The sequence below is a fragment of the Pseudorca crassidens genome, chromosome 3 (genome assembly GCF_039906515.1).
Source record: "Pseudorca crassidens isolate mPseCra1 chromosome 3, mPseCra1.hap1, whole genome shotgun sequence".
Taxonomy (NCBI): Eukaryota; Metazoa; Chordata; class Mammalia; order Artiodactyla; family Delphinidae; genus Pseudorca; species Pseudorca crassidens.
Window position 1 is genome coordinate 172442769 of NC_090298.1, and position 69476 is coordinate 172512244.

The following is a 69476-nucleotide window of genomic DNA, read 5'->3' on the forward strand; positions in this document are numbered from 1 at the left end:
TCCCGGTTTGTGCAAGCCAGAAACCTGGGGGCCTGCTCTCTGCTTCTGCTCCAGCCACACCCTAGTCCCTGCTCAGGCCTCCTCACTGGCCCCCATGTCCCCTCTGTCTACACCTTCTGCCTGGATGCCCCCAGCTCGTCTCTGTCTAAGACGCGAGACGTGGGGGAATCCTTGTCAGGACCACTTTGTTCACTCTCCCCCTCAGTGCCCAGCGCAGGCCCATCACATTTCATCCATTAGTTACAACCCATGACAACCACAGTTCCTGAGCCAGCGGCCGGGCAGGCCTTCACCTCCCCTGCCCACCCGGGACACTCGGGTTCCAAGCCTCCAATGAGATCCGTCATCACTGGTGCAAACGTGCGGAAGGTTCTAGAACCTCGCTGCCCAGGCTTCAGTCCGGGCTCCGCCGCTCGCTCGTGCCCGGGTGGCCCGTCACTCCTGGGCTCCGTGTCTTTACCTGTAACACGGGGGCACTACAGATTGGAAGGAGGAACTGGGACCAGTGCTTAAGGCGTGCTTATCAGGAATTGGCATTTCCACCACGGCACCCCCACCTCCCAGACGAGGCCAAGGTCGCGAGACCCCGCAACCCGCGCCCGCCCGCGCGTCCCCGTCCGCGCACCTACTACGCGCCCGCCCGCCCGCGCCCCGCCCCCGGCTCCGCCCCGGCGCCCCCGCCCGCCCAGGGGCTGCAGCCAATGAGCGCGCGGCCCCGCATCCGGGGATCCCGGCGCGGCCACCGCCTCCCGCGCACACACGGCCATGGCGGAGGTGAGTGAGCGGGCCGGGGGAGCCGGCCCCCGCCCAGGCTTGCGCCCCCGCCGCCCGGCCCGGTCGCGTGGGGGCTCCGGGCGCCGGGACCCCTGCCCAGGGCTCGGGGCCGGGGCGCGGCGCTGCTTCCGTCGGGGCCCCAGGGGCGCTGGGCTCCGTCGGCGGCCGCCCCCGGCCCCCCCCTCCCGGCTGCCACATCGCGGGCGGCAGAGCGCATGTGTGGCGCGGGGGGCGGGGGCGTGGGGCGGGGAGGGGGCTGCGGGGGCGGGGAAGGGGTGAGCGCCCAAGGTTTCCCGCTCCCCCGCCCGCCGCCCCCGGCATCCGCCCCGCGTCTGCCAACTTAGCGGAGCACGCGCTCTCTCCGGACCCCGACTCACCAGACCCTCGGCCGCTGGACCCCCGCCCGCTGGCCACCCCCCCTCCCCCCGCCAGCAGGGCTTGCCCTACAGAGTCGCGCTTCCTCCGGACCCCAGCCCGCTGACCCCCCCACCCCCACCCCAGCGGCGCTGACCCCAAGGAGTCGCGCTCCCGCCGGACTCCGGGCGGGACTGGAGCTCTGACCTGGGGCCCTAACGGCGCGGATCCGGCCCGCGGGGGGCGTAGGGCTGCCTTTACCGGCGGGTTAAAGTTACTTCTCCGAGCCTCCTCTCTCTGTCCGGAAAGCGGGCCCAAGACCCCTTACCCCAAGTCCTTGGGGCCAGATGGATGTTGGAGTTCAGTGTTTCGGATTTGAGGGTTTGGGGTGTGATGTTTGAGCAAACTCACCTGGTATCGTTGGGATCAAGACACTGAATAGCTTCGTGGCGGGTCAAACCAGGGATGAAAAACTTTCACTTTGAGGGCTTTTTTGAATGTCGGATAAAACAGTGCGAACCTGCTCTCACTTTATAGGGCCCTAGTGAGGATGAAATGAATAATGCACCTATTAGGGACTCAGCAAACGTGACTCTTAGCGCAGACGTTCGGTTTGGGGATGCCAAGAAGGTCCCTGGACTCAGCAAGTGATCCTCACCCAATGGGTGGGGCCGCCCGGGCCCAGAGAGGAGCAGGCACCCACGCGGTGAGGTGCAGCCGGGTCCTGGGATGCTTGGCCTGGTTATGGGGCCACACTGGGTGTTTGTATCTTGGCACACTGTGGTTGGATGTTGTGGAGGGCAGGACTGGTCATACTCTCCCACCAGTGACCTTCTCAGAGGCAGCGACAGGCCCTGTGTTTGCGCCAAAAAGGGTGTGGGCATCTCAGTCCAAGGCCAGACCTCCCCAGCTAGTTCCTGCCTTACGCTGGGTGGCTGGACCAAAAGGGCCCTTCCAGAGTAGTTCTCCTACCTTTCCTACCTTAGAGGGTGTTTGGGGAAACAGGCCTCCTGGGTGGTGGCTGGACTTGTGGGACGGAGGCGGAAGCCGGGTCTCCCGATGTCCCTGCAGGGGCAGGGCGTTCTGTGTGTGCGTCTGCCCCAGGGGCCAGCTGTCTTGGCCTGGCAGGTAGCTGCGTGTTACAGGTGGATGGGGCAGACTCCCAGCCAGCCCGCCCCGAGCGCTGCGGGGTTTGGCTGTTGACTTTGCCCTGCCCAGTGTCACAGCAGCCGGGTGTCCAGGGTGCTCCTGTTGTCCTGTGTCCAGTTTGGGGTGGTGCCTGTTGAGTGAATTGGGGTGGTTTTCCTAAAAGAAAGTCCGAATGCCTGGCTCCATGGGAGGCCCTTAGGGCCTGGCAGTGAAGGACAACAGGTGTGCAAATTCCAGTCGTGGTGGGCATGGCCAGCCTCTGCCCAGGAGACCCGTTGTATTTCTGGAGCCTCTTACTCTGTGTGACCTTGGGTCGGTCACTCTCTCTGAGATGGGGAGGTCTCATGAGATCATGGCTCCGTGCTTGCACAGAGAAGCTGAACCTTGTGCAGTCACTGTCTTGAACTGATAAAAATGGCGGTTCGTAACCGAGCGGTAAGTGCTTGATCGGGATTAGCTGCCTGATTTCTGTTGCCGCCAAAGTAGCCACAGCACCGTGAGAGAAGGTGGGGCAGCTTCATGCTGCTTTCCTCGCGGATCCCAGCTTGCTCTTCGACAAACCTGAGTCCACCACCTCTGTCCTGTGCTTAAAAGACACGGCTTTTTGTTGTCCTCAGGGGAAAGCGCATCTCCTCCCCGTGACCCTTGGCCCGGTGGCATGATCTCTGAGGATCTCCCCCTGCGCCCTTCTCCACCCCCTGGGCTCCTTCTGTTTCCCTGTGCTGTCTGCAGCCTTGGGGGGACTCGCTGTGTGGTGCCGTCCCGCTGCCCTGGAGGCCTCGGCCTGGAGATGGCCACACAGGCCCTCCCTGGTTGTGCAGGCCCCCTACCCCATTTTCTCCCCTCAGTACTGTGCACATCTGCTTGTTTGTTATCTGTATCCCCAACGAGACGGCTGACTCGTCAGGACTGGACAGGCAGAACCTGTTTGTCGATTGACTGCTGTGCACCCAGTGCCTCTTGCCTCCCGGCCCAGAGCGGGTGCTCTACAGGCTGTCAGACAGGGATGAAGTGCTGGGTGGCCCAGCGGGACCAGGCACCTTTGCTGGGTGTAGGCGGGGGGTGGGGGGGGGTCTGGTTAACGCTGCTGCCTGATGAGTCACCTCGACACTCAGTTCCTCAAAGCAGCCATCGGTTTTTTTTTTGGCGATACACGGGCCTCTCACTGTTGTGGCCTCTCCTGTTGGCGGAGCACAGGCTCCGGACGCACAGGCTCAGCGGCCATGGCTCACGGGCCCATCCGCTCCGCGGCATGTAGGATCTTCCCGGACCAGGGCACGAACCCGTGTCCCCTGCATCGGCAGGCGGACTCTCAACCACTGCGCCACCAGGGAAGCCCCAGCCATCAGTTTTTAATTACCTGTCACGGTTCTGAGGGCTGACTGGTCCCTCATGTGGTTGCGGTTGGTTGGTGGCTGGGCTGAGCCAGCCCCAGTGGAGGGAAGCATCCTCGCCCACGTGTGGCTGTGATGCCGCCTGCTGGCGTGGCCTCTCCTTGTGGCTTGTGCTTCCTCACAGCATGGGCGGCTGTGGGAACTGCACTGCATTTCACAGCTTAGTCTTGGGGGTCACGTGGAAGCCCTCTCACCAGAGTCCCAGGCCCAGCCCTCGCACGGGGTGGGGAGGCATGTCGGTGTCCCATGCCTGGAGGAACGCCTGTGGGTGGCGTGCCTGGGCCTTCCCGCCCTGGGCTTGCTCCCTCTTCCACCCCACTCACCTTTGGGACCAAGTCCGTAGAATGCTGTCTTCCTTCCTTCTTTCCTCCCCCACCCCCACACTTTTTTTTCCCTTCTTTTTCTTTTTAACCCAGAACGTGCTTAGTCAGCTCCTCATCCGTTTCCTTCTCCCACCTTGGCAAAACAGGGGCCTTAGGCTTGGGCGGGACCATCCAGGGTGCTGGAAACGGCGGGTGACTGACTTGACCTCTCTGAGCTGCAAGTCCCTTATTTCTCTTATGAAGAAAATGATTACACAACCTCTTGAGGACCCAGTGAGGAAATCAGTGTGGAAATTCCTACTAAACTTCTTTTTCTAAAACTTGAAAATTTAGTTTATTAACTATTGTATTCTATATATATATTTTTTGTAAACAGCCTTACTGAGGTATAATTCATTTACTATACAATTCATTCATTTTAATGTGTGCGATTCAGTGGTTCTTCGTATATTCATAGAGTTGTGCAGCCATCACCAGTCAATTTTGGAACATTTTCACCAGCCCAAAAGAAACCGTGCACTCATTAGTCATCTCTCCCCCATCCGTGTCCCCAGCCCCTGACAACCAGGAACCGACTCTCTGTGTCTGCGCATCTGCCTGTTCTGGACGTTCCCCGTCAGTGGAATCGCACCCTATGTGTCCTTCTGTGTCTGGCTTCTCACTGAGCATCGTGTTCTCAAGGTTGTCCACGTGGTAGCGAGTGTCAGGGCTTCTCCTCTTTTCCTGGCTGAGTAATACTCCATCCGATGGCCATTTGGGTTCTTTCCTCCTTTGGCTGTTGTGAGTCATGCTGCTGAGAACACTCGTGAACAGGTCTCAGCGTGGATGAATGTTTTTGTCTCTCTTGGGTGTTTCAGGGAGGAGAGGCTTAACTTTTCCCTCTGCCCCCCCTGGGTCCCTGGCTGGGACTCCATGGTTCAGGCTGACAAGGGCAGCTTTGGGAGAGAGAAATAGGCAGCTTGTTAACCAGGTGGTGTGCGTCATGCGGAAGAACCCGGCGAGGAGTCCCCAAAGGGGTGGTCAGGGCGCAGGAGTGTGTGAACATCAGGGCGGTCAGTGCAGAGGGAAGGCCTTGACCTCTGGGGGCCGTGCCTTATGGGTGGAGGGGAGTGGGGCTGGTCAGTAGACTGTGCTCTGCCTCGGGGCCGGGTCTGCTTTCTCACCTGCCTTCACTGATGGTCACCCTGTGCTAGGGTGGCATGTTGGGGGGCATCCGGTGACACCCAGGTGTATTCCCTGTGCTGTCCCATTGCACGTCCCCTCCCTCAAGTGCCTGCATTCCCTCCACACTTGATAGCATGTGTCCTCCTGGTCACAGAAGTGGTGTCTGACATGTGCTTATTTGCTGTCCCTAATGCTGAGCTTTGCTTCCACCTGCCGATTGGCCATTTGTGTATCTCTTTGAAGGAATGTCTATTCAGAGACTTTGCCTGTTCGTCCCTTTAGAAAGGGACTGTATGATTTGCAAATATCTTTTACCGGTCTGTGAGTTGTCTTTAAATTTTTAATTTTGATGAAGTCCAGTTTATCTATTTTTCTTTTGTTGATTATGCTTTTTGTGTCTTATCTAAGAAACCATTGCCTGGTAAGAAAGATTTATCACTATGATTTCTTCTAAGAGTTTTATAGTGTTAGCTCTTATATTTGAGGTCTTTGATCCAGTTTGAGTGAGTTTTTATGTGCGGTGTAGGATAGGAGTTGAATGTTATTATTTTGCGTTTGGATATCCAATTGCCCTAGCACTGTTTGTTGAAAAGACTGTTCATTCTGCATTGAATTTTTCTGTCACCCCTTTAAAAATTCGCTTGGCTGTAAATATATGGGTTTGTGTTTGAATTCTCAGTTCTATTAATTTGATCTAAATATCTAGCCTTATGTCAGCACCACACTGTTTTGATTACTGCAGCTTTGGAGTACTTTTGAGACTGGGAAGTGTTCTTCCTTTTCAAGATTGTTCTAGCTGTTTGGGGTCCCCTGAGTTTTCATATGATTTTTGGAGTCTGTCAGTTTCTACATAGAAGCCCAGTGGGATTCTGATAGGCATTTTGTTGGATCTGTAGATGAATTGGGGAGTATTGACATCTTAGCAATAGTCTTTTGAGCTATGAATATAGTATGTCTTTCCATTTATGTAGATCTTTAGTTTCTTTCAATGTGTTTTGCACTTTTCAGAGTATTAGTTTTGAATTTCTTTTGCCACATTTATTCCTAAGTATTTTATTCTTTTTGGTGCTATTGGAAATGGAATTGTTTTCCTTATTTTCTTTTTGGATTGTTCATTGCTAGTATACAGGAGTAAAGTTGATTTTTGTAGATTATCTTGTGTCTTGCAGCCTTGCTGAACTCATTTATTAGTTCTGGTTTCTTTAGTGGATTCTTTAGTATCCTCTGTGTCCCAGGTCATGACTTGCCTTTCCAATTTGGATTCCTTTTATTTTACTTTCCTGTCCCGACTGCTGCCTCCTCCAGGACGACGTTGTGAAGAGACCGTGCTCTGGTTTTGGGGGAGGCGCTAGCCATCTGCCTCAGGGGTGGCAGTAGCTGGGGTTTGGATGGACGCCCTTTTCAGGAAGTTCCCTTGCAGCCTTCATATGTCGAGTGTTTTCATCATGAAAGGGTGTTGGACTCTGCTGTGTGCTGTCTCTGCATCTGCTGAGATGATTTTGGTGTGGGTTTTGTGTTTAGCCTGTCGCTGTGCTGGTTGTGTTGGGTGTCACACCTGTGCTGCATCCCTGCTCTGAGCCTCTCCTCATTGGTGTGCAGTGTTCTCTGTATGCCGTTGAACTCAGTTTGCTTGGGTTTTGTTGAGTTTTGTGTTTCTGTTTGTAAGAGATATTGGTCTAGTTTTCTTGTTCTTAATAAATTTTTGAACATTGTGATAATGGTAGCTTTTTTTAAAGACAATTAGAAAAAAGTTTATTTACTTATTTATTTGGCTGCCCTGGGTCTTTGGTTGCAGCATGCGGGATCTTTAGTTGCGGCATGTGAACTCTTAGTTGCGGCATTTGGGATCTAGTTCCCTGACCAGGGATTGAACCCAGGACCCCTGCGTTGGGAGCGTGGACTCTCAGCTACTGGACCACCAGGGAAGTCCCAGTGGTAGCTGTTATGATGCTTTCATTTGCACTTTTAAAAAATTTGAGGTATAACTTATGTGCTTCAAAATATACCCATCTAAAATGTTTAATTCAGTGATTATTAGTATGTTCACAAAGTTTTGAGCCCTTCACTTTTGTCTGGAACATTCCATCACCCCAGAAAAACACCTGACCCCATCAGCAGTCACCCCAGCCCCTGACAACCAGGAACCCACTGTCTGTGGATTTGCCTGTTCTGGATGTTTCCCATCAGTGGAATCACACCCTGTGTGTCCTTCTGTGTCTGGCTTCTCTCACTGAGCATCGTGTTCTCAGGGTCTGTCCACCTGGTAGCGAGTGTCAGTGCTTCACCCCTTTTCATGGCCAAGTAATATTTTATCATAAGGATGGACCACGTCTTGTTTATTCATTCACCTGGTGATGGGCATTTGGGTGTTTACACATTTTGGCTGTGGTAAGTCATGCTTCTGTGAACACCTGTGTACACCTTTTATGGACACATGTTTTTGGTTCTTTGGGGTGTGTACCTAGGAGTAGAATTAATTGCTGGGTCATTTGGTAACTGTTTACTTTTGGAGGAATTCCCAGATTTCTCCATAGTGGCTGTTTGCCTTTTTAAGACAAAGTTTCGGAGGCTGGTCCCTTGTGCAGTGGCTGTGGTGTCAGCACCTGGCTGCGGGGTGTGGCACCAGGGCTGTGTGTGGGCCTGGGTCACCTGGGCCCCGTGTCCTGGGCTGTGATCAGCACTGCTGGTGGCCGGCCGTCCCAGGCTCCTCACGGTGCCCGTGGGTGCCGTTCCCGCCGCCGGCCCTAGGCCCTCCCTGCCTGTCTCCGCAGGGACGCTTGGACTCCAGCGCAGCTACACACCTGGCCCGCCTTGACCCCCACCCCAGCCCGCGGAGGCCTTCTGTTACCTGGTGCCCCATGCCCCCGGGGCTGGCTCTGACCCTCCACCGCCCTGTCTGGCCGCGGGGCCCTAATCCTGCTCGTCTCCTCTGCAGGCCTCCTCGCTAGAGAGGCGGAGCCCTGGCCTGGCCTCTTGCCTCTCTCACAGCCTGTGCCCTGGGGAGCCCGGCTTGCAGACCACAGCAGGTACCTTCCTCCCTGGGGCCCGGGCCTTGGCAGGTGCGAGAGACGGCACACTGGCCCCTGGAGCCTTGGGATGGGGCGTGCGGGCGGGGTGGCCAGGGCTGTCTCCTGTTGTCCAGACCGAGTGCCTCCGTTCTCCAGAGCTTCCTGGCCAACCCCGGGCCCAGGCTGTGGGTGGGGGCTGCAGGAGGGGGCGGTGCTGGGCAGGCACTCTCCCTCCCCGGGGCCCTGCGCCTCCCCTGAGCTGGCCGCCTGCCCCTCCCGTCTGCTCCCTGTGGCTCTGCCCCCCTCTGCTGCACTCGGGACCCACATGCAGGTCCAGCCTGGGCCCTCGCTGCTCCCTGGCTGGGGTTGAGTGAGACCTAGCTATTTCCTTTTTTGTTTTGTTTCTTCTAAAAATCAACTCATTGAAGACCAGTCATGGAGAGAGAGCAGTGAACACATCCTGGTTCTTTGGGGAAAACCCCAGATCTGGTCACGTCCCCCAGCTGCTGGGCCGAGGCCAGAGGAGGGCTGAGCATCGGTTGGGCTGCTGCGTGCCGACCCCGGCCCACGTGGACACACGCGCGTGCATACACCCCTGTGGTGGCAGCTGGGCCCCCGAGGCTTCCTCCGCCCTGTGGTCATCTGCAGAAGCTCAGTGGTTGGGATGGTGGCAAGGAGCTCACGCGGGCCTATGTCTCTCCACAGTGGTGTCCATGGGGTCCGCAGACCATCAGTTCCACCTGGCGGAGATCCTGTCTCGGAACTACGGTGTCCAGGAGGAGCATGAAGGGGCTGCGCGGGGCCCAGAGAAGCCGGAGGAGGAGCTAGAGAAGGACTTCGTCTCCCAGGTACCCGGTGGGCGGGGCGTCCAGGGGGCATCGCCGCTGCTCCGTCCGCCTGGTCTCTGAGCTCCTCGGACTCCACGACGACCTGTGCCGCCGACCCTCTGTCTGCACAGGCCAGACCATGCTGGGCACTGAGGTCAAGGGATGGACCAGGCCAGTCCCGCCTTCATGGGGCGCTGGGCTCCAGACGAGCGAGTGGCTGGACATTGAACTCACTGTTCTCAAACTTTTTGCCCGCAGAACTCGCTTTTGTGCTCTTAAAAATTATTGAGGGTCTCAAGGAGCTTTGTTTATGTTGGTGATACGACAGACCCATTGTTAGTAGAAAGAACACATTTTTAGGAAAATGAAAAATAACTATTTTCAAGACAAAAAAATTAGGGAGAAGAGTGGACTAGTTTGACATTTTTGTAAATCTCTGTGAACGCTGTCTTTTAAGGCAGACGTTAGTCTGCTGTGATTTGTTCTTTTGGTTAAAGTGTAAATCTAGCCTCATATAGATCTGTTCTGGTTATTTTTTTTTTAAATAAATTTATTTATTTATTTATTTATTTATTTATTTTTGGCTGTGTTGGGTCTTCGCTTCTGTGCGAGGGCTTTCTCTAGTTGCGGCCAGCGGGGGCCGCTCACTGTCGTGGCCTCTCTTGTTGCCGAGCACAGGCTCAGCAGTTGTGGCTCATGGGCCCAGTTGCTCCGTGGCATGTGGGAATCTTCCCAGACCAGGGCTCGAACCAGTGTCCCCTGCATTGGCAGGCGGACTCTCAACCACTGCGCCACCAGGGAAGCCCTGAGGGCGGAGTATTTAACAATCTTTTCAGATAACTGGATATTCTTTGATGCTGCTCCAAGATGCAGCAAGTGGTAGTTTTGTGAAGTGAATTCTATAAGCAGATCCAGGAAAGTTTCTGTCCTTGGTGTTAAGATCCATTGGTCTTGACCCGTGTGTGATCTTGTCACCTTCTGCGTGGATGAGATGTTTGGTGAATATTGGTTCTGTGACGTATGAATCTTCCACATGTCCACAGAGTTCGCTGTATGAAATCTAGAAAGCGCACTTTGTTAATACCACAGACTGTGCTGCTTAAACAATAGACATTTATTTTTGTGCAGTTTTGGAGGCCAGAAGTCCCAGACCAGGGCCTGGCAAGGCTGTGTCTGGTGGGGGCCTGCTTCGCGGCTGCAGACGCTGCTTCTCGCCGTGTTCTCTCGGGGAGAGCTAGCTCTCTGGTGTCTCTTCTTATGAGGACACTGATCCTGTTGCATCAGGGCTCCATCCTTGTGGCCTCATTTAACTTCACTTATTTCCGTAAAGGCCCCATCTCCAAACACAGTCACATTGGAGCTTCATCATATCAATTTGGGGCAGGGGGACACACAAACATGCAGTCCATTAAATGTCAACACTGATCTCACCAGATGTCTTTTAAGTCCTGGGACTTGAGTGGTTTTTTGTTTGTTTTTTTGCGGTACGTGGGCCTCTCTCTGCTGTGGCCTCTCCCGTTGCGGAGCACAGGCTCCGGACGTGCAGGCTCAGCGGCCATGGCTCACGGGCCCAGCCGCTCCGCGGCATGTGGGATCTTCCCAGTCCGGGGCACGAACCCGTGTCCCCTGCATCGGCAGACGGACTCTCAACCAGTGCGCCACCAGGGAAGCCCTGAGTGTTTTTTTAAGGAGTAATCATAGGGCATTTATTTAGCTTGGTGCTGTGTATCACTTGGTGCCCATTTGGTCTTATAACCAAAACATGTCTTCTGTTCAAAAAAGAAAAATCAGTTTTAAGGAGTTCAGCTTGAATTCAGAACTTCTCAAAAGTAACCAAAAAGAAAAAAAAATCAGCTATTCATTAGCTAAATTACCTCAGCTATGCTTTCTTCAGGGGAGTTCCCTGGAGGTCCAGTGGTTAGGACTCTGCGCTTTCACTGATGTGACCCGAGTTCAATCCCTGATCAGGTAATTGAGATCCCCCAAGGCATGCGGCACGGCCAAAAAAAAAAAAAATTCTTCAGGTATAATTTTTGTGAACTGATTAAAAGAAAGAACTTAATATCCAAAGCAAAATGAGAAACACCTGCCTTTTATATTCCCTCACCAGCGGGCATTGTGGTTTATGAAGTTCACGCTGTCACATCCAAGTTTTCCACAATTGGAATTTTGTGCTTGAAAGCTTTTACGCTGAGTTTTACTCCGTCAAGAAGCGCAGTCGGTGGTCTCCCTCGTCTGGCCAGTGCCTGGCAGGAGGCGGGAGTTGTCCGCCAGCCCTGAGCTCCAGGGTGCCGTCTCCATTACTCCCTTTTCCTCCCACAGAAGATCAAAACGACACCCGCTCAGGGTGAGCTTTCATAAAATCCATAGCGTCACACAGGCATTGCAGGGTATTCTTTAGTGAGACGGGCATCTCTTGAAGCCCTTAGTGAGCACGTTGATGCTCGCGCACTTTGGTGCCCCTGCCCTGACCTCAAAGGCTGCCCCAGCCGCCCCCGTGCTGCTCCTCAGGTTGCTTCCCGGGGAGCCACCATGTCAGCTCCCACACCACCCACAGGTGCACAGTTAGAAACTGGGAGAGGCACAGGGCGTGTGCAGGAGGCTGGAAGCCGACTGAGACCCTCAGCAGTCAGGACGCAGCATGGCCAGCGGCACTGGCCTCGAGCAGGCGAGGTTTGCAGAAACAGGATTGGAAAGCAGTACCGGAGTGGAAGGTAGTGGTAGTTTTTGCCTCTTCCTTCCCGGTAATTAAGGGTCTTATTTCTGTCTCTTGTCATATCGCGGTGGCTCCAAGTGTCAGCTGTGTTAGGCAGCCGTGGGGCCCTCGGGCGTCCTCTTGTTTGTTGTTGGTGCGGCGAGGGTCAGCCGCCTCTCTGTTACATTGATGAGGCGTCCATCTCTTTACTTAGCATACTGAGGGTTTTAAAAAATCAGGAGTGATGTTGGTTTGACCAGATGCCTTTTTTACGTTCATTAAAGGACCATGTTTTTCCCCTTCTTGTTTATTGGTGTCCCGTGTGGTGACAGTTGATTTCCAGACACTGGGAGTCCTTGCAGTGCTTGAGTGGAGCTTGCACAGGCCTGGGCGGGGAGGTGGAGGTGGACGGGAGCCTGGCCAGCTCTGCCCTTCGCGGCCAGGGGCGTTGGGCAGACAGCGGACGCCTCTGGGCTCAGGTGTCTCATCGGTTCCCTCCTGGGGCTGTGAGGGGCCCTTAGATGAGGGGCTGGGCCTGCGGTTTGGCTGGGGTGAGTCTCTGTGACTGGTCGTGGGGCTGACGGGCTCAGGGGTGGGGGAGCAGAGCCCCAGAGCAGCCCTGCCGACAGAGCCCTGCCCCCCAGAGCAGCGACATGCCCCTTGACGAGCTGCTGGCCCTCTACGGCTACGAGCCCTCGGACCCCATTTCGGAGCGCCAGAGTGAGGGCAGCGATGCCACAACCAACCTCCCGGACATGACCCTGGACAAGGTGAGGGGGCGGTTCTGGGGGTGGGCAGGAAGGCCCTAGACAGGCAGAAGCGCGGCTTATAGCCTGGCAGTGTGGGTATAGCTAGTGCTGCCGGCTCTGGCCACACACCCAGGGTCAGGGTGGTCGCAGGGACGGCTCTGGGAGGGAGAGACGCTCCGGATCCCGAGCAGGTCGTGGCCTGGCCAGAAGGGAGGGGCTCTGACTGTCCTCAGCCTCGGGCGGAGGCCGTGTCCCTCCCCGACTCGGTGCCCCTGGCTGGCCCGCCCTTGTGCAAGTGCTTCGTCCGCGGAGCAGGGAGAGCAGCCCCGTGGGAGCCCTGCATGCCTAGAGGGAGGCTCGTCCGCCTTGGCACCACCACTGCTGTTCGGGTTAGGGTTATTTGAGATTGTTAAAACAAACTGCAAAAACGTTCTCTACTTTCTTGTTAAAAGGAACAAATAGCGAAGGATTTGCTTTCAGGGGAAGAAGAGGAAGAAACACAGTCCTCAGCCGATGACCTCACCCCATCTGTGACCTCCCATGAGGCCTCTGACCTTTTCCCTAATCAGAGTGGATGTAGGTGTCCCACCCGCTCCTACCCCTGGGCCGCTGGGGACACAGACATCGGGACCCCTGGGGGTGCCCTTCTCCTGTTCGAGCCCCTGTAGGGACCCCTCTCCCCTGCCCTGCCCTGCTCTGCCAGTGAGCTGAGGCTGGTGACCTTGGTTTATGTGAGGAGGGAACGTGTTGGTTCCTGTGCCTGAAAGTCCCTTAGATCCAGGGCAGCGTCCTCGGGCCATGCGTCCCTCACTCCCTGTGCGTCTCTGTGGCCTGAGCAGGGACAGCGTGACGTGCTGGGGGTCTAGGCCCCTGGTTTACGACTGCAGCAGAGGGCGGCCTCCTGAGTCCCCGCTTCTGTGCCCGTCACAGCCCGTCACCCGGCCAGGGCCTGGACCCAGCTGCTTCTCAGGAGGGGCACACGTGGGGGTCAGGTGGATGGAGAATGGGGTGGAGGCCCCGGGGTCTGCTGGCTGGGGGGCCGCGCGGGGCCGAGGAGGTGCCTCACCTGCTGCTGTTTCCCCAAAGCCCGCTTCCTGCCTGATGCAGACAAGGAGCCTGGCTCCTCCAGCTCGTCGGACACCGAGGAGGACCCGCTTCCCGCCAACAAGTGTAAGAAGGTGCGTGGCCCTGACCCTGCGGCGCCCTCAGCGCGGCCTCTGCTGGGCTGGGGCTCGACTGCGAGTGAATGCCGTAGCCCCGAGGCCCCCCTACCCCTGCCCCAGGACTGGCTGCACTGGACACAGTCACACACACAGCTGGCCTCTGCCTCCCACCTCACACCTCGGGCCAGGCGGCCTGGCTCTGGGTGGCAGCCTGCAGCCCCCATCAGCACCACGCGCCTGGGCCTCCGTCTGCCCTGACTCTCCTGGGCCTTTGCCTTTGCAGGAGATCATGGTTGGGCCTCAGTTCCAAGCCGACCTCAGCAAGCTGCACTCGAACCGTCAGGGTGAGAAGCGTAAGTGGCCTGGGAGGTGGGGGACAGGGAGCAGGAGAAGTGCCAACCCCACTCCTCTAGGAGAGACTCCCGGGTCCAGCCAGAGCCAGTTCCCAGGTCCTCGGAGCAAGCCTGAGGGTCCTGGCCCAGGTCCGGTGGCCACCTCCCCGGGGCAGCTGAGCCTGCAGGACACTCTGGGAAGTGGCTGTCCCTCCCCGCTGGCTGGTCCTGGGCCCTGTGGGCCACCCACCCCCAGGGCTGCTGCGCTTGTTCCCCTGGGTGTGTGGGCTCTTCCCACGTCACCCACGCGTCAGTCCCTCGCCTCGTCCAGGACTCGTCCCACATGCCCTCCAGAGACGTGTGTGTTTCTGCGTTCTGCCTGGCCCTGTTCTTCAGGGCGCTCACCATCCTGGACTTGTAGTCTGTCTGTCTCTCGATCCCGCTGGCATGAATGTGCGTTGCGTACGCTACGGTGTTGGGTTCCCTCGTGTGCACGTGCCACGCCACGTTGACTCATCCTCCTGCTGGTCAGTGTTCACGGTGGTTTGCCCTGTGGTTGTCTTCGTGGACACACACACTTGTTCCTGGGGCGTCATCAGTAGGCACCGAGTGGGGCCCCCGCTTGCCAGCAGCGTGGGAGTTCCAGTTGCTCTGTGTCCTCATCAGCGCTTGGTGTGGTCTGCCTTGTTGACGGGTGTGGAGTTGTGCCCGTTGTGGCTTTAATTTGCGATTACTGGCCACTTGGTGTCTCTTGGGAGGAGCCTGCTGAGGCCTTTCCCCTTTTCAATTGGGTTGCCTTTCTCTGGTGACTTTCTGTGTGGATGCACATCCTTGGTTGGCTGTGTGCACGGCAGACGTTTTCTCCCAGTCTGTGGTGTCTGATTTCAGTGAAATCCAGCTTGTCTTTATTTTAGCCAGAGTGTGTTTGTATGCTGTCTAGGGAGTCTGCAGGTCTTGAAGATATGTTCTTTTATTTCCCCTTTTATGTTGGCATCTATGATCTAATTTAATTTTAATGTATGGTTGGAGGTATGGGTCAGGGTTGACCCCACCACCACCACCCCCAGCCCTGCATATGGAAAAGTCCATTCTTTCCCCCACTGAATTGCAGTGGTGCCTTTATCAGGACTCGTGTCCGTAATGTATATCTGCCTTTTGGGGCTTCTCTTCTGTTGTTCTCTTGTCTAACCCTGGGTCCTTACCACTCTCTTAATTATTGCAGCTTTGAAGTTAGTCTGAGATGGTGCAAACCCTCCAACTTTGTAACTTTTATTTGTATGTCCACATAAGTTTTCAAATTAGCTTGTCATTTGTCTCAAAAATGCCTGCTAGGATTTTGATTATGGTTGCATTGGCTCTTTATTAATTTGGGGGAGATTGATACATTAACGATATTGACACTTCCAGTTCACAAACATAGCTTACTTCTCTGCTTAGGTCTTGTTATTTTCGGCAGTTTTTAGAGTTTTCAGTATAGCAGTCTTGTGAAATGCAGAAATGCAGTTTATTATTTTCAGTAATCTTGTACACAGTGACTTGGCTAAATTCACTTACTAATTTTATTACCTTGTAGATTCTTTCGCACTTTTAGACACATACAATCATATCATTTGTGTATGATAACTTTACTTCTTTCTTTGTGATCTTTTTATATTTTATTTTTCTTGCATTACTGCACTGACTCCTTTGTGTGTGTGTGTGTGTGTGTGTGTGTTTTTAATAAATTTATTTATTTATTTATTTTTGGCTGTGTTGGGTCTTCATTGCTGTGTGCGGGCTCTCTCTAGTCACGGTGAGCGGGGGCTACTCTTCGTTGCGGTGCGCGGGCTTCTTATTGTGGTGGCTTCTCTTGTTGTGGAGCATGGGCTCTAGGTGCGTGGGCTTCAGTAGTTGTGGCATGTGGGCTCAGTAGTTGTGGCTCGTGGGCTCTAGAGTGCAGGCTCAGTAGTTGTGGCGCACAGGTTTAGTTGCTCCGCGGCATGTGGGATCTTCCCGGACCAGGGCTCGAACCAGTGTCCCCTGCATTGGCAGGTGCTTAACCACTGCACCACTGCTTGGCCATTATCTCTTCAAAATTGGTCCTGTGCTTTGTCCTCTTCCTCCATGACTCAGTTATACATGTCTTAGGTTGCTTGACCATCTTACACATGTCCCACACTATGTTCTCTTTAAGCTTCAGTTTGATTTTTTTGAATGGAATTCTTTCCAGTTTCACTAATCACGTCTTCTGCTGCTGTTGAAGCTGCCCAGTGGGTTCATAATTCACACACTGCATTTTCCAGCCCTGGAATGTCCATGTGATTCTTTTGAATTGATTTCAGTTCCAGCTTTCCATTGATTTTGTCCTTTTCCCTAAAGCGTTAATCATAGTTATACTGAAGTCCTGTCTGCTAACTCTGATGTCCAGCTGTTTGTGGAGTTACGTGTTGTCACGTGGTTTACCTCTCACCTTCACGCCATAGGTAGACACACGGCGATGGTGGCAGGTGTCGCTTTTTCTCTAGAGAGGGGCTGGGACTCGGGCTTGACTTTGCAGATGGAGAGAGGTGGTCGCAGGTCTACAGGGGCGCCAGCCCCAGAGTCGCTGGTTCCCTCACAAGAGCGAGTCCAGTATGGAGCCGGTTCCACTCTTCAGCCACTGCGCTGGTGTTTGGCTTGTGTGTGTTGTTTAGTTTTTGGCCCCTGTGGTTCTTCCCTGAGTAATCAAGAGATGCTGACACTGGGGTCTCCCCAGGCTTGGCCCTGAACTCTCCCTTCTGCCTCTTGCTGCCACGTCCTTCCCCCCGCTGGAGGCTGTCCCCCCCCCGCCCCGCCCCAAAGCAGACTGCAGCCAGAGTCCCTTTCTTATCCTTCCTTAATGCACCTGCCCCCCTCCCCCGCCATGGTAGGACCTCTACTGCCCTCTCCTCCCCTCCCTCCTCTCCCCGGGAGGTCTGCTCTCACGTGGCTCGTGTGATGCTGATGCTGCGGTTATAGGGACTGAGGCAGCCATGGGAGCTCTTGCCTGAGCGAGGCCGCTGGCACCCAGGTCTCCCCACTGTGCTTGATCGAGTCTGGGCTCTTCTCGCTGCTCCCTTGGGCCTCTGCCTTTCGCCTCTCTGAGCTCGTCCTGCAGCCCCTCCTCATGGGCCACGCTCAGAAGTCCCCCTTCCAGCCTGGGCTAGTTGCTGCCCCCTCTGGGACGCTGGCCTTGATAACTGGCTGCTCAGGGCCCACTGACCTCCCACCCCTTCCTGCCTTCCTGCCATCTCGAGCACCCAGGTGCCCGGAGCTGGCCCTGTGAGACGCAGAGGTGGAGGCCCAGGCCCCGATGGGCCCTTGTCCTCCAGAGGGGCTGAGTTGGCCTGCTGGTGATGGTTTTGGGGAGGAGGTCAGAGGAGGTGCAGACTGCGTGCCGGCACGTGAACTTGCCCCCTCCTGCACAGTCTATGAGAATGAAGACCAGCTGCTCTGGGACCCCAGCATCCTTCCTGAGGGGGCGGTGGAGGAGTTCCTGTACCGGGCGGCGAAGCGGCGGTGGCGCGAGGTGGCTGAGTCTCAGCTCCCGGAGGGAGAGGCGGTGAAAGACAGCGAGCAGGTGGGTGGCCCTGGGGGCGGAGGAGCCATGGGGCGGGGGCCAGTGTGGTTGTGTGATTGTGACGAATTCAAGGGAAACCACTTGTCCTGGGCAATGGTGGCTCCCCTCCCCCAGGCACTGTATGAGCTGGTGAAATGCAACTTCAATGCCGAGGAGGCCCTGCGGAGGCTGCGGTTCAACGTGAAGGTGATCCGAGGTGAGCGCAGCCCCAGCCCCGGCCCCCCCCACCCCCCACCCCCGCCACGGACCGCGCTGACCAACCCGCCCCCCTCCCCCCACCGCTCCAACCTTCTCAGACGGGCTGTGCGCCTGGAGCGAGGAGGAGCGCCGCAACTTCGAGCACGGCTTCCGTGTGCATGGCAAGAACTTCCACCTGATCCAGGCCAACAAGGTGAGGCCCTGCCCGCCCGCCCGCCCGCCGCCGCGCCTCCCGGCCCGCTGGGGGCTGCTCTGGGGCTGGAGGGCTTGGCAGCCGGCACAGTTGTTGTCTACCCGCAGCGGGAGTCAGAACGAACCCCAGGCTCGTGGTGGGCTCCCTGGCTCATCTTCCTCTAGTTCCCCCATCCCCCGGAAAGGTTCCAATCTGGGGAAGGGTCTCGTGCCCACTGCCAGTCCCCCAGCGCTGACCCCCGCCTGGATCTCCCACGTCACCCCCTTGCCGTGGGGACTGAGGGTCTCCATATTCACTCCATCCAGGGACACATGCTCTCCCACCATTGCACCAAATAGGCATGACCGAAGTGGCTGCTAATGCCAGGTCCCCATGCCCGTCTCCACATCCATGTCCCCCCCACCCCCGTCCTCCCCAGGCCCGTGTCCCTAACACCAGGCCTGGGTCACTGGTCTCCCCACACCCCGCTTGGGTGCTCCCTGCCTGTGGCTCCCTTGTAATGACTCCCACGCTGACCTCTGTCACTGCCCCGGCCCTCTGCCCCCAGCCCTGGACATCTGCCTGGCCAGGCACCCGTGGCTCGTCTGGGAACCTGGCTGTCCCTCTGCGCCGTTACAGTGGCTCCCACTCCGGCCCCTCGTCCCTGTCTTGTCTTGCTCCCCTGGGGCCGGCAGCCCTGCCACTCCCACTCCCCACAGGTGGAGGAGCAGGGCCTGGCCGGCACCGGGCTCACGCTTGCCGTCTGAGCGTCTTCCCTGGGAGGTTGCCGCGGGTGAGGGGCCCTCGCGGGGCTCTGTAGGACAGGGATGGTGCCCCTCTGACCGAACCCGGCACGGCCAGGCAGCACTTGGTCCTCTGGGACTGGCGCCCGCGCCTCCCGCCTCGCCTGTCCCATGGCAGAGGCCGCTTCTGCCCCAGAACCTGCTGGGCTGCTGCCTTTGTGTCCTGACCTGCTGGCTGCCGCACGCCCCCCACCCAGCTTAGGGCTGGTGACCTCTCCCACTGGAGTCTCAGGTCTGCCGTGAAGCTGGCCTCGGGGAGGCTCGTTGCACGAGGGGGTTTCGGTGAGAAGATCAGGCAGTCCCTGGATGCCCCTGCGCCTGCTTGTCTCAGCCCTCCCCAGGCACGGGCGCTGGGTCCCGCGGGGGTGGGGTTGTCAGCTGCGGGCGCAGCCCTGGCCTTGCTGCGGGTGATCCTCCGAGATGGGAAGACGCCCCGATCGCTCACCCTGGACACGAGCCCGCGGGGCGAGCTTGGCCTTCCAGGATGCAGGCCTGGCTTTTTGTGCTGCGTTGTAAATATGCCCTCAAGTTGGCTCACGCACCCGGCGTGCCCTTGTGCAGACGGCTCTCCCTGGAGCGCCAGTGACGCCCACGCTCAGTGAGAAGCGGGCTCGCTCTGCGTGCTCTCTGGGCCGGGGTTGTCTGCCCCCCTCCGCCGGGCCCGTGAGGAACAGAGCACACGTGGGTGCAGCCGTCCTCGGGGTGTCTGGGGCGAGGGAGGCGGACGGTGGGCCTGGAGCCGAGGCCGGGCACAGAGCGGGGGCAGCTAGATGGGGTGCTGAGCTAAGGGCACGGGGCGGTGGGGAGCAGGCTGGGAAGGGGCTGGGGGCCAAGCTGACCGGCACCGCCCGCAGGTGCGCACACGGTCCGTGGGCGAGTGCGTGGAGTATTACTACCTGTGGAAGAAGTCTGAGCGCTACGACTACTTCTCCCAGCAGACGCGGCTGGGCCGCCGGAAGTACGGCCCGTCGGGAACCACGTACGTGCCAGGTGCCCGTGGGGTGGTGGGGGAGGCGTCCTGGCCTGAGGCAGCCCCTGCCCTCACCTTTCCTCTCCCTGCAGGGACGCGGACCAGGACCTGGATGGCGGTGACCCCGATGGCCCTGGCCGCCCCCGCTCCTCGCCGCCCCTGCCTCTGCCTGCCACTGCCGACGGCCCGGGCCCTGAGCGGGACCCCCTGGCCCGGATGCGCACCGGTGAGTGGGGGGTGGCCCCTTTTCTCGGGGCGCTTCTCCCCGGCAGCCCAGCCTGGGCTGGTGGACACGGAGGAGTGAGTGGCATCCGGGGGCCAATGTCCCTTCACCCCCACGTGGTCTCACAGGGTGTCACACACGAGTCATCCTCGGGACTTGGCTCTCCACATGGGGGTACCCTGTGCGGCCTGGGGCCCAAGTGGGGCTGCTCTGCAGTCCCAGGTGGGAGCCCAGGGGGTGTTGCGCCCCCTTTGGTGTCTGGGCCCAGGACCGTGCAGGAGCAGGACAGAGCTCAGCTGGCGACTGCAGTTTCTGAAGGGGACCTCAGGGGACAAGGATGCTGCTTTGTGGGTCTGCTGGACGCTGGGGCTTCCCCTCTTCTGGCTCCAGGGTCCAGTTGGGTCTGTGGTGTGCCCGGGGGGTTGTCCGCGTGCCTGGCCCCACGGCCGTGTGCGAGAGCTCCCCGAGTCCACACCCCTCTCACTCTGTGAACTGCTGCGTCCTGTCCTGCCCTACAAGATGGGGGTCACGTCCTTCCCAGGCGGGGCCCTTAGCCTCAGTGTGCCCTTCCGGTGTGACAGGGCTTTTCTGCATCCCTGTGTGTCTTACGTGTTTGTGTGAGAGCGTTTTGTGAGGAGGGGTCCTTGGCTTTGCTGGACCCGGCAGGTTGGAGCCCCGCACCAGGCACAGCCTGAGGCGACTGTGGCTTTTGGGTGAGCAGGCCGTACCGGGTTGCCCTTGACCCGGTGGAGCTGGGCGTGGGCGTTGTCAGGGCCTGGCCACAGCCGTGTTCTCCCCCCACAGAGCCCCTGAGCATGGGCAGCAGCACGTCTGGGAGTCTCGGTGCGCCCGGGGAGGCCTGCGACAGCCCCCCGTCCTCGGAGCCAGGGCCCTGTTCGTTCCAGCCACCGGACGTAGACACGCCCCCGGCCGTGCCCCTGCCTCGGCGGCCCCCAGCCCTGGCTGAGCCAGCCTTCTACTCCCCCACCACGGCCGCTTCAGAGCCTGGTGCCAGCCCGAGGCTGGCTGTGGACTTGGCCCTGCCCGGGGCCCTCCCCGAGGAGCTGCCCCTCATCTCCAGCCACGTGGATATGGACGGAGAGCCCGAGGAGGCCGTGGCCCCCGCACAGGTGGCTTTGTCGGTTGCCGAGTTTGGACTCATCGGCATCGGGGACGTGAATCCCTTCCTGGCCGCCCACCCCGCGTGCCCGGCCCCTGCGCTGCACTCGGAGCCCCTGTCACAGTGAGTGCGGCCCCTCCCCGCTCCACCCCCAGCTGCTGTACCCCAGCCTCAGGCCAAGCTGGGGCCAGCGGGAGGGGTTGCCCCCGGGGCCGAGGATGGCATGGCCCGCGGAGCAGGCTAGTGGTTTCTTCAGCTTTATTCTGTCTTTATTTGGCTCATGTGTCTTCCTGGCTGGGTAATACATTCATGGGGCTCAGAATCCAAGAAGGTATAAACGGGGCCAGCGCCAGGTTCCTCCCGGCCCTGCCCAGGCGGCCGCCCAGGACAGTGCTGCCTCGAGAGGGGGAGGCCAGGCAGGCGGCTGTGCGGCTGTGCGGGCTGTGGGGGCGGCGTCTGCCGTGAGGCGGGGGCGGGGCCGTGGTCCAGCCCGCGTCCCGCCCACGCCCCCGTGCCGGGCCTCTTGCTCTGGGGTTGCACTGACCTCCTGTCTCTCCCTCTCTCCCCCTGCAGCTGTAACGTGATGACCTGTTGATCCCTGGCCACAGGCGGGCGTTTGTGGCCCAGATTGGACTTGGGGCCGCTGTGAGGCCTGCCTGTCAGTCTTCCTGACCCTCCCCTCCTCGCGGGCCTCCGGTAGCGCCTCTGCTCAGAGCACGTCAAGGACCGGGCTGAGCGGTGGCCCCTCCCCACGCCACACACGCACCAGCACTGCTGCCTGGCTCCAGCCTCTGCGCCCACCACGGGACCCATTGGGTGGCGGGGCGCGGAGGGCTGGCCCATCCAGCCAGCAGAGGCGAGGAAGGCGGCCGGGCCCCGCCAGGGACGTGGGGAGGTGGGGCCGGACGCCGCCCCTACCAGCAGCAGCCTCCGCCGGCACCCTCGGCACTCTGCTCGCCTGTCTCCCTGCGCCTGGCCGGACTTCGGGCTGCCCCCGCCCAGGGCTCAGGGGGCAGCTGCTACTCGGTGCCAAACCCTGTGGGGCACAGAGCCATATACCTCGATGTCGGCCCGCCCCGCCCTGACGTCCACCCGCTCTCTCCACTTCAGGAAAAGCCGCACTTTATGCCCCCACCCCACCCCCACCTCCACCCCGGGGCCCCTGGCAGCCTCGGACGTGGGTCTGAGGACGCAGAACTCACAGCCCCTTGGTACCGAGGCCTGTCGCCTGCCGCACTGAGGGGCCCGGCTCCAGCCCGTTTCCCTGACCCCCTAGGTCGTGTTTCTGTTGAGGCTTCCTAGCAAGGTGGCTTGGGGGCCTGGGCCTTCTCCTCTCCAGCCTCCTCGTTTTATTTATGTTTCTGTTTACAAATCGGAGTGGGGTCCTCCAGGGGCAGGGCAGCGCTCCCGGCCCCGGTGTCACCAAGGGGGGCTTTGGCTCGAGCCCGTCCGCAAGGCTGGACTCGACCTTCCCTCGGCCCACCAAGGACCACACTGTGAAGTGACAACTGCCTTGATCCCCTTGCTGTTTTATTTATTAAACTTGATTTGAAGCCCCGTGGGTGCCTCGTGGTGGGTCAGGTGGGTGGGACGCAAGGAGGTGCTGGGCCCCATCCAGGGACCTGGGGGCACGGGGGTCGTGGGGGAGCATGCTCTGTGTCTCAGTGACAGTGCGAGGGAGGTGGCCGTGCAACTGGAGGTGACTTCCAAGCTGGACCCTGATGGGGACAGGCCTGCCTGTGAGTGCGTGTGAGGGCGAGGCTGGGGCCTCACATGTGCGGGGCAGGGGCCCCTGTGGAGACTGGACGGGGAGGGAGGCCGAGTGGAGGAGGCTCGGGGGCCAGTCGTGCTGGGTGTGTGGAGTCGGGGGTCAGTCCTGGCAGAGCTGGCTGTGCCAGCATGGGAGCCCGGGGCGTTTGGGTGGGACGGGAGGGATTGGAATGGTTGTGACGGAGTTTTCGGTCTGTTCGCGCTTTCAGTGCTTCAGAGGTGGTGGTTGCTGTCCTCTGGTTTCCTCCTTTGTCAGTAAGTGGCGTCTCCAGGCTGGCTTCTTGCCCCGCTCTGTGCGTTTAAGGTTCCTCCGTGGCTGTTCGTGGCTTCGTTGTTCACTTCTTCGTGCTGAGTGTGTGTTTTCTGGAATGGACTGTGGCGTTGCTCCGCTCGCCTGCCCGAGGGCACCTCAGTGTCCTCGATGTGGTGGCGGTGGACGCAGCGCCCGTAAGCCCCCATGTGCAGGTGTGTGTTTGGTGAACACCCGGGAGCTGGACCGCGTGGTGGTTCCCCTGTGCTTTTGTGAGAACCTCCAGGGTGGCTGCCCCTCCGTGCGCCCCTGCCTGAGGCTGCCCGGCCCCGCAGCGCTTGGGGCTGTCGGGACCGTCCCAACAGGCGCTTCCCACGGCCCCCAAAGGCAGGCTCACCCTCCTGAGGCAGGAAGTGAGTCTGCACAGTGTGCTCTTCGCGCTCGTTGGCTGAAAATGTCCGTACCCCTCCTTGGTTTTTCAAGGACTGTTTTTCTTTTTAACTTGGTATAAGATTCTAGGTTTCCTTTTTTTCTTTCGGCATTTTTAAGATGTTCCATTTATTCCTGGGTTCTCTTGTTTCTGACGAGAAATTTGGCATTTTCACTTGTGTTCCCTAAATACGATGTCTTCTTTTTCCTACTGTGATTTTCTCTGTATGTTTGGATGTGTTGTGCCTGGTGTTTCCTACATGGAGCTCCTTGGACCTGAGGGTTGATGCCTTTCATCGCTGGGGGGCTTCCTGGCTGTCATGTGTCAGGTATTTCTGCTGCCCCTTCTGGGCTCTGCTCCTGGGTCCCTGGTTACTCAGCAGTCCCCTGTCGTCATCTGCGGACTCTGCATGTGTCGTCCTGTCCTCCCTGTGCATCTGGACCCGTCCTTGCTCCCTATCCCTCCTTCCACTGCTCCAGGCTGCCACCTGGCCCGTCCCACTGCATCTGGGACGCCTACGCTGTATATTTTGATTCTAGTATTTGCAGTTGTTTTTTTCTATATTTTTGCTGAAATTCTCCAGTTTTTTTCTTGTACATTCTTTATCCTTTTTATAACAGTTACTTTAAACTTTTGGATAGTTCACCGTCTGGGCTATTCCTGGACACACATCTCTTAACTGTTTTCCCATGCTTATGGGTCCCAGCGTGTCCCATTCTTGTGGTTGTTTTAAAGGAGTCTCTTGCTCAGTGTCGGCCCATATCTTGCCAGTGCCCTGCCCGGCCTCCCTGTGGCCGTGGCTGCTGCTTTGTGGGCCTTCCTGGCCATAACCGCGTTGGTGCCTGTCTGCCTTGGTTTTCAGAATGTTAGTGCCTGGCGCGAGGCTACGGGAGTCCCGCTCGTGGCGCCGTCCAGGGCTGCCTGTGGACGGGAGTGTGTTCAGGAGTCGAGCATTGGTGTCAGCGCGGTGTTTACTGCTTCTCTTCTTTCTGCTTCCTCTTAACTGTTGTGCCCGGGCACATGGCCCCTTGTGGTGACCAAGGTGGCCACCCTCAGTCTGTGGTCCCTGCAGAAGGTTGGGTGAGCCTTGTTTCTGGGTCTTGTACCCATAACCGCACTAGTAACTCTGGCTGGGCAGGAGGGGTCTTCAGATTGGCTGGGCGGGGGCCACCTCCTCCCCTCACGTGGTCGGACAGGCCTCCCGGGGAGGGGCCGGCGTTCCGGGTGGGGGGGAGCGACGGGAGCACCGAGCACATGGGCAGGAAGGGTGGCAGCTGGGCCCACGGGAGTGGCGTCAGCAGTGGGGCCATGGGGCAGTGGAGGGCCAGGCGAAGGAGGCTGTCCCTCTAGGCCCGGGGACTGGAAATCTGCTTGCAAGGTAGCAGGGGCCTCCGAGGCTCCTGAGCTGGTGCAGAGTGACCGTTGCTCCCCTCAGGGGCATTGTCTGCTGACCAGGAACCTTCTGTACTGTTCGTTATCGCTGGACGTGTACAAAGAGGCCCTGAAAGTGGAGCGGGAGGCGACGTGCCGTCCACCTCTGGTTCAGGGGTCTTGGTGGTGAGCCAGGCCCTGCCTGCCTGCAGGTCCACTTGTTGCCATCCCAGACCCGAGGGCAGAGTCGCCAGCTGCACCGCGCCACACCCAGGTCCCCCGTTCCGTCCCCAGTGGTAGGGGACACCTGCACAGCCTCTGGGATGGGCTTCTTACAAAGAGAAGTGTCGTTGTACTTTTACTATTACTGTTTCCCAGGTTGTCCACGGTTTTCTCCACTCTACACAGGGGGGAGTAGAGCTCTTTTATGACCTGCGTTCTAACCATACCGGGTGCTTGGTTTGAGGGGCCTTCCCAGGGGACGTGCCAGGATTCCATGGCATGGAATCAGGTGACCCTGATTCCAGCCCCTCTGCTGAAGGAGGCTGGCATGAGCCAGGGCCATACTGGAGGCTGAACCCACAGGCAGCTCCCGGGGTTGGGAGGGGGACGGAGGAGGTGGCCCCAAGCTGACAGTCCTGGGCTGGGGCCTCAGCCTCCCTGGCCCAGGACCCTGGGCTCTGGAGTGGGACTGGGCTGTCCAGACCCGACCCCACTGTTTAGCCAATGCTTCTGTCCCTACAGTTCTTGTTTTCTTGGCTTGTGGTTCTGGGATGGGGCTGCCAGATGAAATACTGGGCACCCAGTTAGATTTGAATCCCAGGTAGACAGATATTTCAGTGTAAGTATATCCCATATAACATTTGGGACATACTTACGGTAACAAGTGATGTGTCGCTTATCTGGGATTCAAGTTTAATGGAGTCCTGTGCGTGTCCTCGTTGAATCTGGCAGCCCTGTTGCTGGGCTGCTGTAAGGATATGGGGCCTGGGCGCCTGGCACATCGGACGCCCGGCGAATGTCCAGAGGTTGGGGCTGGGCTGTGGCTTTGTCCAGCAGAGGCCGCTCCCGTCCCACCAGTCTGGGGGCTGACTGGAGCCTGTAGTGCCTCCCTATCTCGAGGGTCCAGTGGGTGGGGCTTGGCCCTCCCCGCCGAAGCAGAATTGGAGGGTGGGCAGTGGTGGCTGCGGAGCGGGAGCGTGGAGGCGTCTGCGGGGGTCCAATGCCTGCTCACACAGCCCCCACCCCCCCGTAGTTGGAGCCGCAGCTCTTGCTCAGAGACTTGGGATCGAGCTCCATGGTGAGCACTTGGGAAGTGAACTCAGCCCCTGCTCCGGTGGGCTGTCCCTACTGGGCGACACACAGGACAGCGGTGGGGTCACGGAAAAGGGGTTCTTGGCCTCTGAGGTTTGGAGGACTCCCTGGCCCTCCTGTGCCGCCCGTGTCGCTTTTTCTCGTCAGTCATGACCAGCCTGAAGGACCCGGGCCCATGGCTTTGCGGGCAGGGGCGGAGGGGTGCGGTGGGAGCTTGACGGCATGCTCGATGGTGTGACCTGCCCTGTCTTCCCTCGTTTCTTGAGAAGCAGGTGGAGACCAGTCTCGTGAAGATGGCTCTGTGACTGTCTCGCACGGCTGTGATCCTGCGAGAGTTCGGGCTCTGGCCCCTGGGCTGTTCGTTGCTCATAGGCTCACCCTCATTCAGAAGCAGTGACTGAGCACCGGGTCTGTGCTGTCCTGCCTCCTGGGGCTCAAGCCGGGGGTCGGCAGATACAGTCTGAGAGCACAGGAGGGGTGGGGAGGGCACCGTGAGGTTGGGGTGCCCTGCACGAGGGGCGACGTCACTGGACGGGCTCCCGAATGGGGACTCAGTGCTAAACCGGGAAGGTCACCCTGTCCCCGACCGGAAGGTAGTGCGCCCTTGAGGGGTGACGGAGTCCTGGGAGCAACGCGGTTCTGGGATTCTGGGTGAATTGGCGCTGGGTTCTGACGGAAGCCCACCTTAGGTGCCCACCTCCACCATTTTGTCTAGTGCTTCCTAGCGGGGCAGGCCACTGGTCAAGCACTTCACTGTGACCCCCGGGCGGGTGCTGGCCTGTGCCCATCATGCAGAGAGACTGAGGCGCCGACTGCCCACTTAGCCTTCCTTGCCTGGACGCGCCTGGCACAGCCACCTGGGGTACAGCCTGGGCTCCGGGACCCTCGGCAGGGAGGGAGGCCCGTGTCAAGGAGCTGACTGCAGGGTGGCCTGAGCCCCACGAGAAGTGCAGAGAGAGGCGGGGCTGCAGGCTGCACTCAGGGGGCACCTACTGTGTGCCAGCACCTTTCTGCCCATGCCCAGCACCTCTTCCTTGAGACAAGCCTGGGCCCCTCAGGTGGGGGGCGGCAGCAGGGCAGCAGTGACCGCCAGGCACAAGGGGAGGCCCGGTCTCCAGGACAGGTGAGGCTCTCGGGCCCCAACTAGGGGCTCAGTTACATCATGCCGCCAAGCCCGGCTCCCCGTGGGGCGGGCCTTGCTGGTCCCGGGGGATTCCCCAGCTAGCCCTAGTTTTAACCCCTCATCCTAATCCTTGCTGCCCTCACCACATTTTGACCTTGATCCCGCCCAGGTATTTTAAGGGCAGGGTGAAACAGGTCAGCGGGGCTGGGCGGGGGGGGTGGTGGTGGTGGCCACATCTGCTCCAGCCGCATGCTCTCCCTTCAGCCACTTGGTCTCCTGGCTCGTCAGGAACAGGCCATGCTCCTTCCCACCCAGTCTCTGCCCGCGGGAGCCTCCCCTGGAGCCTCCCGGGTTCAACCCCACGGTCTCCACCCAGGCCGGGCCCCACCACACTCCTCTTTGGCTGGCCCCGCCCGGCACGCAGTAGGTGCTTAATAAAGAAGCCCACATTTCATTGATGCCAGTATCATGTTGCACCTTCCCTACCTAAACTGAAAGTGTCAAGACTACACAGAGAGGAGTAGTCACCCGATTGCCGCAAGGCTAAAGTGAAGAAAGTGCCATGATAATGACGCCGGCTAACAGTCACGTAACACGTATGCCAGGTACCTTCACACGTATAATTCCGTTGCATGAATGAATGAAGGGATGAATGAATGACAGGGCCCACCCCTCCCTGTGATTACAGCAGGAGGACCCAGTGGACGGAGCCGGAGCCTTCCCGGGGCGGGGCCACGCTGGCAGGAAGGAGTCCAGGGCTGCTGGATCCCCCTGAGCCTGAAACTGGTCCCTGGCGACAGCCCCACCCCTGCTCAGACAGAGAAAAATCTTCGGGGCAAGTAATCTGATTCTTCTGGGCGCCTTGGAGGAAGTCTGGGGGTGAGGGAGGAAGCGCATTTTTAGGATGTGCCTTCCCAACTCCTCAGGGTGTGCGGCTGGAAAGGGGGGGTTGCTGGGATGTGCTTCCCGCACTGTCTCCGCCACGCCGCAGGCGGGAGATCCAGGTCCATCAGCTTCCATCCAGAACCTTGTTATGTCCTGGGGGTGGGCTGAGTTATTTTGAGTGTGTGTGTGGGGGGGGGGGCGGTGTCTGATGGCCTGCTTAGGGAAAGTTGTTCTGGGGTTCAGGGGCCTCGGCCCAGAGACACCCCCCTCAACCCCACAGTCTGGCCAATGGTGGAGGAGCCACAGATCAGCTGTGCCTTGTCACCCCCCCCCACAATACCTTGGCTGTCTCCCAACCCTCACTCCCCCCACGGTGCAGGCGTCTGTTCATCCTCCCAGAAAGCAGGGTTAGGGACTCTGAGTTCACGTCTCAGCTGCTTGACCTTGGGCCAGGGGAAGCGGCTTCCTGCATCTCTAAAATAAAGCCGGGAAACATCTTTCTGTTTTAAGATTGTTGGAGGGGGTGGGCCGGTGAACGTGGTTTGGGGGCGGGGCTGGGGCCAGGCTGCTTGGGTTCAAACCCCAGCCAGCCCTGCCTCTTGCCACTGTGTGACCTTGAGAGAGTGGCAGAACCTCCCTTGTGTCTCGCCAGGTCCAGGCAGGGCTCTCCAGGAGGTGGTGACACGCCCCGAGGCCTCTCATTTGGTTCCAGCCCCAAGGATCCCGGGTGCGTGTGTGGACCTCCTGCGCCTCCCAGCTCAGGGCTGCCTCGGGACCGGGTGGGCGTGCAGGGCACAGACCCTAACCCTACCCTTCCTAGCGTGCGGGCAAGTTCCTACCGCCCGCACGATTTGCTCCCTGTAAAAGGGGGTAGGAAGTGTGCCACCCAGGAGAAGGGCCTGGCACAAGCAGGGTGGGCGTTGAGGAACTTTCTTAACAATGCCAGGGATGGAAGGGCTGCAAGGATTTTAAGCATCAGGAGGAAAGAAAAAAACCCCTGCAGTTAAGCCGTGACACCCCCCATCTATTTGTAGGCACTTCCTGATTCAGACGTATTCAGACAGGCACACAGGAGCTCAGTGCCCCAAAGACGAAACCGAGGCGCAGCCTGCGGGTGCCCGAGCTCCGTCCTCCTCCACACCCCTTCCTGCTGGCCTCTCCGTTCACCCCTCACTCATTCCTTCGTTTGTTCGTTCCTTCTCCTGACCCCCGACTCAGCCGACCCAATCCGTGGGTGATCGGGGCATGCGGCCGGACGCGGACGCTCTGGGGTGACACCGGACTAGCCGTCCCTGAGCCTCAGCCTCCCGGCGGGGGGCGGGGGAAATGCTGGGCACCGACGACCCCCCTCCCCCAGCTCGGAGACCCGCGGCCCCTCCTGCCGCGGGTCTCGTACCGACACTGTTCCCCTGCCATCCCCGCGCGCTCCCCACGCCCCTCCTCCCCGCGCGCCTCGGGCGGGGCGGAGGCAGAGTCCGCCCCCTCCCCTCGGAGGCTCCGCCCCTCCCTCCGCTCCCCTGCCCTGCCCGCCCCTCCCGGGTTGGGCCAGGCTCCCCGGCCATGTGACCCCGCGGCCCGTCTGGGACGCGACGGGACGCGCTGGGACGGGCGCCGGGGGTCGCGGGCAGCATGGAGCGGAGGTGGGTCTTCGTGCTGCTCGACGTGCTGTGCGTGCTGGTCGGTAAGAGCCGCGGGGACCCGGGTGTGTGTGTGAGGACCCTTTCCCAGGCGGGCCCATCCCCGGTCCCCGCAAAGTTTTGTAGGACGGGCTGGGGGCTGCAGCGGCCCTATCTCTCGGAGGCCCCCTGGAGGTGGGAGGAGCCGGGGGAGGACCCTCGGGCCGTGGATCGAGCAACGCGCCCCCGCCCCGCGTGCCCCGGCGCCCGCGCGCGCCCTCTCAGGCCTCAGTTTCCCCCGCGCATCCCCGGTCGGAGGGGGTCGGTGTCCCCCGCCCGCGGCAGCAGGAAGTCGCTGCCGGGGGCCCCCCATGCCTCCCCTCCCGCCCTGCCCGGCCCGGCCCGGGCGGTGATTCACGCGGGCGTCGGCTGGGCTCGGGCGAGCCGGGCGGGGGGCGCGGCCGCGGGTCGCCCCGGGAGGCCCTCCACCCCGCACCTTGGGTCGGCTGGTCCAGTGGGGTCTGGGAGGGCGGAGCCCTGGCCGGGGGCGCACGGGCAGTGGTGGGATTCGAACCCGCGCCCCGTCGCCCTCCTCGCTCGGGCCCAGGAGAGCCAGGAGGAGGACTGGGCCGCAGGCTGTTGTGGAACTGGAGGCCTCGGGGTGGCGCGGGCCAAACCTGTCGGGCGGGTTTGCGGGCCAAGCTGGGGGCAGAGGCCCCCTCGCCGCCCCTCCTCCAGGGTCCCGGAAACAAAGGCTGTGTGTTTGCTCCGGGGCTGTGCGGACAATGGCCCCGGAATTCTACCCCCCGCGCAGGGAGGGGCCCCTCCAGCCTAAACTGCCCTACCCCCAGTCAGGCTGCTGCTCCTCCGCTGGGGACCGAGGGGTCTGCCCTGACTGCAGGCAGAGGCCAGGCTCTCCTCCCATGTCCTAGAAGAGACCCTTTTGGGATGCGCCAGGTGGCAACTGGAGGTCCCCGGGGGCCGTCTGCCAACCCTGGGCATCGTTTCCTGAGCACTTATTTATTTAAACATTTGTGTGGCACTGACTGTATGTCAGGCACTAAGCAGCCTGCAATTAATTAAACCTTTTTCTCCAATCAGCCTATAAGGGAGTGCTGTTATGCTCCCCAGTTTCCACCCAGAGATGTTCAGGTGACCGCTGGAGGTCACACAGCAGCGGGGAAGGGGGTTGGGTGCAGCTGCCATGTGCCAGGTGCTGGGGGCCCGGGCAGAGCCAGCTCCCAGCCTAGAAGCTTCAGGACACAAAACAGTTCAGTCTTAGATGGTGACAAGGGCCCTGGGGAAAACACCAGGGGTTGACACCAGGGCAGGGAGGCTCTGGTGGTGTCTGCTGTGGGGACATCTGAGCTGGTGCGGCCCAGGCAGAAGGAGGCTCTGTTCCTGTGCTCTGAGCTCTGTGCCCTGAATCCCGGGAGAGCCCAGCTCCAGTTCTGATCGGGGGTGCCCGAATCTCCAGCGGGGAGGGCTGGGGCTTGGGGACAGGAGTTGGGGGGCTGACTCGATGCCCGGGCCCCCATGGGAGCCCCTGCTCTGCCCAGGCTGTGGGGTTTCTCGGCCTCTCCTCCTAGGCCTCCACCCTGGCCAGAGAGGTCTTTTGGAAACATTCTCCCTCCCTCTGCTGCAGCCCTCCTGAGACCCCCGCCCCTGCCGCAGAGCCCCTCTCCCCAGCGCTCTGCTCTCCAGGCTCAGGCCCATCTCCGGCCTTGGCACTGGCCACCCCTCTGGGGGGTGTTCTTCCCCAGGTCTCCCCTGTACTTCTTCCTTTACGGCACCTTCCCTGTGTGGCCTCCGCGACACCCTACTGAAGGCCGCAGCCACCTCCCCGATTCCGGTCATCGTGTGCGTATTATTTTTATTCCCAGTTGCTCTCAGCTCCATGAGGCAGATCTCTGTGTTCTTCACCGAGTCTTTCCCTACATCAGCACCATCACACGGTGGTCCCGGAGGCCCTTGAAATTGGCCTTTGGAAGGAGGAGTTGGCCCTGCCCTCCCCCTGCTCTGGTCGTCAGGCCCCAGCAGAGCCACACCCTTTTCCACGTGTCACCTGCCCTGCCAAGGCCAAAGGGCACCCTGCCTGGGTTTGTCTCTGTGCACCCACCCTGGGGAGCAGGGAGCCCTGTGCCCCAGCCGCCCTTGGGTCACCGTTGGCTGGCGGGGCCTCTGGACTCCGGGGCTGCGGCCGTGCCAGGCAGGGCCCGGTCATGACTTGTGACTCCTGAAAGCACCTTTGGATTGAGCTCCCGGGGCCTGGGCCGGGCCTGTCGGGTCACCGTGTGGCCGGTTCAGGGACAACACGTGGATGAGGTGTGTTCCTGATCTCTCTGGCCGGCCCTAGAACAAGGAGCAGAGTGTCCTCCTTTTAACAGATGCCTGTTAAACACTGGCCTCGGCCAGGCCCCAGTAGGCTCCAGGGACTCAGCCTTGACCACGACAGGCGCGGCCCCCACCCCAGGTGCTCACGGAGCGCCGTGTGTAGCCGGGGGAATCATTCGAGTGTCACACGGTGATTGCACAGTTGCACACAGGCAAGAACCATGAAGAACGGAAGTTTCCTGCCGTGAGAGGGCTCCCAGGAGCACGGAAGGGAGTTCGAGATGTTCTGGGCCACGAGGAGGATGTGAGCAGAGGCCCTGGTGGCTGCCTGCTGGCTTCGTGCAAAGGGCAGAGAGGAGGCTGGAGGGAAGCGAGGCGGGGAGAGGGTGGGCGACGTTGGGGGGGTGGACACTGGGCCTGGGCAGGACGTTGGTGTTTATCTGATGATGACGGGGAACCACAAGGGGGTTTAATGGGGCAGTGACCTCCCATTTGCTGTGAGAAAAGCTCCTCCTAGCTCTCGGGTGGGCTCGGAGGTGAGGAGACCCGGAGGGAGGCTGAGGCAGGCGTCCAAGCGCTCGGTGCCGGCGCAGGCTCGTCCGTGTGGCCCTGGGGCTCAGAGAACCTCGTGGCTACCGGCCTCCTCTCCCCAACCCCAGCCTCTCTGCCTTCCGCCATCCTGACGCTCGTGCACGCGCCGTACAAGCGAGGATTCTACTGCGGAGATGACTCCATCCGGTACCCCTACCGTCCAGACACCATCACCCACGGGCTCATGGCCGGGGTCATCATCACCACCACCGTCATACTTGTAAGGCAGGAGGGGTGTGGAGGGCGGAGGGCTGGGGCGTTAGCAGGTCGAGTCCTGCCCGGGGTGGTGTCTGCGGGGAAGAGGGCCCCCTTGGAGTTCCCAGCCCCCCAGTGACCGTAGGGAGGCCGCGCACCCTGACCCCTTTCTTCAGCGGCCCTGAAGTCCCCAGCTGTTCCCCGCAGGTGTCGGCCGGGGAGGCCTACCTGGTGTACACAGACCGCCTCTACTCCCGCTCCGACTTCAACAACTACCTGGCCGCCCTCTACAAGGTGTTGGGGGCGTTCCTGTTCGGGGCTGCAGTGAGCCAGTCGCTGACAGACCTGGCCAAGTACATGACCGGCCGGCTGCGGCCCAACTTCCTGGCCGTGTGTGACCCTGACTGGAGCCGTGTCAACTGCTCCGTGTATGTGCAGGTGGAGGTGTGCAGGGGAAGGCCTGCTGACGTCACCGAGTCCAGGTAGGTGCCGCGGGGGGCCCGGGCCGCAGACACCCCACCCGGGGAGGAGAGTGGGGGCTGGAGAAGGGCCCTCGGGAGCTGGATATTGAGGGATGAGTTGTCAGGTATAGAAGGTACAGGGGCTCCACGCTGGGCAGAGAACAGGCAGGAGCGAGGCCTGCAGGTGCCCGTGGGCCTGTGTCCTGCAGGCAGGGAGGTGAGGTGGTGCCAGGCGTGTCGGGCCCTGGAGCAGAGCAGGAGGCTTCAGGAGGAGTGACCCACCTCCCCTAAATTTCAGGCCCCATCCTCACGCTGCTGCTCTGTCCTCTCACCATCTCTACTGGTAAACTTTTCATTTAATTGATGTCCTTATTTTCCTTCTTTAAAAATTAGATAAAAATTCACAAAGTATAAAATTCACCAATTTAACCATCTTAAGCTTTTGTCAGTTTTTGCCTCCTGTATTTTGGGCTCTGTTGTTAGGTGCTTATATCTTTGTAATTGTTATTTTTATACCTTCTTAATGGATGGATCCTTTTCCCGCTATATAATGCTCTTTGTCTTGTTGTTTGTTTTCTGTATATTGTATCTTTTTTGTTTGTATTTCAATTTCTCCATTACTGCTTTTTCTGTTAATAGGTATTTACTCTGCAAAAAATTTGCAACTATATAGTTCCACACCCCCCCGCCCCCTTACGAGGTTATTGTCACAAATTATACCTTTATACATTGTGTGCTCATCAACATAGATTTATAATTACTGTTTTTAAAAAATTGAGCTATATTTGCCATATAACGTTATGTTAGTTTCAGGTGTACAGCATAAAGATGAGATGTTTGTATTTATTGTGGAATGATCCAGTAAGTTTAGTTATGTGCAGTTGTTTTTTCTTTTTTTAATCACGTAGGGAAAAGCAGGACTGTAAACCAAAATACATTAACACTGCTGTTTATGTTTTGTATTTACTTTTACTGGTGACTTTTACGGGCTTTTTTGTGGATTTGAGTTACTGTCTAGTATCCTTCATTCCTCCATGAAAGACTCCCTTTAGTATTTCTTGTAGAGCTTGTAGGTGTATGAGCTATGAAGTTTCTTGGTTCTTGTTGATCTGGGAATGTCTAGATTTCTCCTTTATTTTTACAGGATCATTTTGCCAGATGTAGAATTCGTGATTCACAGGCGTTTTTTTCCTTTCAGTACTTTTGAGTATGTCATCCTTCTGGCCTCCATGGTTTCTGATAAGAAATGAGCTACTAATCTTACTGAGGATTCCTCGTACACAATGAATGCCTTCTCTTGCTGCTTTCAAGATTTTTCTCCTTGACTGTCTTTTGGTGGCCTGATTATACTGTGTCTCTTTGTGGCTCTCTTTGAGTTCATCCTCTCTGAAGTTCATTGGGCTTTTTGGACGTGTAGAGTGATGTTTTTCATTTGATGAAAATATTCTTCAAGTATTCTTCCTGCCGCTTTCTCTCTTGTCCTTTGGAGACGCTTATATGTATATATGTTGGTACATTTGATGGTGTCCCACAAGGCTCTGCGGTTCATTCATTTTTCTTCATTCTTCTTTTTTGTTCCTTAGACCGAAAGTCTCGATTGACCTATCTCCACACACACTTCTGCCTGCTCAGATCTGCTTTTGAGCCCGTCGGGTGATTTATTTCAGATACTATAGTTTTGAACTCCACAATTTCTATTTGTTTCCTTTTTATAACTTCTGTTTCTTTTTGGTGTTCTCTATTAGGTGAGACATCATTCTCACAGTCCCTTTAGCTCTCTGAACATATTTTAAATGGCAGATTAAAAGTCTTTATCTAGTGAGTCTAACATCTGGGCTTCCTCAGGGACAGCTTCTAGTAATAGATTTTTTTCCCCCTAGGTACTTCCCGCATTTTTTCATGCATGCCTTATAATTTTGTTGTTGTTGTTGAAATCCGGGCATTTTCAATGTTATAATGTAGCAACTCTGGAAATCAGATTCTACTCTCCCCAGGGCTCGTTTTTGCTGTTTGTTGTAGTTGTTGGTTGTTTGCTTAGTGAGTGTTGTGAACTAACTTTGTAGAGTCGGAGTGGCCGTGAAGTTCTGCTGTTAGCTGAGTGATCAGCTAACGATTGGACAGATATGTCCTTAAATACCTGGAACCGGGGGAAAAAAAATTCCATTTTACAGACGGGCTTTGTGTGCTATGTTGGGGCATGTCAGCTGACAACTCTGCCTTAACCTTTACTTACTTCTTGCTTGGTCAACCAGAGGTGAGAGCTTAGGGCCTTCTCAGGTCTTTCCTGAGCCCTGAGGCCCAGCCCTGGCCTCTGGAATCCCAGCCCTTATTCTCCAGAGCTTCTCATTCCCTGGCCTTTCCTCCCAAGCTTTTTGGTGAGTCTGTCTGCTGCAACTGCTATCCGTTGCCCCAGGCAATGGTGACCATTACATTTGCTGTAAATATTTACGACCAGTGATCCAGGGAGCCATCAGACAGGACCGAACTATCTCAGTTCTTTGTAAGTGAGCTCTGTTCTCCCTCCACGGCCACCACCGATCTGATTCTTACCATTGTTGTCAGTTTTTTAGTTGCTTTTACGGGGTGGGGGGATGGACCTTTGGAGTCTCTTAATCTGCCATCTTTTCTCTTGTCGGTTGATGTCCTTTGTTAAAACTTGAAATTATGTAAAAAGAAAATGTGGGGCTTCCCTGGTGGCGCAGTGGTTGAGAGTCCGCCTGCCGATGCAGGGGACACGGGTTCGTGCCCCGGTCCGCAAAGATCCCACGTGCTGCGGAGCGGCTGGGCCTGTGAGCCATGGCCGCTGAGCCTGCGCGTCCGGAGCCTGTGCTGCGCAACGGGAGGGGCCACAACAGTGAGAGGCCCGCGTGCTGCAAAAAAAAAAAAAGGAAATGTGAGCCTTGTATCAGTGACCACAGGTGGAAAATGGTCTTGAAAAGAAACACAGTGAAAGTGAAGCTGCTGGCTAGACACAGTTGTCTGACCTCAGTTCCGTGTTCAGGGCCTGCAGCATCTTTGTGGTGAGGCCTTAAAGACCGCGAGACCCTATCGCATTGTCAGAGAAATGGAAAGGGAAGAACTGATGGTGTCCAACAGTGGCCGTGTTTCTACCTGAAATCTTCCCAGACTCTGGGAGGCATGGCAGGATAGGACCGGGGCCGGGGGTGTTTGAAGGCAGAGGCGCTGAGTGTGGGCCCTCCTGAAACCTGCCGCGCTCTCCTTTCTCAGATTATCCTTCTACTCTGGACACTCCTCCTTTGGAATGTACTGCATGATGTTCTTGGCGGTGAGTTTGTTTCTCTGTGACTCGCTTGTTGTGGAGCGGTGGCCTAGGCCCTTCCCTGGGCCTCAGTAAAGCGGGGTGGGTGGAGGTGGTGATGGATGGGCTCTGGCTTGTTGATAAAAACTGGAGGCCCTGGGCCTACAGGTTCCAGGCTCCTGGCCTCAGTGTCACCGTCTGTGCGTCCGGCGGGGGTGGGCGGGCAGGCTCCCATGCTGACGGCTGCTCTTGGCTCCCAGCTCTACGTGCAGGCCCGGCTGTGCTGGAAGTGGGCACGGCTGCTGCGGCCCACTGTGCAGTTTTTCCTGGTGGCCTTTGCCCTTTACGTGGGCTACACCCGTGTGTCTGACTACAAACACCACTGGAGTGATGTTCTCGTTGGCCTCCTGCAGGGGGCGCTGGTGGCCGGCCTCACTGTGAGCTCCCGGGCCCTGACCCCCTGCCCTGACCAGAGACCCCCCTCTGGGGCCCTGCTGCCCTCTCTCTGCCTCTCCAGGACCCTAGCCCTCTCCTCCCATCTTTCCCCTAAGATCCCCCCCTCTGCTGTCCTCATTGACCCCGCCACGGTGCCCCTCAGCTCCTGGGCTCTACTGCCCCTCCCTGCCCTGTGCTGCCCCATCCCGTCCTGCCCCCGCCCAGTCAGCTCCTGCCTTCCTCTCCTCTGCTAGGTCCGCTACGTCTCCGACTTCTTCAAAGCCCGGCCCCCGCGGCACTGCCTGGAGGATGAAGAGGTAGAGCGGACACCCAGCCATCACTGACACTGGCCCTGGGCGAGGCTGGCTGCAGCCTCTGCGGGTCCCCTCCTGCTGGGGCTCGGGCTGTGGGCAGCAAGCGTGTCCATGGTCCTGGCAGGTCCCTAAGCCAGGATGGCTGGATCCTGGCGTGGGTTCCGCTAACCCCACCTCCATGCACTGGGCTAGGGGGTACCTGGGGCAGCCCTAGCGTGTGGAGGGGGACTCTTCCTCAGAACCCCTGTCTTTTGTTGGCTTAGGGAAGGGACTGAGAGATCCCAGTGGATGCCGGTTTTGTAAAATGTGACCTCTATTTGGATTTTTAGTAAAATAGGGCGTTTGCTTGACAGATGTTATCAGCACCTCTTCCTTATGGCCGTTCTGAGGACTCTGTTCCTACAGCAGAGGGGGAGACCCTCTCTGGTTGGGGGCTCAGCTGAGCGAACCAGCCATGCCTGCGTTGCTCCTCTGGTCACGTGGGCAGGAGGGGTGCAGGAGAAAGGCCGACTGCCCGTTCCACTCTCCTGTGGCGCTAAGGTTGGGGGTCAGGTGGACCTGCACAAGCAGTCGGGGTGTCACCCTGCAGAGAGAGCCCTGAACAAGAGACACCTGCCGTTGTTTGTTCCCCGGGGCCGGGGAGGCTAGCAGAGACCCGAGTCCACGTCGCGTGGAGAGGTGTATTTACAGCTCTTCCCTCCTCCCAGTAAGGAGGCCTCTGCCGGGGGCCCCTGTGCAGGCCCCCAAATGTAAGGGCTTGGGAAGAAGTTCAGATGTGGTTAAGACCATGGCCACAGGAGCCTGGGTCCTCATCAGCACCCCCAGAGACTGACTGTGTGCAGGGCTGTGCTCAGGTCCGCTGAGAGGGCAGCTCCCGTGGGCTCTGCCAGGTGGAGCCTTGCAGTGGCCGGTGTTGAGTTGGAAAGATCACACGTGGGGTTTGGGCCTGGAGCGGGCTCCTTATGCCCTTTTGCTGGGGGATATACCACCCCAGCCCCGGCCCGGGCCTCAGAGTCCCTCCCCTTCGAATGACCGGGACCTCTGCCCTCGGATCGTCCCGTCTCAGTAGTGCCCACCTGCGTCTGTCCATCCCTGTGTCCCTGGAGGACTCACTGAAGCTGAAACTCCCCCAGTCCTGACCCCTTCCCTCTGGTCACATGGACCCCTGTGCACATGGGGCTTCAGAAACGGGCCCCCATGACTTCTGCCCTGGAATGGGAACCGCTCACTCACCATCCACAGAAGTGAATGTCAGGCAAGCGGCAGAGATCAGGCCATAAACAAACCTTATAGAGGGAAAATAGCTTCAAAACCTTAGCGTGGGGAAGACTTTTGTAACTGGGAAAAATAGAGAACGGGAAGTAGAGGGAAGCTGGGGCCCAGGCCGGGGCGGGGGGTGGTCAAGAGGTGGAACAAACGATGGGGGATAGACTCCATGTGCCAGGAAGGTGTCCAAGGTGACTGAAGCTTCTGGACCTGATCACTGATGGGCCGGGGTCCCTGAAGCTTGCAGAACACACAGAGCTTACCTGGTCAACCAGAGCGTAAGTAGGAAGTTTAATCTTCCGTCAAATATCTGGGCAAAAGGGGTGATTTAGTTTTAAGAGTCTGTTTTTGTTTTACCTGCACCCAGAACCTGTCTTATTCTGTATCCATTTCAGGGTGTTCCCGTCTGGTCTTAGCAGTGCCTGGGGGTCGAGATGCAGCCTTAGCAGCCTGCACTGGAGGCCAAGATGGAGAAGATGAAGATCTTCACGGCCACCGTGGCCTTGCCCTCAGCCTGTGGTAGATGGGGAGGGAGGTGGCCCACACACTGCACGTCAGCAGGACGCTGAAGGTCAGGAACTTGGCTTCCTTGAAGGTACTGGGCAGGTTCCGGGCCAGGAAAGCCCTGGTGAAGCTCCCCAGGGCTAGGAGCCCAGGTATCCCAGGGCACAGTAGAAGAGAGGGACCAAGCCCCGGTTGCAGGCGAGGAGGACACATCTAGGCTCGGAGTGCGTGTCTGTGTCAGTGAAGAGAGGAGAGGTTCCCAGGCAGATTCCACAGAGAGTCGGGTGGATTGGGGAGTGGATGAAGGTGAAGTCGGGTGCCCCTGACACCAAGCAACTTTCCTCCCAGGAGCAGTGATCCTGAAAGTCAAGACCACACAGAGGGTTTGGGCCCAAACAGTGGAAACAGCGCAGTAAACACCGTGCCAGATGTGGTTGCTGGAGGGCGCAGGTGGCTGTGCTGGGACGGCCGATGAGAGGTGAGCAGCACAGAAAGCCTGGGCGCAGGGAGATTAGGAGGACGCAGCTGAGAGTCTCGCTCTTGGCCTTGACCGTGGGCGAGTCTCGGGCTTAACGAAGACCCCCAAGGACCACAGCTGTGAGAGCAGTGGAGGAGAGAGCCGCCCCCAAAGGGTCCTCAGAAGCTGGGCAGGTCACAGCCGTTGGGGGTTGGGGGGGCAGCGTTCTCTCTTACTGTTTGAGTATAGGATGCTGCACACACTGGTTTGCATCTGACAAGAAGAGCAGGTGCAGTAATTCTTACGAATCCAAGCATCAGTGTATGGTCACATTGGAAGTTAGGACATATTGATACACCCAGGCAGCGCCGTAAGGAAACTCTCACGCGTAATTTGAGGTTTACGGTCCTTATGGTTCTATGGCAAGAATAGTCTTTTCTCTTTTCCTCTTTACATGGAGGGGGGTGGGGGTGGTGTTTCTTTAGTTGATTCTCATGGGAAGCTCCTAGGTCCTTAGCCAGGGAAATACCATTTCTCATGGCATGTTCTCGACGCTCAACATTCCGTCTACCTTCTGATGTCGGGTTTGGAGAACCCCTCCTAACTGAGTATCGAACCATATGCAGGAATTTCTGTGCAGCACGGTGCTGTGGTTTGGTAGGAAGTCATGCTTGCTTTTTCACAGGTGAGATTTTGTAAGGGCTGTGACTGACAATATTTCACAGTACAAAAATGGGATGAAAATGTGGCGTAATTTTTGAAAATTGCGTAATTATGAAGTCTGCCTGTTTGTGTGTAGGAATCCATGATGTCACTCTCTTTACTGTATTTTGAAAACTTTTACAATCATTCAAAACAGGAAAGCTCTGCCTAAGTAAATCTTCCTAAGTTGAAAAATACTGTATTCATTCCTCATTCACCAAATAAATCCCTGTTTAAGTTGTAACAACATAAAATCCTAATGGAAAAACTTTGTGATGTTGGTTACGGTAGCGGTTTCTGCTCATGGGTTCCCAGCAGCAGCGGAGGTCATGACGTTCATGTCTGCCTGACCGACCACAAACAGGCCATTGGTAGGGACTTCGTGGAGGGTCACCCCCTGAGGCTGTGTGGTTTGGGGATTCTTCCTGGAGGCTTAGCGGCCTCAAGCCTGCTAGACTAGCCCCTCCAGTACCGTCAGCCATCGAGCACCTCTTATGGGGGGTGGGGGGGGTGCTGTTCTACTGCAATTTTTAAACCCTGTGCTTTCCCTTCAGCCTCTTAGAGCATAGTTTCAGCAGCTGGACAGCTCCTAGGTCTCCTGTCGGCCTGCTGACTTCCCGTATCTGATGTAAACATGCCCCAGAATTTTTCTGTTGGCCTCATTTTTATCAGTGTGAATTTTTGGGATCCAAGTAGCCCAGTTTATACGATTGAGAGCTACAGTTCTGGGTGAATCTAGGGCACTAAGGAACAATTTCCAATTGGCAAAAGGCTGGAATCACCTGACAACAGGCATCCACCCTGCAAGGGTGCCCAGATCTCCCCCGTGCATGTCTTGCCTTGGGCTCCAGAGAGAACGCTCACCTCTCACATCATCACAGACCAACAGCCCCGCCCAGGTCCAGCCATGGGGCAGCGGCAGCCACACCACGCCTGAGGCCAGAGGAGCACTCCTGGAGGCCACCTGACTCAGACCTGGTGACTGACCCTTGACACTCAGCAGAAGGTCACAGGGACCTTCAGTGACCTGAACGGGAAGGAGAAAAGCATGGTCATTTTCTTCTCCAAAGAAACGATCAAGAGAGAATACCTCTGTGGTACTCATTTGAATCATATTCCTTTTCACCTGCCATGGAAAGTGATCTGGAGATTAAACGTTACTTTCAGTAAGTGCAGCTGCAAGGGTTTCTTCGTACCATGTTTTCTTTTCTTTATTTTTCTGGCCACACCGCACGGCTTGCAGGGTTTTAGTTCCCTGAGCAGCGACTGAACCCGGGTCCTGGCAGTGAAAGCGCCAGGTCCTAACCACTGGACCACCAGGAAATTCCCCATATTTTATTTTCAACGTCGCTGGAAGGGCTACCTGGAAAAATTGCTCAGAACCTATTTCTAGGACCTCCCGTGGTTGACTTTAGCCTGTAAAGTCTTCATTCTCTCCCTTGTCGTTGCCGAGTCAAGTAAAGAACACGCCACCCCAGTTCTGTGCATTCCGGTTTTCCACCTTGAACGACGTACAAGGACATTCTCTCTTCATTTGTTTTACCGCCATATTTTGTTGCTGGACAGGACGTGTATTCAGCTCTGCCCCCGCCGCGCCTTCATCTCCACTTGTGGGAATTTGTAGAGGTCCAGCAGTGTCTCCCTGAGCAGGAAAAAGCTGGTGTGGTTCCCGCAGTGACAGCGGTGGCTGTGTTCCCTTTCTCACAGGTGAAATACAGGTTGGTCTGGTCCGCTCCTGACAGCCAAGCCAGGGAGCTTCGCCAAGGTCCTTTGGTCTCTTTTGTAGGAAATGGACACGTGATATCCTAAGGGTGTGTTAGGTGGGTGATTGGTGTTCCTGTTGATCTCCTCAGGGTCAAGTCCAAAGATCAGAATGTAAATATAGTTTCTGAATATCCACCTGCATCAAAGGAAGAGCATTAGGGATTCGAAGTCATCCACACATGTGGTGATTATCTATGAGGCTAATCACAGGGCACCCTGTGGTGCTTTGTCCAAACATGGAAGCCACCAATGACACGTGGCTTTTAAAATTCAAATCAATTTAAATGAACAAGATAAAAATCCAGTTTACCAGTCACAGTAGGCTGAGGAGAAGAAAAAGGATATTTCTGTCACTGGAGGAATTCTTTTGAGATATTCTTGTTTAGAGAATTAAAACTAAGAAAATTCAGTTAGGGTTAAGGTTCCAAGTTAGGGTTAAGGTCAGGGTCAGAGGTTAGGTTCAGGATGAGATTAAGGTCAAGGTCATCATTAAGGAGTGAGGAGGTAGCTCCGTATCCTTGCTGGCTGAGTGACCATATCAATTAATTGGAATTCTCTGCATAAACGAAACTGAGGGGAAAAATAGACAGCCATACAATTATAGTGGAGACTTTGCTATCCACTTTTGGTAGTGGGTAGATCTAACAGACAGAACCAACAACAAGCAAAAATAAATAAATCAATAAAAATAAAAATCAGTGGACTTGAATAACACCACAGACCGAATGGACCTAACAGACATATGTGGAACTTTCAGCCCAACAACAGCAGGATGTACATTCTTCTCAAGCACATATGGCACATTCTCAAGTATAGATCACATGTTAGGTCAACAACTCTTTAAGAAGATTGATATATACCAAATATCTTTTCTAACCACAGTGGAATAAAACTAGAAATCAATGGTAGAAGGAAAACTGGAAAATTCACAAATAGGTGAAAATTAAATAACACACTTTGAACAATCAGTGGGTCAAAGAAGAAATAAAAAGTGAAATTTAAAAATATCTTGAGACAAACAAAAATGGAAACACAGCATACCAAAACTTGTGAGATGCAAAGAATAGAAAACTGTCCCTGTTTGCAGATGACATGATCTTTATCTATAGAAAACCCTAAAGACCAGAAACGAAAAACCTGCTAGAAATAAATGCATTCAGCAAAGTTGCAGAATACAACTCAAAAATCAGTTGTTGTATCTATACACTAATTAATAGTGGTTAATGTTGAATCTTTTCAGGTGACTTGTCATCTGTAAACCTTCTTTGGACAATTGTCTATTCAGGTGCTTTGTTCATTTAAAAATTGGGTTGTCTGTGTTTGGTTCAGTTGTAAAAGTTTTTTGTACGTTAGGGCTAGAGTTAGGATATCAATGTTAGGGTTTAGGGTTGGGATTGGAGTCAGGGGTTAAGGGTCAGGGTCAGAGTTAGAGGTCAAAGTTTAGAGTCCAAGGTCTAGGGTTCCAGGGTTAGGGTTGTTAGGGTTTAGGGCTTGAAGTTGAAGGTTGGGGTTAGGTTTAAGCCTCACTGGCCCACTTCCCCCTCTTCTTTCCCATCTCTCTGAGGCCTCCAAGGATGGATAGGACTCACCTGGTCACGAGGCCCTAGCCTGACAAGGGTCTGCATGGTACCAGGGGCCTCAAAGAGACCCTCAAGTCTGACACATGAGTCAGGAGTTGAGCTGGACAATTGGTTGTCTGCCCTGCCTAGTCCTGGGCTCTGACAGTGGAAGAATGAAATGCCCACACCGGTCACTGACTGTTTCAATCCAACCTAACCTCAGTCAAGGATTGTGAAGGGCCTCAGAAGTCAGGCGGGGAAGGTGATGCCGGCCCCACTCTATCCGGGCAGTCCCCAGGTCCAGCACAGCCCTGACACATGACGGTACTTAGACGTGTATAGATTTATGCAGGACTGGGTGCAGCGGCCTGCCAGCCCCCAGGTGCTGCCTTCTTGGTGGCTGGTGTGGCCCTCCTGGGACTTGATGAATCCTTTGTCCCATCTGAGTGGGCAGCAGAAACAGGTCTCAGAACAGCCCTTGGTTTCCGACCATCCAGGCAGGCGTCTGTGGCTCTCCAGCTCAGGTCAGTCTGGGCCCCCTCAAGCCCCCGTGGCCAATTACTGAGCTGACCCTGCTGCTGGGCGATTGACCAGCTCCCTGGGCAGCCTAGAGAGCCCCTTGGGGTTTTCTAATTCCCAATATCTCCACGGTTGGGAAAAGGGCCTCCTTCCTCACAGCCAGTTAGGTAATGGCCCTCTAAACATTGAGTGTGGCCCTGGCCACCACAACCAGACGGTGGCCCTGCAGTCCTTTGGCCTTCTGGTTGTAACAAAGTTTGACATTCATGTTCATTGAGAATCAAAGATATGGGAGCAACTGGGCCTCCCGGTGGGCAGTTTCACACTAAGGCCTTGTGTTCTTGGAGAGCCATGTGCGTCCACGGTCCAGCCCCTGTGGTCTCCAGAAAGCCAGCCAACTGGGGATTCCATGGTATGGAATAATCCTGGAGCCTCCCTCTGCTTCACTGAGCCAGTTTCCTTGCCATCCTAGCATTCGGTCGAAGGCACATGGCCTGTTCTGGGCCAGTCTGAGATGCAGGGATCCAGTGCCCAAGGCAGGAGCCCTGAGTTTACCACCAGTACATACCTTGCTTTTTCAGCCAGTGGAAGAGCTTGCCATCCTGGGAGAACAGCAAGGGCACTGGGTGGGCGGCTGCAGCCCCTGACCCTAAGTCAACCCCTTCTTTCCCTGGGATTCCGATCCCACAGCTGTACAGCGGGCTGTCAGTGATGTGGAATCTGCTGCTTTCACTGAGCCGGCATCTGTCCTCATGTCCAAGTCCAGCACCTCGGCTTTCCTTTGGGAACTACCTCTCCCCTGCTTCCAGTCTAAACAGTTCCAGAGGGCTGACCCTCCATCTCACCTGCCCTGAAGACAGGTGTACGATCCAAGTCTAGCCGATCCCATGTTCCATCCTGTGGGTGCTCTGATGGGCTCAAGGATGAGAACGTGACCCGAGCCAGGCCAAAGGCATTTAAAGCTGTGATTTTCATGGAGCCCTAGGGACGGAGAAACCCTTCTCAGTAGACCTGCGGAAGCAGTGAGAGAGACTGTGCCTGTGAATGGGCCACCCCAGGGCACTTAGTAGGGTAGGGCTGGAGAGGGACCAGGTCACGCTGCGAAAGGGTGAGCCCCTGGGTCTGCCAGGTGCAAAGCCGTTCTTCAACTTGCCTCTTGCAATTATTAGTTTACCTCTATCCTTGAAAGATACTAATTTATTTTACTTCAGTAAGTGTGTCCGGTCACTTGCCATCCAAAAAGTCCCGACACTTGAGAATCCATAATCCCTGAGATCGCTTCAGTTGTCCTCACTGGGCGTGGCGTGGCTGGAAGAGTTGAAGACACTGGTTGGGATCTGGTCTTAGGGGAGCTGCCGAACGTCTCTGTCCCTGTTCCTTCCTTTTCCCAGGGGAGGAAAACCCCTGAACAACGAGCAAAGAACCAGCAGAGGGAAGAGGTCCCCGGGTGGTTAACCGGTCCGTTTGTATTTTCTTTATTTTAGGGTCAATTTTGTTACTGTGTATTTTTACTAGGAAATCACCCATTTCCACTAGTTTTCCAGTTTGATGCAATAGGTTTCTCATATTTGACTTTCGATTTCTCCTCTTCTGGTTTTCTACAGAACTGTTACAATTAGTGAACCGATATTCATACGTTATTTTAAACTAAAATGTCCATATTTTTATCTGGGTTCCCTTCTACCTTTTCTGTGCTAGGATCCCATCCAGGGTATCACATGACATTTATCTGTTATGCCTCTTTGGGCTCCTCTTGGCTTTGACAGTTTCTAGACGCCTTGTGTCAATGACCTTGACAGAGGTAGGTCACCGTGCAGACCCCACACTTCAGGAAAGGGGAGTTAGCTTCACTTCCCTGATGCATGGTTGAGTGTCTTATCAATTGTTTGGAATCCCCCTGCATACGAGATTTCTATTCAACCTCATTTATTTAAAAAAAAAAAATCTGTGCGATCATTTATTTCTTACCGGTGTGGACACCTGGATAGATATTTTAGGCTTTTTGGTTATAATCCAGCACTGCAGTATTTGATTGCTTCATTCATTCCTGCTCTGGCTACTGAGAGCTTTTTCCATTGGTCCTGTTTCCCTTGACATAATTCCATCGGTGGGTTTTTTTTTTCTTGGTACTTTCTTATTTATACTTCAGGGTTATCCTGGCTGATATGTTTACCGTCTCAGTCCTAGTATCAGCCATTTCTTCAAAGAGCCCTGGTTCCTTTTACCAGAGAATGATATTAATGTTTTAAATGATATTTAAAACAGCTAAATGTGCTCAGCTGACAACGCAGGGAAATGTATGCATGCATTCTAACCTGTGTGAGTTGTTGGCGCTCAGGGCGGGCGGGGCGGCTCCAAAATATGTCACGACGACAGAGTGATCATTTTAAATTCAAGTTACTTAAGAAACAGGCTGAAGCAAGAGGAACACTTTGACCCTTCTCTCTGTCTTCCTGAAAGCGGGAAATAAATCTCCTGTGTGAAGGGCGCATCTGGAGGTAAAAGGACACCGCTATTGCTAGAGACAAGGAATTCAGGGCCAGGAACATAGATGAACAAACCTCATTACTTCTTTTTGTTTAAACGCTCATACACCACCACCAAGTGGGTTTTATTTTATTATTATTTTTTGGCTGCGTTGGGTCTTCGTTGCGGTGCGCGGGCTTCTCGTTTCAGTGGCTTCTCTTGTTGCACGGGGTCTATGCATGCGGGCTCAGTAGTTGCGGCACGCGAGCCCTAGGGCGTGTGGGCTTTAGTAGTTGCAGCCCGTAGGCTCGGGAGTTGTGGTGCATGGGCTCAGTTGCCCCGCGGCATGTGGGATCTTCCTGGACCAGGGCTCGAACCCGTGTCCCCTGCATTGGCAGGCGGATTCTTAACCACTGCACCACCAGGGAAGCCCCTACTGCTTTAATTTACTCCCGAAGCCCAGACTCTGTTTAGATTCTTCACTAATTGAACACGTCAAACCTCAGTTTCTTTGTCCTGTCAATTCCTCACAAATTTATTGTTTCTTTGCCTAAAAAGTATAAAAGCTGCCTGCTCTGGCTACTACTTAGGTCCCATTTCTGTGAGACCTCTGTGTGCAGGGATAGAGATTTGTTTTTTCCTCCTGTTAATCTGTCTTGTGTCAATTTTATTATCGGTTCAGCCGCAAGAACTCAAAAGGAAAATTCCCCCTCGCTGACAGTATATTCACCTAATTATAAAGATTTCTGTGTGGAACTGTCTTTATCCATATTAAACTAAAGATGAGTTTATACTGATGTCTCCGACATGATCTTTTATCACATGGATGTTGTAACCTTCTCCCCTTAATTATCTGTAACTTTCCACTCAGACGGTGAGAAAACTGCCTCCCACTGTCTGCTTGTTCTCTTCCAGGTTACAGATATACTGGTTTCAGTATTGGTAGCTACTACCCCATGGGAAAGACTTTTATAAAATAGAGTCCACTGTTTATGTGTGGTTCATTTTGCCTTTAGTCTACAGAGTCTGCTCATTTCCAAAGTTACTGAGGTCACCACCAGCAGTGAGTTTTTTTCATACATTTGTCAATTGGTTAGATTCTTTGTTACATTCTGCATTCCATCGTGTGACACTCCTATATCCTAAATAACTGAATTTTAATAGATTAGGATTTACTTATTGGACTGTACAAATCCATGGGTTTAGACAAACGCACAGTGTCTGTTATCCATCACTTAAGTATCAAATGGAACCCTTCACCCCACCCCACCCCAGAATCTGTTTACCGTCTCTGTTTTGCCTTTTCCACATTTTCATATGAATGGGGCTCATACAATGTATAGCCTCTTCTGCCTGTATTATTTCACTTAGTATAATTCATGTAAGATTCATCCTTTTTTTTTTTTTGCATGGGCTGATGGTTCATTCCTTTATATTTCTGAATAGTATTCCATTGCATGTGTATGAGAGGAAAAAGAATTTTTCCCTCTATCATTGTAGGTTCTTTGTTGAGACACCCCCCCCCACCATAATAAAAGATTACCAGGAAAAAAACCAGAAGTTTAATAACATGTGTACCTTTTGTATGCATGAGAGATACCCAGGAAAACTGAGTAACTCCCTGAAATGGCCCAAATCACTTTAAATACCATCTTCTTCTAAATGGAAAGAAAACAGGGGTGTGGTTGCTGTGCGGATTTAATTCAGACCATTTCCACTGAGAAGAATTTCTTGAGGTTTTGTCACCCTTCTATTCTTAGTTTGGGGAGGGAGATAACCTTTCACATGAAGAGTTCCCTTATAAATGTAAATTTCCTTCACAAAAGGGCCATCTTGACTTGGGTTTCAGAGATTCTTTTTTCAGATTCTTATGTGTCTTTTTTTTTTTGAGTTTTTTTTTTAAAGATTTTTTTGATATGGACCATTTTTAAAATCTTTATTGAATTTGTTACAATATTGCTTCTGTTTTATGTTTTGGTTTTTTGGCCGCAAGGCATGTGGGATCTTAGCTCCCTGACCAGGGATCGAATCCGCACCTCCTGCATTGGAAGAGGGAGTCTTAACTGCTGGACCACCAGGGAAGTCCCTATGTGTCCCTTTTAAAAAAACCAAAAAAACACCATCAGCTTCCAATAATCCTTATGCCAAAGAGACATATTTTGGGGTGGCATGTTCAGTTCCCGTGACGTGGATGCACCCCAATTTGCTTATGCTTTCGTCCACTGAAGGACGTACTGATTTCTGTATGTTTTTAGCCATTATGAGTGGAGGTGCTGCAGACATAGTTGATCAAAACAGTTGTCTAAATGGTGGAAGAGCAATTGTTGGATCCTGAGGTGAGACTTGTTTAGTTTTGGGAAAAAACTGCCAAGCTGTCTTTTGAAGGAGCTGTACATGCGTTTCATCAGCAAAGAGGGAGAGTTCCTATTTTTCCTCACCCTCCAGCAATCGGTTCTGTCACTTTTTTGGAGTTTACCAGTTCTCATAAGTGTGCAGTGCTATCTTGTTTTCATTTGTAATTCTCCAATGGTATATGATACTAAACATATTGCATGCTTATCTATTTTCTGTATGTTATTTGACCAGGTGTCTGTTCAGATCTTTACCCACTTTAAATGGTATTGTTTTGGAGTTCTTGGCATAATTTGAGTACTTTTATCAGATATGTGTTTTGAGAATATTTTTTTCTCTCTGTGGCTTGTCTTTTGGTTTTCTGAATAAGGTCTTTCACAGAGTAACGATTTTTAATTTTCTGAAGTCCACATTATAATTTTTTTTTTCTTTTGTGGGTAGACTTTTGGGATTTTTGTGTTAAAATTCATTACCAAAGCTGATAGGGATAGAGTAGGATAGTTACACAGGTAGTTGTAGAAGTCCCAGTAGGGCATTATAGATAGAGAGGGAAACCTAGGGAAATCTGGGAGAACACTGAGAGTTAATGACCGCTCAAGAAAGCTATCTGAATGTCGGGGAAGAAGCAGGCTTGTTTAACTATAAATAAATAAAACCACGAGATATACCCTAGGTCATTAAGTGAAAGGAACAAATGAGGCCTGCACTCTGCAGGTTCAGCAAGGTGATGGCCCTTAGGACCAAGGACAGGTATCCTGCCTGATACTAAACAGGTGCAGTGATGTAAGCCTGACCTCAACTCGAAGAATGACGAAGAAAGCGGTCTTTTCCCCCTCCCCACTTCCCTTTGGTTATAAAAATGTAGCCCACTTAATCCTTGGGGCAGAGCCCCCTCTCTTGCCCGCTTGCATCCCTCACAAGTGTCCTGTAAATCTACTTCTTGCCTATCATTTTGCCTCTCGCTGAATTGGAGACACAAAGAACCTGAGCCTCAGTGAGTCCAGACACCAGGTGAGTGATTCTAATTAAAAGACTGGGGGTTCTAGCCCCCAATCTGGGTTTTGGCTGGGTCCGAGTCCCGGCACATGGCTTCAAGTCCCAATCAGAGGTGCGTGGTTTCAAAACCAAGGTTATGTAGATTTTCTTCTAGAATTTTTATAGTTTTGCATTATAAATTTGTCTATGGACAATGTTGAGTAAATTTTGGTGTGAGTTGTAAAGTTTGTGTCTATATTCATTTCATTCCGTGCAGTTTCCAATTAATTGTTCCATAACTAATTGTGGAGAAGTCATGGGCTATTTGGCTATTTTCATATTTTTATCTCCAAATCTTAGTGGATTCACCAGGACTGCCAGCAGGGAGCACAGTCCCCACTGAACTGTGGGATGGTGTGGCCTGCATGTCCCCAGCGGCTCCCTGGGGGTGCGGAGCCCGCCTCTGTGACCCCGCAGTGTGTGCGCGTTCTATCTGTGGTCTTGGCTCCCTGCACAGAGAACGGGAGCTGTGTGTCCTCAGGACCTGCGGGGGAGGAGGCACCATGGCGGGAGAAGTGGGGAGAAGCTTCCTGTGCATGGCTGACTGCTGGGGGCCAGTGCTGAGGACCCAGCAGAAGAAGGGCTTGATTGGAGCATTGTGGGTTTTTCATTGGTTTTCTGTGTGGCGCAGATGGCGTCCAGTTTTCCCAGCGCCCTCTATTGAGGGGCCCGTCCTTTCCCTGCCGTGTGTCTTGACTCCTTCATCATGAATTAACCGACCACATGTGTGTGGGTTTATATCTGGACTCTATGCCTCTAGTCCACGTGTCTGCTCTTCTGCCAATTCCATGCTGTTTTAGTTGCTGTAGCTCCCTGATATAGTTTGAAGTCAGGGAGCATGATTCTTCCAGCCTGCTCTCCTTTCTCAGGGTTGCTTTTGCTGTTCGGGGTCCTTTGTGGTTCCACACAAATGTTAGGATTGTTTGTTCTATTTCTGTGAAAAATACCTTTCATATTTTGATAGGGACTGCACTGTATCTGTGGATTGCTATGGGTATGATGGACATTTTAACGATGTTAATTCTCCCATTCCATGAGCACAGAATATTTTTCTATTCATTTGTGTCTTCTTCAATTTCTTAATCAATGTCTTATAGTTATCCTAGTACAGGTCTTTCCTGTCCTTGGTTAAATTTATTCCTGGGTAATTTGTTCTTTTTGATGCAATTATAAATGGGATTGTTTTCTTAATGTCTCTTTCTGACGGTGTGTTATTAGCGTATAGAAATGCAGCTGAGTTTTGTACCTTGATTTTGTATTCTGCAGCTGTATTCTGACAATTTTTTTGCTGGAGTGATGTGGAAAATTGTAATTCTAAAATCCCACAGTTTCCACTGTATTCCAGGTCATCCACAACACCCAAGACATTGTGGCCACTAATATAATCTTCCCGTAGTGCCTCTTAATAACATATGGACTCCTACAAGGGCGATTGGCATCATCATTTTGGGTGAACTTGGTCTGGGTAAGTCTTGGCCTCTATAAAAAAGTTGGATGTCTCTCAGCTCTTCTGGCATCGTATTAACATGATTGCTTTGAAAAGTGATTTACTTTCCAGCAATCTCAAACGTATAGAAAACTTTCAATAACAGTAAAAATACTCACACTTACCACTTTACACAAAATACTGCGGTGTGTTTGACCCAAATCAGGAACGCTCGCCCCGCGTACCAGCACATAACCCCCAGATGCGGAAATCACATGGTTTCCACACTATAATCCATTCCACAGGCCCGCTTCAACTTTCACCAGCTGCCCCAACTGTATGAAAATGTCTTTTTCCATTCTGATCCAGTTTGCTTTTTAGGAACTCTTCCTAAGACTTTCCCTCATTTTCAAAACCTTGATGGATTTAAAGTGCACACGATGAGTCCAGTCTGGGTGGCCTTTCCAGTATGGCTTCTTTCACTTAGGGTGTTTTCAGTGTTCTTCCATGTTGTAACATGTGTGAATACTTCGTTCCATTTTTAGTTGTTATTACAAATGTATAACTAACCCCCCTAACCCTAACCATTTAAACCATTTTAAGTATACAATTCTGTGGCATTAACTACATTCACATTGTTGTACAGATATCCTCACCGCCAAGAGTGTTTCATTTTCCCCAAGTGAAACTGTGTATCCATGAACCACTGACTTCCTGCAGCCCCTGGCAACCACGTTCACTCCCTTTCTGACTCTCTCTCATCAAGGTATCTTATAGAAGTGGAATCATATACTTGTCCATCAAGACTGGCTTATTTCACTTAGCATAGTGACTTTAGGTTTCATCCACATCGTAGCACATGTCAGAATTTCCTTAGTTTTTAAGGCTGAATAATATTTCCTTGTGCATATACCACGTTTTGTTTTTCCGTTCATTCATGGATGGACACTTGGGTTGCTTCCACCTTTTGGCTACTGTGAATAACGTTGTTATGAATATGGGTGTACAGATATCTGTTCCTGCTTTCAAATATTTTGAGTATATGCTCTGAAGTGGAATTTGTGGGTCATACGTTACTCTATGTTTAAGTTTTTGAGGAACTGCCGTATTGTTTTCCACAGTGGCTGCACCCTTTGACTTTATCCCTTTATATGGCAGAATAATATGGTAGTTTATGGGTATACTCCATTTTATTTATCCATTCACGCTCTGGTGGACATTTTCATTCTCTCTAACTTTTGCTTGTTGTGAACAATGCTGCTATGAATAATCGTGTACAAGTTTTTGTTTTCAATTCTTTGGGGGCTATATCTAGGAGTGGAGTTTTGAACTATATGGTAATTGTATTTTTATCGTTTCAAAGAAATGCCAAAGTATTGTACACATAAAGCCGCAACATTTTTCATTTCCGCAAGCTATGTTTAAGGGTTCCAATTTCTCTACGTCGTTGCCAACATATTATTTTTAGTTTTCTCGTTTGTAACCATTCTAGTGTATGCGAAGCGGTATTGTATTATGGCGTTAATTTGCATTTCCATTATGACTACTGATGTTTGAAATCTTTCCAGCTTCTTGTTGGACATTTGTATGTCTTTTCTGCAGAACGGTCCATGCAAATACTTTGTCCATTTAAAAAATTGGCTTATTTTTTTGTTGATGATTTGTAAAAGTTCTTGATACATTCGGAAGAACAGATTCTTCTCAGATATGTCTCATGTGCAGACACAGACCGTTCTGTGGTCTGTGTTTTCACTTTCTGGGTAGTACCGTGTGATGCACAGAAGTTTTTAAAACCGAGGAAATAGAATCTATCAATTATTACATGGGGAATGTAACCTTCCGCCTTTGTTCATCTGTAACTTCCCACTCCAAGGGTTCCACCGTTTGTCATTCATTGAATTCATTGCCTGCTCCATTCCAGATTACAGATATAGTACCCTCAGTATTGTTAGCTCCTAACACCACGGGAAAGAACTTACGGAGTCCACTATTTACGTATGACACGATTTGCCTTTGTAGTACAGATTCCGTTCTTTTCTATAGTTAACTAGGTCAAGTACCTTTTGCCCCACCACCAACAGTGAATTTTTTCCATACATTTACAAATCATATTCTTTGTCACGTTCTCTATTCCACCCTATGACACTCCCATGTCATATCTGAATATATTACGATTTATTTGTTGGGTTGTAAGAATCCGTGGGTTTAGACTAATGCATAGTGGCAGGTATCCATCACTAAAGTGTCATATGCAATATTTTGACACCCCCCACCCTCTAACATGTTAACCATCTCCGATTTACCTGTTCCGGAATGTGATATAAATGGAGTCATTCACTGTGTAGCTTTCTCGGACTGAGTTCTATCACTTAGCAATATACATATAAGATTCATCCATTTTTCTTGCATGGGTTGATGGTTTCTTCCTTTTTATCTCCAAGTATTATTTTATTGCCTATGTATGGTAGAAAAAATAATTTTCCCTTCACCCTCCTAGGTTCTTGATCGAGACCCCCCCGTAATAAAAGACATACACAATTATGCAGTCAAATGCGAATAGATATATCTTTCTTTCCAAAATTTTAGCCGTGAATCAGTAAAACTGAGTAATAAAAAATTATCTGTTTACTTAAAATAGTTGGCTTAAAAATAGCACTATCATACGACCCAGCAATCCCACTACTGGGCATACACCCTGAGAAAACCATAATTCAAAAAGAGTCATGTACCACAATGTTCACTGCAGCTCAATTTACAATGGCCAGGTCATGGAAGCCACAGATGAATGGATAAAGAAGATGTGGCACATATATACAATGGAATATTACTCAGCCATAAAAAGAAACAAAACTGAGTTATTTGTAGTGAGGTGGATGGACCTAGAGTCTGTCATACAGAGTGAAGTCAGAGACAGAAAAACAAATACTGTATGCTAAAACATATATATGGAATCTAAAAAAAAAAAAAAAGGTTATGAAGAACCTAGGGGTAGGACAGGAATAAAGACACAGACCTACTAGAGAATGGACTTGAGGACACGGGGAGGGGGAAGGGTAAGCTGTGAGAAAGCGAGAGAGAGGCATGGACATATATACACTACCAAACGTAAGGTAGATAGCTAGTGGGAAGCAGCCGCATAGCACAGGGAGATCAGCTTGGTGCTTTGTGACCACCTGGTGGGGGGGGGGATAGGGAGGGTGGGAGGGAGGGAGACGCAAGAGGGAAGAGATATGGGAACATATGTATATGTATAACTGATTCACTTTGTTATAAAGCAGAAACTAACACCCCATTGTAAAGCAATTATACTCCAATAAAGATGTAAAATAGCGGCCAGAGGGCAGTTAGCCTTTCTACGTTCCCCACGCTGGTACTAGGGGAACAGACCTTCCGGCCCGTGGTGTTCCTCGGTTATAAATTAGAGTGGAATGTGCCCGGATAAACCCACCAATGCTGATGTCTCCTTACTTTTGTTTGTTTTTAAAATTTAATTTATATTTTTTATTGGAGTGATATTCCACTGTGTACATGGACCACTTCTTCTTGGTGCACTCCTCTGTTGATGGACATTTTCGTTGCTTCCAAGTGTTCGCTATGGTAAGTATTGCTGGAGTGCAGGATTGCCAGCCTGTGACTTTTTGATTCTTTTTCTCAGGTGATAGGCCCAGCAGCGGGTATGACTGATTGACTAGTAGCGCAATGTCTCCCTTTTGAAAGCACCTCCATTGTGTTTTCATTAGTGGCTCTTATCACGTCCCCCTTAGAACCCAGGGTACGCATGTCTCCACAATCCCTTCAGCATTTATTGTTTGCAGCATTTTTGCTAATGGCCATTCTGACTGCTGTGAGCTGATAGGTTTTTGTAATTTGGGTTTGCCTGTCTTTAAAAATTCCTAAAATTCATCATTTTTCCATGCCTTTTTCTTTTCTGTTAAAAAAAAGAAAGAAAAAAGTGTGAGTACAATGTACCTCTTGAAACTGTCTTCTTGGAAGGTTGCCCTCTTTTGAATTTTTTGTCGATTTTCAACCCCAGGATTTTTTTGGAGGGGAGGTGTCATTTACAGGCCTGCAATGAGTGTGAATATTTAGTGACCATTAGCACTGGGTTTAAAGCTGCTGTTGTGGGAAACGGCCACAAGGCGGCAGCATTTCTCCATTCCCAAATCTGGTTGCTAGGGCAGCAGAGCGTTTCCGGAAGTCGTGTTCCTAGGTTGTAAATTAGAATGGAATGTGTCAGGAAAAAGCCCCTTAAGTTTATGTCTCATTACTTCTTGTTCGTTTTTTAAATTTCATTTTTATTTTTTAACAGAGCAAATTTGATGACACTTCTGTTTTTTCTAGGAGCGCGAGATGTGGTTTTTTTACACATATCCATATATATCTATTCATCTTTGCATCCGTTTCCCATGTAGGTTATGACACAATGTTGAGTAGTCTTCTCTTGGTATGCCGTAGGTTTTTGGTGATTACGTATTTCACATGTGTTTGTATATCTCTGTTAAGCCCAATGTCGTAATGTATCCAAGCCTCACACCTTTCCGTTGGTGAACCCACAGTTCGTTTAATGAATCTGTGATTGCCATTCTCTGTGGAGATACCTTCATTGGTATCAATTTTTAGGTAACCCCTATAAGTGATATCATAGTATATGTGTCTTTCGCTTTCTGACTGACTACAAGTTGCGCGATTACTTCCAGACTCATCTGCGGTGCTGCAAATGGCATTGTGTCATTTTCCTCCTTGGCTAATATTCCATCTGTACGTGTAGCAGTTCTTCTTTGTCCACTCATCTGTGGATGGACTTTTCGGTTGCTTTCCTGTCTTGGCTGTTGTAATACTGCTGCAATGCACATTTGCCTGCCTGTGTCTTTGTTTCTGTCTCTGTAGATTATAGGTCCAGGAATGGGCCTACTGGATCATATGGTAGCCCAATGTTTACCTTTTTAAGACACCTCCACTGTGTTTTCATTACTGGCTCTTACCACGTCCCACTTAGCGCCAAGGGTACGCATGTCTCCACAACCCCTTCAGCATTCATTGTTTGCACAATTTTTGCCGATGGCCATTCTGACTGCTGTGAGCTGACAGGGTGTCGTAATTTGGATTTGCATGTATTACATATTTGTTTGATGGAATGGTATCTGTGCTCATTTGAAAGTCTTGTTTTATGCATCAGCCCACCTCACCTTTCCCCTTAAGCAAGCATAAGTTGGTTTTCTAAATTTGAGACCCTGTTCTGTTTTGTAATCCAGTTCCTGTGTAGCCAAGTTTACATTCCGTGTATTAGTGATATCTTATGATGTTTCTTTTTCTGTGTGACTTATTTCAGTTAGAATCATCATACCTGAACCCACTCATTATGCTGCTACTGGCCTCATGACATTGATTTCATGGCTGAGTGATATTCCATTGTACATAAGTACTACAACATGTTTATCCATTTTTCTCTTTCCTGGGATATTTAAGGTGTACCCGAGTCGAGGTTCTTGTAAACAGATCAGCCCGAAATTATGGGGTGCCTGTGTCCTGTCCATTTTTGGTTTTCCGAATATAGACGCCCGTAAGTGGAAGTGCCCTAGGCTCTGTAGCTCTGTTTTTTAGATGTTTCAGGAAACACCATACACTTCTCCAGAGCCGCCGTTGGCAATTTACATCCCACCCATCAGCATAACAAGGCTCCCTGTTCTCCATGGCCTGTCCTGCATTTCTGGTTTTTACACTTTTTCAGATGGCCCTTTTGACCGGGGGGAAGTGAGTCTTCATTGTAGTGCAGATTTCCATTGCACGCTTGTTTGGTTGGCCAAAAAGGGCGTATGCATTTTTTTCCTGAATATATTCAGAAAAAAACGCATACGCCCTTTTTGGCCAAGTGCATCATTGTCGAAGTTCTGCCGCTTTTCATGTGCTTTATAGGCGAGTCCAATCTGCCTCTTGAAATCGGTTTCCTGCAATTCTGCCTTGCTTTCAAGTCCTCTTCGTAGCCTTACCTCAATATATTTTTGGACGATAGTTGTCCTTTATAACCCTGCAGGTTTGTGAATTGCAGTGCCCCTGAGCTCCTTTCTTCAACTCGCTTTCTTGTGAGCTGGCCGCAACACCGCAGGATGGCTTCAGGCCCTATTCTGGTTCGGGGTGGGTGGTGGGTGGCTGAGCTTTTGGTTCTTCTTCCTGATTGGAAATTAGAGTGACATGTGCCCGTCTAAACACCAAGAGGTAGTCTCTCATGGGTTCCCCCTCTTCCCCTTCATCCTCCGGACAAATTTCAAACTGTAAGAAACAGGAGGTTAAAGGTGCTGATTCTCCAGGTGGGGAGATTAATAGTAAAGCAGCTGGAATGGCGAACCCGATCACCTGGAGATGAAAAATGAGGTGCATTTTAGAAACCTTTCCCAATCACACGGTGGACCATCGTCTGGGTTCCCCAGGCATGTTTTAGCTGTAGGAAGATTCCCTTGAACCTGGAGAGTTGGGACCCATGGAATGGGGACCAGGAAGTATTACTCTAAAGGGTCTGCATTTGCGCACCCCACCTCACCAATCCTCTCAGCCCCAAGAGTGTCCAGCCTTATGTCTCCTCCAGCTGCGGGTCTAGATGTGGTCAATCCAGGTTGCATCACAGCCCCTGAACGAATTTTGTAACATTTTCTTTCTGTGTCTTTTTTTTTTTGTTTTTTAAAAATGTATCTTTATAATGGGGTAAAGGTGATTTTCCACGCTGTCTTTCCGGCTGCTGCACATCCACTTGCTTCACTTACAGAGAGACATCCATATATTCTTTTATGATTCTTACCAGTCGTGTATATTCTTTTCTGGTGACTAGAGTGTGCCGAGTCCAGTTCTTGAGCTATAGAGTAGGTCTTGTCGATTACCTGCTTGGTCTTTGGAAGCGTATCTGTGTTCATTTCAACCCTCTGGTTTATGCCTCACCCCACCCCACCTTTCTCCTTTAGCAGCCATAAGTTTCTTTTCTAAATGTGTGACTGTTTCTGTTTTGTAATTTAGTTCATGTGCAGCCATTTTTAGATTCCACCTATAAGTGATATCGTATGCTAAGTGTCTTTTTGTGTCTTGACTTTTGTCACTTAGAATGATCGTATCTCAGTCCGCCCGAGTTGCTGCAACTGGCCTTATTTCATTGATTTCATGGCTGAGTACTATTCCATTGTACATAAGTACCATATCTTCTTTATCCATTTTGTCCTTCCAAGGACATTTATATTGTTTCCAAGTCAAGGATCCTGCAAGAGTGCTGCATTCATAGTTGAAGTTCCTGTGTCCTATAGGTTTATGGTTATCCCGAGATATACACCCAGGAGTGGTAGTGCTGTATGCTCTGTAACTCTATTGTTTTTTAATTAATTAATTTTGCCTGGGTTGGGTCTTTGTTATTGCGTGCGGGGTTTCTCTAGTTGCAGGAAGTTGGGGCTACTCTTCGTTGCAGTGCACGGGCTTCTCATTGCGGTGGCTTCTCTTCTTGTGGAGCACGGGCTCTAGGCGTCAGGCTTCAGTAGTTGTGACACACGGGCTCTGTAGTTGTGGCTCATGGGCTCTAGAGCAAGGCTCAGTAGTTGTGGTGCACGGGCTTAGGTGCTCCGCGGCATGTGTTATCTTTCCGGACTAGGGCTTGACCCCGTGTCCTCTGCCTTGGCAGTTGGATTCTTTTTTTTCTTTTTTTTTTTTGCTGTACGTGGGCCTCTCACTGTTGTGGCCTCTCCCGTTGCGGATCACAGGCCCTGGACGCACAGGCTCAGCGGCCATGGCTCACGGGCCCAGCCGCTCCGGGGCATGTGGGATCTTCCCGGACCGGGGCACAAACCCGTGTCCCCTGCATCGGCAGACGGACTCTCAACCACTGCGCCACCAGGGAAGCCCGGCAGTTGGATTCTTAACGTCTGCGCCACCAGGAAGTCCCTGTAACTCTATATTTTAGAATTTATAGGAAACATCGTACCCTTCTCCAGCGTGGCTGTTAGCAATTGACATTCCCACCATCAGCGTAGCAGGGTTCCGTTTTCTCCACATCCTCTCCTCCGTTTCTTGTTTTCACACTTTGTGAGGTTGGCCATTCTGACTGGGGCAAAGTGCTACATCTTTGTAGTGTTGATTTGTATTTCCCGCGTGTTTGGTTGGCCACAAAGGTCGTATGGGTTTCAACATGTACACCCTTTTTGGCCAACTGAATCATAGGCAATATTGAGCGGCTCTCACGTGCTTTAACGGTGAGTCCAATCTACCTCTTGCAATCCGGTTCCTGCAATTCTGCCTTGTTTTCAAGTTCTTTTCAGTTACTTACCCCAAGACATTTTTCTAGATAGTTGTCATTTACAACCTTGCAGGCGTTGTGGATTGCAGTGCCCCTGAGCAACTGTCTTCAACTTGTTTCTGAAACTGGCCACAAAGTGGCAGGATTGCTCCAAGCCCCATTCTGGTTACAGGGGCAGCCTAAGCCTTTGGGAAATTCCTCTTCCTGACTGGAAATTAGAGTGTCATGTGCTGTCCAAACACGTAGAGCTTGTCTGTCATTCCTTCCCCCCATTCCCTTTCATCCTCCCGAGAAATTCCAAGCCTCGCACTGACCGGCTGTTGAGTGTGCTGACTTCCCCGGGTGGGGAGACTCTAAGGAAAGAGCAGGGAACCCTCCCCCAGGACATGTGGAGATCAGGTGACTTTTCCAAACTCTTCCCGCCCATATGGCCCCCCATCCTCTGGGGTTCCGTCCGGACACCCCGTGGTTTCCAGCGGTGCGGGTCTCTGGCGCTGCCCTGCAGGGAGCAGCCCTGCTACCCGCACCTACAGCGCCGCCTGCTGGTCTCTTCGTCCTCCCGCCGGGCACAGTCTTCCACCTTCCCCGCTGCCTCGGATGCTCTGTCTCCACACTGTCCTGTGATCAGCCCCTCGTCCCCACCGCCATCACCCCCAGCTCCACACCCCTCCTCCAGCCTCAGGGATGACCCAGGACTGGGCTCCCCCACCTGCCCACCCTTGGACTGTGTCCTCAGTCCACATGTGCAGACAGGTGAGGATGCCCTCCAGAGGTTCCCAAACGCTTCACCCCTACATCCTCCCCCGGGGTCGGCCCATGTCCTGTCGGGATGTTCCAACGTCAGCAAGCCCCCAAGTACATGCCAAGGGCAGGCATCAGGCCTGCTGCGTGCAATGCTGTATACACAGGCATGACCCTGCCCCAGGGTGCAGGAAAGGCAGCCTTACCTCGGGACGTGGGGAGAGGGGCTGCCCACAGGACGGACGTCAGCTCTCGGCTCACCAGGCAAGGGCAGCCGGGTTCTCGCTCCTTGAACCCTTTCTCACCCAGCCGGACCATGACCCGGCTTTGTTCTCATTCCTGTTGTCCCTCCATTGGCCTCGCTCTTGTGAGCAGAGCAGGACAGTGTGGTCTGTGGTTACAGGCTGAGACACACAGACACTGGCTGACCAGCGTGCACCCAGCTGATGCCACAGAACGGGCACTGCACCAGGGTCCGTGCGGTGTGGGTTCACCTGCCCACAGAGAGGCCGGGCCTCTGTCCTGGCTCCAGAGGTCACCTCGAGTCTGACGGGAGTGTCCGTGCTCCGTGGGCCTTGCTCCAGGCTGGTCTGTGCTGACGGTGTGATACACGGTGGGGTTTCCTGAGTCCCCCCGGGGGCTGGAGGCCAAGGCCAGGCACACGGCGGTCCCCACATTGACATGACAGACCCCAATAAACCCTGTACTTCAGGACTCAGGTGGGCTTCCCTGGGCTGCCACAGCTGAGGAAGCTGGACCCTGCTCGTTCCCTCTGTCCTCGCTGATTTAACTTGCATCCTTCACCATAATAACCACCTGGGTATAACAGCTTCAGGGAATTCTGGGAGCCTCCAAGAAAAAAGAAGCCGGGGACGGGGTCTCTGGGTCCCCAACTCTGTGGTTGGCTCAGAAGTCGGTGGGGGGGATCTTGGGGCCATGACTGGACATGAAGGACCAGAAACGGGTAAAAGGAGGTGGTACCCCACCCCCTTGGAAAAAGCCCCGCCCCTTCCCCAGAAGGCCTCTTCATCCCATCAGTAGCCTCCCTCCTCCTCCCTTTGTCTTTACTCTTTACAATTAAACCACTGTCTCCAGGAGGGCGAGAAGCTGATCTGTGAACTCAGTTCCCGCTTCTCCATTCTTTGGCCACTGAATGGAGCCTGTGCTGTGTTGGTCTCGGCTTTGGTTCTGTTATTTGTCTACTTGAACCCACATGGAAAAAGGAAACCTTCCCCGCTGGGGCAGAGCGCCTCGCAGGCTGGGGCCCGAGCAGGGTGCACATGACTTCACCTGGTAACAGTCTGTAAGGGGACGGTGGTCTCTGCCCATGGGGTGGGGGAGGGAACACCTACAGCCACAGCACCGGCCCCGTGGACGGCACGGCCCCTCGTGGGCCTGGACCGTGTGCTCTCGTCCCCCCACGCCTGACACCCCTGACAGTCGTGACGCGGTGACACTGGCTGCTGGGCGTCCAGTCAGGGGGGACCAGAGGCAGCACCTGGTGCCAGGTGAGACGTGCCTTTTCACGGGCAGGGGACATAGGAGATATTAGGACTTTGTGTCTAGAAAACAAACCAAGCGGCTAGAAGGTGATCTGAGCTGTGGACTTGAAACCCACGTGCGAGGTGAGGGCTCCCACTGGACACTGGCTCGGGAGCTTCCGCACAGGCGAGATCACACCCGTGCTTCCCGCCCGACCCCTCCAGGCCTCCCTGTGGGCACAGCTGGGCCTGCGCCCCTCAGGCTCCCCGACCCAGAGCCTGGAGGGCTGATGCTGCCAGGGCCTGGGGACACGAGGGGTCCCTCCACCAACGCTGCTCGGCCCCTCCTCCCCAGTGACCAAGGGAGGGAAGCCCCGGGGAGTCTGAGGCCCTGCACAGGCAAAGCTCGCACCCTCCCCGGGACCCCCGGCCCCGCCCTGCTTCCGCAGGCCCACCGCCTGCCCCTCCCTGTGCCTGCGTCCCACCGACCCCCATTCCCGGTGTGGACGTCCACGTGCACAAGCCGCCCCGTGTCCTGTTCCCACATGGGACACCCCCATCCCTGCTTCTCCCTAATGACGGCCCGGACCCCGAATGTTCTGGGCAGGAAGAGGGCCGAGGAGGACACCGGCCTGTCCCGCCTGCTTCCCGGGGGCCCAGACACAGGGCTCGGGGCTGCTGGGCCTTGAGGTCTGGATGCTCGCAGGTGTGGGATGAAGCCGCCACTGCCCGCTGGAGCTGCTCCTTCCGAGATTCAGGAATCAGGGGGACCCACCAAACGGAGCCCGTCCCCAGGCTCTGCTGCAAGTCTGCTCGGCTTTGCTCTCCCCATCCTGAAGACAGACGTACAGGAAACAGGGCCTGCGATTCCCACACTGACGGTGTTCCGTGAAGTTTCCACTAGACCCCTTCCTATCCTGTTCTGAGCAAATCACTAGTCAGTCCATGCTACCATCACCCCACGAGCAGACCAGGAAGCTGAGGCTCCGAGAAGCCAGGTAATCCAGCCGGAAGCACAGCTGTGGGACCACGGAGTGGGGTCTGCACCCGCCGCCCGCCCAGGGGGACTGCCCACTCCCCGCAGCTTCCACGCCTGTTCCCTTCACCCCCCTCCAGGGGCCAGCTCACAGAGCCTCCTCTTGGGGGGACTCACTTACCTTCTCCTAACAGGATCCATCACACTATCCTGTTCTGGGATCACCCGGAAGGCTTGTCACTCTGAAGCAGGTTCAGCTTCACGTCACCAGGGCAGCTTTCCTGGATCACACTCACCACCTGCACGTCCACTCTCAGCTCAGACCCAGAAAGGCCCCCTCAGCCCCGAGCCCCAGAGCTCTGCCTGGGCTCCCACCTCCTCCTGCCTGGTCCGTCCCTCTCATGTCCCCTGCAGGGTCACCAGGAGCTCCCACCTGCCCCAGGCAGGCTGTCCATTCTGTCCTGGGGAGGCCTCTGTGGTGTCAGGTGGAAGAAACAAGAGGTACCCGTGGGGCCTCCCTCACGCAGCCCAGTGGCCAGCACCTGCCTACTGACCTCATCGTTCTAGATGGACAGGGGTTCAGGGGCCCCGTGGCATCTCCTGGTTCTCATTTCATCCCAGCACTGCCCACAGGGAAGTTGCTAAGCAACTCTGTGCCGGCTGCACAGAGAGGATGCGCATACACACGCCCCCCTCCCAGCCCACGGGGCTCTCTTGGCCAGGCCCCTCTCAGGATATGGAGCTCATCTGGGCAGGAACCCAGCAGCGCACGGGGCTCTCGTGGTCAGGCCCCTCCCAGGATATGGAGCTCCCCGGGGCAGGCACCCAGCAAGGCTGGGCACACAGGAACCATGCACATAGCCCTCATTGCAGAGCACCCCCAGCCCACCTGTCGGTCAGAGCTGACACAGAGCACCTCAGAGCAGGACCTGAACTAACAAACAGCAGCTCCAGGACAGGTCTGTGACCCTGGGCTTCACTCTTTGCAGCCTTCTTCCACCGGGTCTTCCAGAGGCTTCCACTGCAGCTGGGGCACCAGGCCTCTGTCTCCAACCACCACCCCTCCTCTCCCTGACCCCTGGGTTCCTCTCATTAGGAGAGGGTCTTCTTGAAGTTGTCTCCCACTCATGGGCCAGATAAAATGATTAGAAAACAAGCTAGAGCTGCAGCCCCTTGTCTATCTTGACTCTCAGGAGCCCACACCTGTTCTTTGGACCTGGCCGGTTCAGCAAGGCCCATTTTCTGAAGCTATGAGCCCCTGAGGGGTGATGATTGGCTGACCTGGGCAGCCTGACCGTGCGGGCCAGCCCTCCCCAGGTGTGCCTGGGTTGAGGTCAATATAAACACCGCTCCAGGCAGCAAGAGCTCCTGCAGCTGTGCCTGACGCCGTATTCTCTGCACCGTGAGCAGTGTCGGGGCTGGGCTGGTGGGGGGGAGTGAGAGGCCACGGCTTTGTGGGTGGCCCGGTGTGAGTGGGGCTCTGCTGGACTTTCCGCAGGCGTTGCCGGGCTGCCACCTGCTGAAGAAGAGGATGTGTCACCCGTAACTGCCACTGGAATTTCTCCCTGGGCAGAGGTGAGGAAGGAAAAAAGCAGTGGGGGCCGGGACAGGAGGGGTACCTCAGGCAGGGAAATGGAAATCTTCCAGAAGTGCGCCCGGGTCCAGGACCATCCTGGCTGGCCTGCAGGCACCAAGTCGGCCGGCATACTGTCACTCGTGTGGCTCCACGGCCCTTCCTCTAGGCTTTCAAGTCCTTGTATATATTCAGGTGTTTTACCTGGGACGGGTGGGAACAGTTCAGCAGCAACTGGCCTGGGGCTCAGCTCACGTTTACTCACAGATGCCTCGGCACGGTGCCCCAGCTTTGCAATGAGGACGCTTGTTGCGTGGGGGCTGCTGGCTGCATGGGAGACGATTCCCCAGCTCTGACCAATTTCAGAATTGTTTACCACTGGAGCAAGTGCCCTGATCGGGTTTTCCTCTGTGTAACTGGTGGGTTCTTAATTAGCAACGTGAATGGTGACATCAGAGGTCCTGAATCAGGATGGAAATACTTATCCCCAACAGGTACAGGCGTAAAGACCTGGGGAGGCCGTGTGCAGCCGGCAGCCTCAGGGATGGGCTTCCGACTGACCCCTCAACATTCTGGTGTCCAGCCTCTGCTTTAGGTTTTCTGGGCCCCAGTGCTGACTCTAAGGGTTCTGCAGTCCAGCCTCTGTCGGCCTCAGTGAGACCTGAACTTCCAGGATCCTACAGAGCAGGGTCTGTGTGACTGTTCTGTGGCTTCTGTAACAAATGACAACAAGCTGGGTCGTTTAAAACAACAGGAATTCATCCCCCGCAAGTCCTGGAGACCAGACATCTGAGATCAAGGTGTTTCAGGATGGAAGTCCCTCCAGAGGCTCCAGGATAGGGTTCTTTCTGCGTTTTCCCACTTTTGGGGGCTCCAGGCGTCCCCAGGCTTGTGGCTGCATCCCTCCCGTCTCTGCCTCTGTCTTCACGTGACTTCTACTCTGTGTCTGTGTCTCTCCTCTTTTGTCTCTCATAAGGACGCTCTCAATTGGATTGAGGGCCACCCTAACCCAAGATGACCTCACCTCGAGATCCTTAACTACATATACAAAGACCCTTTTCCCAGATATGGTCCTGTTCACGTGTTCTGGGGGGGGACACATCTTTTGGGGCCAGCATTCAACCCATTATCTGTGTATAAAATACCCCTCATTTTAGGAGGTTACCAAGGTCCCGTATAGATTGGCACAGACAGCAGCCATGTGGGTGGGGTCTGGGCAGAGTGAGGACCCTGGAATCACCTGGAGAGGATGAAGTCCTGGCTGCGTTAGGTGAGCTCTTCCACCACGGGGCCCGTGGAAACAGCCACTCCACTCTGTCCATGGAAAGGGACCCAGTGCCGAGTCCAGAAATGGTTATGTTGCAAAGCTGGCTCTTCTGGGATCTCATCATCAATAGCATCATGTAACCAATAACTACGGGCTTGGGGGAATCGGTTTCTGGCACGTGATGACAGCACTGTCTCTTTAGGCGCATCCAGCCTAGATAGGAATGTTTGAAGAAGACTTTGGGAGATTCCCTAGCTTGGTTGTTAAGGAAACTGAGCAGTTTATCAAGGTTGTCAAGGAAACGTCTCCCTTAAACTGAAGGCAGGGCTGGGAGAGCTGAACTCCAGGGGTCTTTTAAGGGGGCTGCTCTGAAGCACCATCACCTGAGCGGTGGTCACCCCGTGAGTTGGGGTTTGAGAAAAGTGTGATGAGATTGAGCCTGACTTTCTGTGATAGCTGGGGAGGGGTTTGTAAAGCACCTTAAAAGCGCCTTAAAAGCACTTTGCTTTGTTGCTAAAACAGAGTGTCTCCCAAATATGGGCCGAAGCTCAAGATATCTTTGTCCCTTTCTTGTGAGAGTCCAGGGCAGGTGGGTGTCAGGTCCCAGGCTCTGTCCCCCTTGCCTCTCCTCCCTGCTTCCAGGTGAGGGCTCCAACCAGCAGGGTGGGGTAACCAGGTGGGCATCATGCCCTCCGTCCTAGGATGCAGGCTGGTCAAGGCCCTCACCACCTCCACCCCTACCCCTTGGTAACACGAAGACACTGCGCACCAGCTGCAAGGGGTGGGAAGCCTGGGAGGTGCGGGTTAGCCGTGAACAGGTAAAAGGGAAATCGTTTCTGATGGGCAGCTGCGCGGCTCTGCCGTGAGGGTCGCCTGGATGCTAGCGCACACACTCTGGGTCCTGTGACGCTTCGATGCTTCGTGGTTCTGGAAATCCTGTAGTGAAGCTAATGCTCTCAGTGGAGGTGGGGAAGCCAAAGGTCCGCAGTTCACACGGAAGTTGCTGATGTACGTGCAGGACGAAACCATCTCGTGTGAATGTAGATCAGGCACGTTTAACATGTATGTAGTCATGTTAATGCCTAGCATCTTCTATCTTGTGCCTCCCGTCAGGGACCACCTCCTCAGTTCCTGGGGTTCCTGTAACTCACGTACAGGGGGATGGAGAGTGGGTTCCGTCCAGTCTGAGCCCTGAGTTACCCTGCGTGTGAGTCTGCTCAGGACCGCCGTAACAAATAGCACAGACAGGGCAGCTTGAATAACAGACCTATCTCCCAGCCCTGGATGCTGTCGGAGATCAAGGTGTGTGCACGCTGGCTTCTCCTGAGGCCTCTCTCCTTGGTGCTTAAGACAGCCGTCTTCTCCCCAGGTCCTCACATGGTCTCCCCCTGTGCCTATCTGTGTCCTAATCTCTTCTTGTAGGACATCAATCCTATTGGATTAGGATCCACCCTGTGACCTCATTTTTACCTTGATCACCTCTTTAAAAATCCCATCTCCAAATACAGCCGTATCTTGGGGTCTTGGGGGTTAGGGATTCAGCATGTGAATTTGGGGGGACGTGACTGAGCCTATACCATCCTCCTTAGGAACCAAGTGTGCTTCAGTCCTTCCTTCCCTCAAGTCACACGAGGTGATGTAATGGCTCAAGGAGAGGCCACTCGTGCAGTGTGTGTCCCAGCTGGGGACGCCTCCTCTGCTGTCTCTGATCAGGCCAGGCAGTGCCTGCCCCGTCCTGAGGTGAGCAGTTCTGCGGTTTCCTGCCGTGTCGCCCGGCCTGCTGAGGTGCTCATTGTCAGGGAGCTCAGGAGCCAGCAGCCTAGTGGGGATGCCGGCGACTCTCAGAGCCTTGGAAGATGTCTCTCCCGGCAGATACCCTAGCGAAAGTGGGGAAACATTTGGGGGATTACAGGTGGGAGAGAGTCAGTCTCGTTTATGCTTCAGAAAGACCACGTTGGGGTGGGATTGTGAAACGCGTGTGGGCAGGGAGCTTTGTCAGGCCTGATGGTGGAACCAGGCACAAGATCGGGCTTGGGCCAGGGCTGTGGGCGTAGAGCGGAATTAGTGTGGGAACCGGCCACAGACTCCGGAGGAGGAGCTGACAGCCACTGGGGCACAAGGAGAGCGGGAGCCTGGGAGGACCCAGTATTACCGAACCGCTTGGGTCTGCCTGCCCGAGTGCAGTAAAGCCAGTCTACTGACGCCAGTTGTGGTGAAGGCAAGTGCAGCTTTAATTGTAAAAGCGCCAATACAAGGAGGACAGTTGGCTTGTGCTCTAAAAGCCCAAACTCCCTGAGGGATTTCAGCAAAGCATTTTAAAGGCCAGTTTAAGGAGGGGGGCGGTCGCAGGGTATGTGATCAGCTGGTGCACAACTCTCTGGCTGATGGTGAGGTAACAGGTGGTTAACATTATAAATTCTTAGGCGCCAGAAGCTCCGGGGCTACCTGTTCATGATCATCAAGTAGTTAATTCCTTCCACTTGGCGGTGGAGGAAGCGTGCATCAGACACTGTTATCCAGGTACTTCAGAGAGGAGCGACAGCAGACCATGTGGGGGAGGGGTCTGTCCTGGGAAGGCCCCTAGGGTCCTGCTCGGTTACACCCGGTGCCTGGGCTCAGCAACCTGGGAAGGTGGGGCTGCTCCTGGGTGTGGGGAGCTGCAGGATCCCAGTCCTCTGAGGGCCCTGTTAGCCCCCAAGGGGAGATGGGGGTGCAGTGGCTGGACAGAGGCGTCTGGCCTGGGAGAGGGGTCCAGGCTGGAGATGTCACTGGAATCATCACAGGGAGGGAGAGGAAAGGCCAGTGGGGGCAGGTAGGTCACAGCAGACTATGTGCAGGTGACTGCGGTCCTGTTGGAAGCAACTCAGAGCCAGAAAGGAGTGGCCTTAGGGGCTCAGCTGCATTCTCCTGTTCCTTTGTAAAACCGCTGTGTCAGAGTTTGAGACACCACCAGGAGACGTCTGGGCCCAGTGCTGCCATGGCTTCATCTAAGGGGCCAGGGGGAACAGAGAACCACTGCAGGCCCCGCCCATGTCCTCACTGGGAATGAACCCCATCGGGGCTCCTGGGCTCACAGACTTGAGGGAACCTCTGTCCTCAGGACCGGTCTTCCTCCCTCCTCTCACCTGCTGGTCAGAGGCCCAGGAACCCCCAACCTGGCTCCACCCCCAAGGCCTGGATTCTGGGACAGCTTAGAGGTAAGCAAGACCCTCATGTTCCTTTATCTGCCTGGGGGTGAGAATGTCTTAAACGCTGCAATTGACTGATTACGGAGGGCTGAGTGTGTCCAGCAGGTATGGGTGGAAAGATGGGGTGTGAAGTTCCTATGTCTTCAGGGTCTTCCCAGCATGAAGATGTGTGTGTTTCCCCCCGCCAGTCAGTATCCTCCCAGGAAGCCCAGATCCACGATTACGAGGGCAGAGGCTCTCTCCTTGCTTATCTGTAACTTCCCACTCCCACAGCAAGGAGCCTGGCTCCCACCACTTGCCATTTATTTACGCATTGCTCCTTTCCAGATGACATGTGCAGAGGTTTCAGAATTGTTAGCTACTACACCCTGGAAAGAACTTCATAAAATAAAGCCCTCTGTTTACGTACAGTCCATTTTGCCTTTAGTCTATAGATTCCATTCATTTCCAAAGGTAACTTAGGTCAGCAGCTCTTACCCCATCCCCATACAGTGAGTTTTTTCCATATATTTCTTTTTTTAAAAAAATTAATTTATTTTTGGCTGCCTTGGGTCTTTGTTGCGCGTGGGCTTTTCTCTAGTTGCGGCGAGCAGG

At 54.3% G+C, this 69476-nt stretch overlaps 2 protein-coding genes across 6 annotated transcripts; both read left to right on the forward strand.

Annotated features, from left to right (window-relative positions):
* Positions 1 to 721: 721 nt before the first annotated feature.
* MIER2 (MIER family member 2) lies at positions 722 to 22552 on the forward strand. 5 transcript variants are annotated; one of them, XM_067734595.1, is made up of 14 exons: positions 722 to 774; positions 8094 to 8184; positions 8872 to 9014; positions 12333 to 12458; positions 12890 to 13013; positions 13524 to 13615; positions 13884 to 13953; positions 17358 to 17509; positions 17624 to 17705; positions 17806 to 17900; positions 19537 to 19661; positions 19745 to 19878; positions 20680 to 21118; positions 21569 to 22552. In XM_067734595.1, exons 1-14 carry the CDS (start codon positions 766 to 768, stop codon positions 21588 to 21590), a joined length of 1704 nt encoding a protein of 567 aa, XP_067590696.1. In that variant the 5' UTR covers positions 722 to 765; the 3' UTR covers positions 21591 to 22552. The 5 variants fall into 5 exon arrangements, with proteins under 5 accessions (XP_067590696.1, XP_067590697.1, XP_067590695.1 ...); XM_067734596.1 differs by having other exon boundaries at positions 13884 to 13944; XM_067734594.1 differs by having other exon boundaries at positions 17358 to 17705.
* Positions 22553 to 29662: 7110 nt separating this feature from the next.
* Positions 29663 to 37693, forward strand: PLPP2 (phospholipid phosphatase 2). The gene is given in 7 exon segments (XM_067734600.1): positions 29663 to 29819; positions 32748 to 32899; positions 33082 to 33356; positions 36564 to 36621; positions 36855 to 37031; positions 37284 to 37362; positions 37365 to 37693. Coding segments are annotated over 7 exon segments (1035 nt in total). The 5' UTR covers positions 29663 to 29767; the 3' UTR covers positions 37607 to 37693.
* The last annotated feature ends 31783 nt before the right edge of the window (positions 37694 to 69476 follow it).

Excerpts from the sequence above, each read along its gene's own strand:
- MIER2 (XM_067734594.1), top strand. Across the intron at positions 12,459-12,889 it reads CGGACATGACCCTGGACAAG|GAACAAATAGCGAAGGATTT; the intron begins GTGAGGGGGCGG and ends TCTTGTTAAAAG. Across the intron at positions 13,954-17,357 it reads GAACCGTCAGGGTGAGAAGC|TCTATGAGAATGAAGACCAG; the intron begins GTAAGTGGCCTG and ends CCTCCTGCACAG.